Below are 72089 nucleotides of genomic sequence, written 5' to 3'. Positions count from 1 at the left end.
ACAAAAGAGATTGTCTGGAATCTTTCTGCCTGTGCTCATTTAGATAAACTATCCTGACAGCTTTTGTGATTTTATCATTGCAGGCTTTCCCCTGCATCTTGTGTCCTGCTATTATCTAGTATCTAGGATATTATCAGCAGGACAACACCAAACTTGTTACATTTTTCATAAGACCTTTATTTGGGGGAAATAAACACATTTTTAGTACAGTTACAGTGAGGGGAAAATTATTTGATCCCCTGCTGATTTTGTATGTTTGCTCACTGACAAAAAAATGATCAGTCTATCATTTTAATGGTAGGTTTATTTGAACAGTGAGAGCCAGAATAACAACAAAAAAATCCAGAAAAATGCATTTAAAAAAAGTTATAAATTGATTTGCATTTTAATGAGTGAAATAAGTATTTAATCCCATCTCAATAAGCAAGATTTCTGGCTCCCATGTGTCTTTTATACAGGTAAAGAGCTGAGATTAGGAGCACTCGCTTAAAGGGAGTGCTCCTAATCTCAGTTTGTTACCTGTATAAAAGACACCTGTCCACAGAAGCAATCAGTCAATCAGATTCCAAACTCTCCACTATTGCCAAGACCAAAGAGTTGTCCAAGGATGTCAGGGACAAGATTGTAGACTTACACAAGGCTGGAAAGACAACACCATCGCCAAGCAGCTTGGTGAGAAGGTGACAACAGTTGGTGCCATCATTCGCAAATGAAAAAAATACAAAATAACTGTCAATCTCCCTTGGTCTGGGGCTCCATGCAAAATCTCCCCTCGTGGAGTTTCAGTGATCATGAGAACGGTGAGGAATCAGCCTAGAACTACACGAGAGGATCTTGTCAATGATCTCGAGGCAGGTGGGACCATAGTCACCAATAAAACAATTGGTAACACACTACGCCATAAAGGACTGAAATACTGCATCGCCTGCTAAATCCCCCTGCTCAAGAAAGCCCGTCTGAAGTTTGCCAATGAACATCCGAATGATTCAGAGAACTGGGTGAAAGTGCTGTGGTCAAATGAGACCAAAATTGAGCTCTTTGGCATCAACTCAACTCGCCGTGTTTGGAGGAAGAGGAATGCTGCCTATGACCCAAAGAACACCATCCCCACCGTCAAACATCTTGGTGGAAACATGCTTTGGGGGTGTTTTTCTGCTAGGGGGAAAGGACAACTGCACCGCATCAAAGGGAAGATGGACGGGGCCATGTACTGTCAAATCTTTGGTGAGAACCTCCTTCCCTTAGCCAGGGCATTGAAAATGGATTGTGGATGGGTATTCCAGCATGACAATGACCCAAAACACATGGCCAAGGCAACAAAAGAGTGGCTCAAGAAGAAGCACATTAAGGTCCTGGAGTGGCCTAACCAGTCTCCAGACCTTAATCCTACAGAAAATCTGTGGAGGGAGCTGAAGGTTCGAGTTGCCAAACTGCAAAGAGGAGTGGGACAAAATCCCTCCTGAGATGTGTGCAAACCTGGTGGCCAACTACAAGAAATGTCTGACCTCTGTGATTGCCAGGGTTTTGCCACCAAGTACTAAGTCATGTTTTGCGAGGGGGTCAAATACTAAAATGCAAATCAATTTATATATATATATTTTTTTTTTAATTCGTTTTTTTTTTTTCTGGATTTTTTGTCGTTATTCTGTCTCTCACTGTTCAAATAAAACTACCACTAAAATTATAGACTGATCATTTCTTTGTCAGTGAGCAAATGTACAAAATCACTCACTGTACAAAGAGAACACATAATCCTTTATTTGGGGAAAATAAACAACATTTTGGTACAAATATGCATTTTTTAAAAATAATTTAGTATGTTTTTGTAATGTTTTAGTATGTATTAAAGTATTCAAATTGTAATTGTTATTGAATTGTTATTAAAATAGAAAAAAACATATTTACAAGGAAGATGTAAGCAAAATCGTAATAGTTCAATATAACCTTTCTTATTGAATGATATAATACTGTGTTTCGGTAGTGTCAAATTTTGTGGACAGACAAATATTCCAAAACTTTCTGAAAATACAATATGAGAATTAACTGCACAATTACTTGAAATGTATACCTTGGATATTATACAATTTGCATACATTAAAAAAGTGGAACAAGACACACTTTTTCATGACGTTTTCAGCTCCACAGCAAAAAATAAATAAAGCGATAAACCAAACAAGGCTCATGCAGGGGGAATTCGAAGCCTGTTATGGGATACACAAATGGTGGTGAATGCAGAACAAGACAGAACATTGTGAAAGAGTTTAAACAGTGGCTCATTGAGAGGAAAGGGGCACTTAGCTATAATTGAAATCTTTTGGTAATAGACTCAATCTACAGGCAACAAAGCAGCTACAGCACATTGTATGCACTCATTTAAATGATGTGCCATTAAGCTGTCAACGGGGTTCAGTCCTTAGGCTATGGGCTTGATCTGCACCGTTTTGTCTTTGTCAGCCTTGATGTATAAACATTAGTATATCTGTAGTATAAGCTGCATTAAAAAGTCACCTCTCAAATGAAACCAGCATCTTTATTTCTTTACTCGTGCCATTTTATATTGTAAAGTGAGTAGGCATCACGACAAATGTTCATTGAACATTTTCTGAAAATATTCTCACCTTCAAGCCATCTAAGATACAGATGAGTTTGTTTGTTCATCAGAATAGATTTGGAGGAATTTTGCATTAGAGTACATCACTTGCTCACCAATAGATCTTCTGCAGTGAATGGGTGCCGTCAGAATGAGAGTCCAAACAGCTGATAAAAACATCACAAATTAATAGTCCATCAATTAATGTCTTGTGAGATGACAAACTGTGTGTTTGTAAAAAAAAAAAAAAAAAAAAAAAAAAAAGCATCAAGATGTTGTTCAAACCGTTCCTTCCGGCTAAAGTCCTCTATCCATAATATTGCTTTCTCCAATCTGAATAAAAAGAGAAATATGCACAGATTGAGCACCGTTTACAAACGAAAACAGTCCAAAACAGTTCTAAACAAAGATGTCAGTATATTTTGATGTGAGAGGAGAACAAGGATAGACTTTTCACTGGAGGAAGCATAAACACAAATTATGGACTCTAAATTATGGAATTATGGCCTTATTGATGGATTTGTTTATTACAAACTTGAAGCTTTTCACTTCACAAGATGCGAATTGGTGTCATGTGGATTACTTGTATTATTTTGATGTTTGACCTCTCATTCAGACGGCACCCATTCACTGTTGTGTGTTTGAACCACCCATTTAATGCACCAAAATTATTCTGAGATACACCCACTCTAGTGAATAAAGCATCCCTTGAGTGCAATAAAACAAAAACTCTTTCTTTCTGTTCTGTGATCATATGCCTTTGAGGTAACAAAGTGACATAATGATTATATTAGTCGGCTCTGTTCTTTCATTTCAATCTCAACCCTTAAAAAAGGGTTGCATCAGCTTACAAATGCCGACAATAATTGCTTTGAAAGCTAGGCTTTTTATAAAACGACAGTGTTTCTGTTTCATCCATAATTTGATGATTTAAAAGATTTAAATACTTACACTTCCATAAAAGAGCAAACTATTTTAGTCTATATTAGAAAATGAGTTAAACCAGATGTTCTGAGGATTATGACACAGACATATTTTCAGACAAAGAAACTTATGTCCAGTAATTCTCCATGGAAAATTACAGACATGGTTGTCTCCTGCCAAATCTTTGGAAGGCTGGAGGCTTGGAGGAGTGATATAGCGTGCCTTTTTGGTCTATTTCTTGTCAGGGTCATTTCAGTTTTATGTGGTCAGCCCTTTCCATCAGCTAGTCCTAGAATAGCTCTTTTCAATACGAAGGGAATGTACTCCTGTCTCTCTTTTTGTGAAATGCTTTTTGCAACAAAGCCTATTTTAAGTGATATCGAGCATTTGCCTGAAAGATACTGTAGGTCAGAAAAAATCTAAATAAAACATGCTTTTAGAGTGGTGTCAGCAGCCTACTGAATGCAGTCAACTCCTCACAGTTAGAGGTCATTGAACTCTCCCTGAGTGACTAGGAGCTACAGTACATGCCCTTAAAAGATTGTCTTCCAAGTAAGAATTGCTTTTCACTTATTGGCGTGATCTCTCTGTATCTTTGTGCCTCTAGTCTGCTCAGAGAAAGAATGCAACACAATAGTGGTAAGACTGCAGGACTTAATTAACTTAGAATGTGGGAGGTGTTAAAATATCTCCTACGAGGATCCTTCCGGTTTGGGATAGAGGTCACTTTCAAAAGCAGTAGGGCCATTGTGAGGAATAATAATAAAAAAATTAAATAAAAAAAATTAAAAAAAATTATATATATATATATATATATATATACAGCCAAGCCTCAAAATTATTCATACCCCTGGCAAATTCTGACTTAAAGTTACTTTTCTTCAACCAGCAAGTTTTTTTTTGGACCGGAAATGACACAGGCTTCTCCCAAAAGATGATAAGATGATGTACAAAAGGCATCATTGTGGAAAAAAAAAATATTTCTCAGCTTTTATTTACATTTGAACAAAAAGTGGCATGTCCAAAATTATTCATACCCTTTGCAAACTGTCACAGTCTATGGGAAAATCCAAAGTTCTATACCATTCTAAATAGTCCAAGCTGTTCTAAAGAATCCTAATTACCCTGATTCATTGGGAACAGCTGTTTTAATCAACTCAACAGGTGAAAAAAGAAGCTGTTGGTTTGTGGACAGTCATGGCTAAGACAAAGGAGCTCACTGAGCACCTGCGGCTGGGCGTTGTGGCTGCTCACAAGTCAGGAAAGGGCTATAAGACCATATCTAAATGTTTTGAAGTTCCAGTGGCTACAGTGCAAAGTATTTTTAAAAAATACAAGACGTTCCGCAATGTGAAAAATCTCAGAGGACATGGTCGGGAGCCAAAAGTGACACCTGTGCTGGCCAGGAGGATAGTGAGAGAGGTAAAAAAAGAATCCAAGGATCACCACCAAGGCCATCCTGATGAATCTGGGCTCTGCTGGTGGCAACATCTTAAGGCAGACAGTCCAACGGACACTGCACACCGCTGGGTTCCACAGACGCAGACCAAGGAGGACACCACTTCTCCAGATAAGGCACACAAAAGCCCGCTTGGCCTTTGCAAATGCTCGTCTGGACAAAGAAGAAGACTTCTGGTCTTCTGTTTTATGAACAGATGAAACAAAAATTGAATTGTTTGGCCACAATGATGTAGCCTTCATTTGACATAAAAAAAAGGAGAAGCTTTCAACCCTAAGAACACCATGCCCACTGTCAAACATGGCTGTGGGAATCTAATTTTTTGGGGGTGTTTTTAAGCCGGTGGACCAGGGAACCTAATCACAGTAAACAGCACCATAAAAAAGGAGGAATACATCAAAATTCTCAACAATGGACCTCATTGCTAAAGATGAATGATGATTTTTTTTTTTTTTTTCCCTTAAAAAACTTGTAAGTATAAAGCTTGCCACACATGCCTATCAACATTAAGGGCAAAAATTATGCCTCAAGTCCTAAAAAGTGTCTCTCAAATTTGGAAATATAGCGCCATCTAGTGCACAATGTAAGTAATTATGAATGAATAAGTATAATTAAAAAGTTAAACACAAAATAGAAAGAAAGAAAGAAAGAAAGAAAGAAAGAAAGAAAGAAAGAAAGAAAGAAAGAAAGAAAGAAAGAAAGAAAGAAAGAAAGAAAGAAAGAAAGAAAGAACAATTTCAACCAAAAATGGTTCTTCAGGCAGATGGTTCTATATAGAACTCAAAAAAGAAAAGTGGGCTTATTTGCTGTGTTAACTTTTAACTGAGAGCAATTACAGCCATTATACATTTATAGAAATGTGTCAAATCGACCAAGACTAAACTAGAGCTGTTTGTGTAAAATAATTATCCAGAAAGTAGAAAAAAAATTATAATGTTATCAAATATTAACAGTGTGGTCAGAATTATTGCATAAATGAATCAAATTCATGTCTTAAGTTTGACATCCCTGTTTTGTAACATCGTTTTCTTTCAGTCAAATCATTTTTATAGAGCCCTGTTTAAACCCCCTTGCTCTAGTGAACATTGCTGTTTCCCAAACCTGTTTTTGTTTTTATTTATATACATATTTATGTAGTACTGAAATAGCAAAAACATCTCTGTAGTGTCAAGACAACAACACAAGGCTCTATTTTTTACAGGGCTATGGCTTAGTTTTTTTTATTTTTTATTTCTACTCTTTATGATATAAGGTTTATTGCAGATCTAAACAAATTGTCAATCATCATCAATAAAAATAAATAAATAAATAGCATACAAATTATTTTATAAATACAGCTGAGGTCAAACGTTCTGCGGAATCTGCAAAATGTTGATTATTTTACCAAAATAAGAAGGATCATACAAAATGCATGTTGTTTTTTATATTTAGTACTGACCTGAATAAGATTTCACATAAAAGATGTTTACACACAGTCCACAAGATAAAATAATAGTTGAATTTATAAAAATGACCCTGTTCAAAAGTTTACATACACTTGATTCTTAATACCGTGTTGTTACCTGACTGATCCACAGCTGTGTTTTTTTTTTTTTTTTTTTTTTTTTTGCGTAGTGATAGTTGTTTATGAGTTTTTCCTAAACACTGTTTTACAGAAAAAAATCTTCAGGTTCCACACATTCTTTGGTTTTTCAGCATTTTTTTTGTGTATTTCAACCCTTTCCAACAATGACTGTATAATTTTGAGATCCATCTTTTCACACTGAGGACAACTTAGGGACTCATGTGCAACTATTACAGAAGGTTCAAACACTCACTGATGCTTCAGAAGGAAACACGTTGCATTAAGAGCTGGGCGGTAAAAACTTTTTGAATTTGTAGATCAGGATAAATTTAACTTATTTTATCTTCTGGAAAACATGTTAATATCTTCTGTAGCTTCTGAAAGACAGTACTAAATGAAAAAAAAAAAAAAAACATATATATATATATATATAGACGATATTTAGGCAAAATAAGAAAAATGCACACATCTTCATTCTTTTCAAAAGTTTACACCCCGGCTCTTAATGCATCGTTTTTTCCTTCTGGAGCATCAGTGAGCATTTGAACCTTCTGTAATAGTTGCATATGAGTTGCTCAGTTGTCCTCAATGTGAAAAGATGAATCTCAAAATCATACAGTGATCATACAAGGACTCAAATACACAGCTGTGAATCATTCAGGTAACAACACAGGATTAAGAAGTGTTTTCAGGTCAGTACTAAATAAAAAATAACATGCATTTTGTATGATCCCTCTTATTTTGGTAAAATAATTAATTCATTTTGCAGATTCTGCAAGGTGCATGTAAACTTTTGACTATAACTGTAGGTTTATATATGATTCTTGCAGCTGATGTCATTCAGACACGTCAAGACCTTCATTCCTAACGATCTTCTTATGTTACAAAGTGCACTGTTACTATCATGTGATGTTATTCGGATCAGAATACTGTGCATCTGACTCTTGATGTGTGTATTTTGAACACTTCTAACCACTTTGCGTAAACTGTAGACCTGGACCTGCAAATTCGGTCAGACAGTTGGTTAACCCTCTGACTGGAATGAGTAACGTTGACACTTGGTTTCACATGAAGCTGTAATTTACTTGCTCCCCTGTGCCGGGGTTGTAGTGAGTAGGCACAGGGACAGCCCTACAATCTTCAAATTTCTTTTTTACAAAAGCTGACACTGGGGAAGTACCAACACTTTTGTATTTACTAATATGTACACTTTAGGTTCTAATATGTATGTTTAAGGTATGCACCCTTTAGGTGTAAAGGTGTATCTTTTGAAAAGGTACCACCCCAGAGACAGCTTTTGTACCTTTTTTTCCCCCTGAGAGTGTACAGTATAGTGCCCCAGATGGTGGCTGTGGTGTATTGCGTTGTGTGTACCAGTGGTGTGAGTCGTGATTGACAAATGGTTGCTGGGTTGGTTATTCTCTCTAATCAAATGAGCTTTATCGGTTTATAGCAACACCACTTGACCCCGGTGAAGGGTCAGATCAATTATTTTAATTACTGTTTGCACCTGCTATAAACTTTATAGCATAAGAGCATGTAAAACAATGGCTGTTTCCGAAATTGCCCCTATACCCTATTCACTATTTCTTACATTAGTACACTCGTACAGTTCACTTGAAGCAAGGAGTGAATGAAAACGAGTGAGTGAATTCGGACACTAAGTGCATCGAAAGGACTGCTGCTTTTGCACAGTTTGCTTGCAACGAATTTGTACCTGTGTTGAACGCTGTATTACGCCGTGGAAGAGCGTGTTGTAAAATAAACGGATGGATGATTCCGCTGCGGGCGCCATCTTCTGGCGAGACGCGGGAATTCAATTGGCGCTTGACTCTCACAGTGCATTATGGGTTATCTCTAGCTGTTGAGTGCACACCACTGATCTATATAATGAGTCTATTATAGATCAGTGGTGCACACTCATTTTTGCGGTGCATTGTGGGATTGAATAAGTGAACTCGAGAACGTCCACTATGGTTTCGAACACCACTTAAATGGATTTCGGATACAGCCACTAGGGTTGTGCCGATAGACGATAGTATCGTGTATCGACGATAGTCAGAGATATCGCCTGTTGCTGATGCCTTTGACGATAGTAAGACGATTATTAACATTATCCGTCAAAAAGGCACCTAACTTTAGCGATGCAGCGTGGAGAGTCGGTCTAGGATGCCTCAGAAACTTGCCGCGGTATAGCCTAAACACACGCATAGAGTAGATAGCGCCGCAGATGTGTACAGTGAAAATGGGTAAGAGATTTAGGCCCAATCCCAATTCTATTTTATACCCCTTCGCCTACCCCTCGCCCCTTCCCCTTGTCCCTTGAAACAAAGTGTAAAGGGGAAGGGCTAAAATATTTCCCCTAAGAAATGGGACACCACTACAACACTGTTATACGTCATCATAGGTTGTCGCTAGTTCCTAATGTTATGTCAGAGGACATGCGCAGATGTTTATCACTCATTCCAAGATGTCAAAAAATGTTGTCATGTTTCAAAAAGTACAAATGTACGGTGTACGCGCCGTTCATTCACATGTGGCCGTAAGCAAAACAAACAACGCATTATCACATGCGCGGCAAATTGCTAATCAGTGTAGTGGTGCCTGGAGAAGTATATGCTTCATTTGTGAATTTCGTTTTCAACTTTCTCTTTGAACGCGTTCGTTTTCGTTTTTATTATTATGTACTGATTTAGATTACTGGTGCGGTAGACTTAGCGGGTGCAGGTGCATTAGGCGCAATCATCAAATACATTTCAAAGCAAGCCGGCTCCACGGTCCTGACTGCATCATCACTGCCTTTATTGGGTGTTTTTAGCGAATATTTACATTTATTCACATGACTGGATGTGGTGGACTGCCATGATTTTGGCGAATGCAGGACACTACTGAATGCACATCAGAGGGGATTTAAAAAGTGGAAGTGTGTATACACCGTATACCTGCGTACACCCTCCACTACACCACCGTTGCAAATTGCCGTGCCACTGGTCTTTCATGTTTCTAACATGCAGTCAAGTGTATATGACATAAAAATATATTTTGTAATATCGTGCAATCAGTGCTATCTGCTAGCAAACTTTAGCGATTTTTTTGCAAACGTTTATTTACAAAACAACACCATAAACACAAACACAAGATTGAAGGTAATATACATATAATGAAACATTGTCATCAAAATCCTTATTAAAGGCAAAAATTACTTATATTTACGAGTCTGCTTGCTCGAGTGAGCAGCCATGTTGGAAATTTCTCTTAGCCCTTCGTTTGAAGTGAGGTCCTGAAAAATCTTCGTTTGGAGGGCTATCTGGTCCTTCCCCTTCCCCCTACCCCTCCAACCAAAAGAGAAATGAGACACCCCTACCCCTTCACGTGAACGCGCCAAACGAAGGGGTAGGGCTAAGTGTAGGGGTAAGGGGTAGAATTGGGATTGAGCCTTATTCATCATACAGTGTACATAGATTAAGTGTAGACAGTCATTAGGATAACAGAGGTAGTAAAATGTGGTTTAGGCTTAAATAAATACGATTTCAGAATCCGTCTATATAGTAAACATAAACATTCACCTCAGTAACATCTATATGCTTTAACTAGAATTACGATGAGATAAAATGGCGCTAAACATATGCACGTGAATTACACGCACATGGCTTCTCCACATTCTATATGATCTGAACTGCAACATGAACTGACGACAAAGATCAGACATATAGCGGTAGCATTATCGCAATATGACGGGTACAGAAAGATACATTCATTTACATTCAGGCACGCACATTTACCGCTCCCTGAAGATAGCATGAAACCGAAAGTAAACTCTGGCAGAACTACCGTCAGCGCTCTGTACATGCACAACTGTGTCACAAGTCACATGCACTACCCTTACGAAACGAATAAGGAATTTATTACATATTGACACATTTACATATTATTAAATACATTAGCACAATAGTATGGCGTATCGCGATCTCACAGGCTGACGATAGGATGATATGAAAATTGAGCATATCGCCCAACACTAACAGCCACTGAATTGCTTTACAAAGCACATTAATATTCAGTAATGAACTCAGAACAGAAACTGAAAGATCATTGTTTTGTTGTCTTGATATAAACATTTAACACAATTAAATAAATAACAATAATAAACTGATCACTAAAGAAGCAACTGGAGTTTGGCACCCTTTATGAATTTCATTCATACAGTAATAAACTCCTGTTTTAATAATAGATTTTTATATTTGTAAGATATTTTGTAACTTTATAACAGATGATTGCATCTTGGTACTGTTTTCTGTTCATTGCCTGCTCTGTGCTCTCTCATAACTATATACTAGAATAAACTTCTTCGGTACACTCTTCAGCAGACTTTAAAACCATATATGTTGCTGATAATGAATCTATACACTCGTCAAGAGTAATAATCTATATACTTATCAAGAGTAATAATTAGGATTTTTTAACATTCTTGAAGAAATGTTCACCAAGGTTGCATTTATTTGATCAAAAAATGTAGAAAAAACAGTAATATTTCGAACTATTATTACAATAAAAAAGCTGTTTTCAATTTTTATATCAAATGCAACTTATTCCTGTGATGCAAAGCTGAATTTTCCACATCATTACTCCAGTCTTCATTATCACATGATCCTTCAGAAGTCATTATTTTAAAATCATTACTTTATTTTTTCTTTTCTTTTTTAATCTTACTTACGATTTTGAATGGTAGTGTATTACAGTTTCCTAAAATAACCAGCACAACTGTTTTCAACATTGATAATAATAATAAAAGTTTCTTGAGCAGCAAATCAGCATATTAGAACACTGCAAAAAATGCTTTTCTTACTTAGATTTTTTGTCTTGAATTATTTTCTTAAGTCAAAATTAAGTCAGTTTTTGCTTGAAACAAGCAAAATAATCTGCCAATTGGGTAAGAAAAATTATCTTGTTTTCTATTTGAAATTATGACTTTTTTTTTGAAAACAAGAAAATAGTTTTACTTGTCTAGAAAATCCTTCTTGATTTAAGAATTTTTAGATATTTTGGCAGAAAACAAGACAAAAACATAAGAAGTAAGAAAAGCAATAGCTATTTTAAACTGTAATAATATTTCACAATATTACTGTATTTTTAAGAAATACAAGGCAAAGGTCAGTTTAGATGTGATTGCCTATGGTCAACAAATAAAACACAAGGGAGCAGCTACTTAACAGTCAAAGTCATCCCGGATAACGAGCCTGATCTCTATGAGTGTGTGCATATGAGTGGTTTGTCTCGCCTGTCGACTAATAATCTTTGTGCGCTGGTGGTGAATGAAATTCGACTGCAGACTGCATGGATCTTCTCCCTCCTCTGGCTCTCTTAATGGACTCAATAATGGGATGATATTCTTATCATTCTTGTCTCTGCTCATCTGGAACATCAGGTTAATGACTCTGATTGGGTCATGGCCACAGAGGTTCACCAAATGGCCTCAACAGAACTCACTCACACTCAGAGATATACTTTGTGAAAGGTTTTAGGAGGCAGCATTTGGATGCAGGATCAACATAATGAAGAACAAATTAATATATGCTGTACAATAAAAGTAGTTTTATAGGCTGCAGTCCAAGTGCCATAGCTAATCACTGCATACTGATATACAGCCATATCACACTGCTACTCGTGTGATATTGCTATATATGTCAAAGCAAATTTTCAAATAGATGTTATCTTTATTAACAAAATGCATATTTGAAGTCTAAACACTGTGACGAGTCGGCTGCCTCCCCCCTAATTATCATCACCACCCCGTCCCTTATTCGCCGCCATTCTCCAGGATCCCGACGGGAGTGGGTGTGTATGGGAGAGGAGGGGCGCGGAAACATCCCGGGCTGGCGGCGTGTGATGAGGAGCACCTGAATGGAATGAAGCCTCATCACCGCCGCTGTTTAAATGCCGAGCGCGCCTCTCAGGAGACCGGTCTCTCCCCCGTGCATGCACGCTGGTGTCCTCGCAGGTCCAGGAAGGGTTGAAGAGGGAACCAGCGCCGCCAGGAAGACGTGCTGCCGGACCCGCGGTCCGGATGAGGACCGCACCCGTTACGGCTGACGGGCCAGGATGCCGGGCCGTTTCATTCCCCAGAAGTGCCGCGTAGTCGGAGGACGAAGATGCCGCTGAGGAAGCCGCCACCCCTTGCGCCCCGGACCTGAGTGGGGAGTGCGTGTGGCCGCCGGACTCCGCCCCTTTCCTGGACCCTTTTCTTATCGAACACTGCCCCTCCTTCACGGAACGCCAGCACTCGAGGACACCAGATCCCCTGTTTATTTTGGACACTTTTAACCCCTTAGACACTTGTTTTCTTTCATTTTCTGTTTAATAAAAGCCTCTCCGAAGCCTGACGCCACACCCACTGTGTCTGTCGTTTGCTCCTCCCGCCACAACACGTACATTCTTCCCTACAAACTCTCAAACCTACATACCGTGACACAAAAACAGTATTATTTATAAAACTATATCGGATTTGGGCATCTGCCGTGAAACTTGCTGTAAGAAATACTGTGATACAAATGGTAAAATATTTTCAGTATTAATGTTGTCCTCCCTGTATATGTAGTTTTTTTTTTTTTTTTTTTTTTTTTTTTTTTTTTTTTTTTTGGACTCTCGACTGCCAGTATCCACTGAGTTTATGAATCACCAAAGAACAATTTTTTTTTTTTTTTTTTTTTTGTGTTGACAAATGTGACCCTGGAACACAAAACCAAAAGCAGCATGTGTATATTTGTAGCAATACATTGTATGGGTCAAAATTATCTTTTCATTTGAGGATACTGGATAAAGATCATGTTCCATGAAGATATTTTGCACATTTCCTACTGTAAATTTATCAAAACGTAATTTATGATTAGTAATATTGCTAAGAACGTCATTTTGGACACATTTAAAGGCAATTTCCCCAATATTTTAATTTTTTTTGCACCCTCAAATTACAGATTTTTGAATGTATCTTGGCCAAATATAGTCCTGACAAACGATACATCACTGGAAAGCTTATTTATTCAGCTTTCATGTGATGCATAAATCTCAACTGAAAATAAATAAATACCCTCATGACTGGTTTTGTGGTCCAGGGTCACAAATGTCAGCTGTTAATCTCAATTTTAACTTTATAGGCTCATTTCAACAAGATATTTCACAAAAGGTTTCAAATTAAAGCAATAGATTAAACAAACTGAGGGGGACTGATTTCATTTATTCACTAAAAAGTAACCTTGACAATGTCATCAACAAGACATTTCACAAATGCTTCAAATGAAAGTAGTATATTAAACAAATTGAGGGGGACTGATTTCACTTATTTACTAAAAAGTAACCTTGACACCAGTTGCAACTGCAAATTCTCTTAGAAAAATATAATTCTGAGAAAAAGTCCAACATCATTTTGTTTGAAGACAGCATTTGGCATTTAAGAGTTTGATTTTTTTTCTAATGCACAATTTTTTTTATGTATGATTCAAGCGTCCGAAATACTTCTAGAGTCACTGTGTAATATCAATTTATTCGTGAAATAAAGTCAACAAGTACCACTAGATGTCACCAAAGTACTGATATCTGGTTAAAGGTTCTTTATTTTGTAATAAGGAGAGATGTATGGGTTTGTTTCTGTTTTTTCTCACTTCTCATTATGACTAAATAAATTGACATTTCTTATTGGAAATAATTTTAATAATCAACGTACTTTCATTAAATAATCTGATATAGCCTAAGGTTAAACCGAACCAAATTTTCAAAGCTATATTGCATTTTCTGTTTATTCGTGGTCTAGACACATATTGTGAAAATAATAATGCTAAATTGTATTAAATCCAAAAATATGTTTTCTAATTTAATCAGCACTATACTTGCATTAAATAATCAGATATAATGTAATCCGGAGCCACATTTATAAAGCTGTTTGCATATTCATTCAAAGGGAAGTCATAAACAGTGAAAAATAATAATGCCAAATTGTATAAAATCTAAAAATGTGTTCGCTTATGTGATTTCCGTAGCTTATTGTTTGATTCTCCATGCATAAATAAAACGAAATTAATGTTTACGTCCTCACAGGAACTCAACTGCGTGGGAAAAAGCGATAGACACAAGTGGCTTTCAATCTCTTCACTCTCATCATCTGCAATTTCGCTTACGTGGAATTGTATGAAACTGTTTATTATGAGCAAGTGGGCGTTCAACTCAAATGATATTCACTTATTTTCATTCACTTACTAACAGAGTGGTCAAATGCAGAAGCTCACCACCATGCAATAGATTTTTCTTATAAGACGTCTTCGGCTTTTATACAGGTCAGGGTCCTGTTGGCTACTCTACACCTGAGGATGCACTTACTCCTACATGAGGACGTGAAGAGCCAGCGCTCAGAGATCGGGGGAGGAGTTACAACACGATCACCTAGTAACCAGTAACGTAAACTGACCAGAAGGGTCGTAAATACGAAACCCGATCCGCGAAGTCGGATCTTTTGTGCAGCTGCTTTCAACGCTCGCAGACTGAACTTGTCTCGAGATTGAGAAGACAACCCTTGCGAATTGTAAAGGAATAAAGAAAAGCAATAGCAGTGTGCACGCAACATATGGACAACGTGGGAAAGCATCGATGCGCGCCGCTGGTAGTAAAAGACAGGAGTTCATAAATAGACAACGGAAGCTTCCTCGAGCGACTGGAATAAACCCGGAATTTCACTCGTTTTTATTTGGTAGGTTGTGGGGTTTGAATGTCATCATTTCATGTAATAATTTTCGTATTTGCACTGTTTTCTACCTTGAAATTTGAATGAACTTATGAACTTCTGCATCGAGACGGCGAAAGTAACTTCAGCTGATTGCTCTTCTCTAGTAAAGCGAATGAATCGAAAAACTTTTCTTTTTTTTTCTTTTTTTTTTTTTGCTGGAGACAATGTATCACAATAAGATTGCCCAAACAAGATTATTATTATTATTATTATTAGTAGTAGTATTGCATGCAAATATAATGTGTTATTCTTATAGACCACCAGCGGTGGAAATGATTAGAAAAACGTGCTCTTGTTAACTGGTTTTGTGATTGTTTACGTTAAAGTACATCACACACACAAGTTTGTCGTTTATATAACGTTTGCGCTAACAAAGTCAAGGTTCCAGAGTGCATTACTTTGTCTCGTTCCTCTTGTTTACCTGCTGTTCTGCTCTATCTTGTCCGCAATATGATGTGTCCTCACAGATTTCACGCAATTAAAACGTGCGCGTCCGTGATTGACGTGGCGAGTTGATTGTTGACTTCAGCGGTCAGAGTTTGAGCGGTCAAGCTGGTCACATACAGTCAAAAGCACAAAGTGTAAAGGTTTAATTATTTTTTAGTGAGTTTAAATAATGTAGTGAGAACCAGTTATGTTCTTAGTATATTGTGTTCACTGTTCAGACGTCTCAAGTGAGTATCATGGTAGTATTTACAAAGTTCATATCCGAGGTAACCGTTACACAGCACGAAAAGCACAGCTTTCAAACAAAGCTCAAGTCAAGTTTCTTCAGAGCTGCTTCGCATCTGATAAGTTCTGGAAGCCTATCAGATGAGTAATTATATGACCAAACAGTAACTACGGAAGTGGATGACACATCAGATGAGTGGCCTAACTTTTTTCTGTATTTTTTTTTAAGAGTTGTGTTAAAGAGAGAGTTCATCCAAAAATAAAAACTTGTATGACTCTCTTTCAAGTCAGTGTTATCTTCTGTAAGTAATTAGTGATCACAACTTTTTGATAAGTAACTTCATTTTATTTTCCTTTAACAAAAGTCTGTCATATTCCCTTAAAAGACTAGGATTACATGAGTCTTGCATGATCTGGATTTATCAGAATCCGACTTTCATTATGCTTTTGTTGTTTTGTTTTCCCTTTTGGGCTTGATTTTTAGCTTCTATTTTCATTGGTGATGAGCAGTGTTGCGGGTAACACTACAAGTTACGTAATATTACTTTTTCCAAGTAACTAGTAAAGTAACTTATTACTTTTTAATTATGACAAGAAAATATCTGAGTTACTTTTTCAAATAAGTAACGCCGGTTACTTTTTTCACCCCGTTTATTGATTAAAAGCTCTCCTGTCCCCATGTTGAGAGAAGTCAGGAGTAAAATGTTCCTTTAGTTCTAGAAGAAATGTAAACATGCAAAAAAACAGATACAGTATTCCTCAAAATGAACAAAAACAGTGAAATTCAACTCAGAATATGATTCAAACCTGCAATAATTAAATGTTAAATAATACACATTTATGTATTTAATCCCATTTTTTAACCAATGTCTTCCATACTAATAAGCCAAAACTACTCAAGATAATCTTTGTTTTCCTTTTTTATTGCTGAAGAGTTGACATTTTTCTTCTGCGGTCCACTGTACAGACGTGAAATTACTTTTCTCTAAGCCTGAGGCTTTTGGTGTGAAAAGGCTTTTACATTTGCAAAAAATAGAACTTTTTACATTAAAAACAAACAAGCAAGCCCTGCCAAGATTTAAAAAGTAACGCTAAAATAAAGTAATGTAACGCATTATTTTTCACAAAAAGTACTTAAGTAACATAATTAGTTGCTTTTTTAGGGAGTAAGTCAATATTGTAATGCATTACTTTTAAAATTAACTTTCCAAACACTGGTGATGAGTATTAATATTTGTCACAACTATTGTGTGTTACACAGAACATTAGTTTAGACTGACACAAGGCTTTCTAAATCATGACATAGCTCATTTTTAGTGAACTGGCCCTTTAAGGGTGGTTCATGTAGGTCACCCACTTGCTTTCACACAGTGCAGCCATCAATCATAAGAGTGTAAAGTGCAAGCTGACATCTGCCCCCCTCACATTTGCGGTTGGTTCCTGTTCTGTGTGGCTTCTTACACGCACAGCATGGTTAATTTATAGCTCTTTAACTGGTTGGGTTAGGGACTGCTGTTCTCGCAGCATAACGGCACGGCCGCGTCGTGTGATCAAACATTATTGACTCGAACAGTCAATAACTGTGACAACTGTGGTTTTTCATTCTCAGTACCACAGAGAAGTGCAACTTAAAGCAGCATGCAACACAATGACTAGCCCGGCACACACCGTTTAAGCGTTTCTAGAGAAGAGAGCTGCCCTACTGAGGACATTAACGTTTCATTTACACCCATGTCTTCAGATCAAGTCTATTTTGGGCCCTTTTTTCGCACTGAAATGTGTGTGATATTAAAGTAAGTATAAAAAAAAAGTTGGTTCTTGCCTTTTCTCATGACTTTTTGCAGTCCTGCAGATGGAAATTTGTCTAAATTTGATGAGAAAGTAGAGAAAAGTTTGCATAGTGTGACAGGGCTCATTGGAATTCTCAAACATCGTTGTTTAAATTCATTTGCGAGGGTAAATGTTGAACACTTCCAACTAGAAACTGGATTTGTTTCACCGTGATGGAGCCCAGGTTTTTTGTGTCGCTTTGAAACTGGTGTTGATGAATCATCTTGAAAGCCGTCACCATCTGCCAGACGTTTTCCAGGTCTGTTTACCCCTCGTTCGTGCACCTTATCCCTTCAGAAGAAGTTTTACGCTCCACACAAAGTCTTAAAAGTTGTGAGCAGTAAGAGCTTTGTGTCTTTTTCTGTATGGAAAACATGTCCGGTGAGAAGGCTGTTTAGTTATCTGAGCTCTCTCTCCATGATGAGGTGTGGTTTTTATTGGACCTTTTCCCCCGCTTGTAAAGTGCAGAGGGAGAGGCAGAAAATGAGCACAGCTTTACTCACATCAGCCTCAAAGAGCCCCATGAAAAGCCATCAGCATACATGTTCTAGAAGTTCTCATGCTAATAATTTGGCTGTGTAGCTGTGAAAGCGTATCAATTTTCACTACCATTGTTTTTTTTTAATGCCATTTTCAAAATAATATTTTTTTCATTTGCTGCATGCAAATCAATTTATGTTTTAGAAATACCTCTTTGGTTGTTGAATTGTGTCCTGTTTTTTACATATTCATTATAAAAATGTACAGACATATTCAAACCTAACGTATTTTAATTGGCAAAGCTTCCATAAGCATTATGATTTTAATATGTCCAGTTATGTCAAAATAAGCATGAAATAAAATAATCCGCATTTATTAACCTTAAAGGATTAGTTCACTTTCATAACAACAATGCACAGATAATGTACTCACCCCCTTGTCATCCAAGATGTTCATGTCTTTCTTTCCTCAGTCGTAAAGAAATTGTTTTTTTTTTTTTGTTGAGGAAAATATTTCAGGATTTCTCTCTTTATAATGGATATGGATGGCGCCCCGAAGTTTGAACTTCCGAAATGCAGTTTAAATGCACTTTAAATGCAGCTTCAAAAGGCTCTAAACTTTCCCAGTTGAGGTGGAAGCATTTAAACTGCATTTCGGAAGTTCAAACTTCGGGGCGCCATCCGTATCCATTATAAAGAGAGAAATCCTGAAATGTATTCCTCAAAAAAACACAATTACTTTACGACTGAGGAAATAAAGACATGAACATCTTGGATGACAAGGGGGTGAGTACATTATCTGTACATTGTTGTTATGAAAGTGAACTAATCCTTTAAAAGAAAAAGAAATTGCATTTCCCCCACATTTTAGGGTGTTTTCTATATACAGGGTTTCTGTGGGTCTAAAATTCTTAATTTGCCCTTCCACAAATTAAAGGGGTGGTTCACTCAAAATTTTAATTCTATAAACATTTACTTACCCTCAAGTTGTTCCAAACCTGTATGAGTTAATTTCTGCTGCACACAAATGAAGACATTTTAAAGAATGTTGGAAACGAAACAGTTGGTGGTAGCCATTGACTTCCATAGTATGGGAAAAAATGCATTGAAATCAGTGCTACTGTCACTATTCCTATAAGTCTTTAAAAAGTCTGAAATCAGAGCAGAAAATGTTAAATTCATAAAGGCATGGCATTAAATGTTGCATCTATTGTTAAAACTATTTTTAAAGTATTTTTTTGTTTTCCAATACAAATATGTGACCCAGAGACCACAAAACCAGTTATAAGGGTCAATTTTTGGAAATTGAGATTTATTCATCATCTGAAAGCTGAATAAATAAGCTTCCCATTGATGTATGGTTTATTAGGATAGGACAATATTTGGTCGAGAATACAACTATGGGAAAATCTGGATCTGAGGATGCAAAAAAAATTGAAATACTGAGAAAATGGCCTTTAAAGTTGTCCAGATGAAGTTCTTAGCATTGCATTTCACTAATCAAAAATTAAGTTTTGATATATTTACAGTAGGAAATTTAAAAAGTATCTTCATGGAACATCTTTTCTTAATATCCTAATGATTTTTGGCATGAAAGAAAAATCTATAATTTTGACCCATATAGTGTATTTTGGGCTATTGCCATATATTTGTAGCAATAGCCAAAAATACACTGTATGGGTGCTACTTATGCCTGGTTTTGTGGTCCAGGGTCACATATCTTTACATCAAGACAACAGTCTTGAGAATAAAGTTACTTGAAAAGATAAACTGAACCAAATTTAGTTTATGCTTAAAACAAGAACAAATATCTTTCATGGGGTATTAACATTTGTTTTCCCTTTTAATTTAAGTTGATTGGCAGACATTTGTTACTTCATTTCGATAAGTTCCACAGAAAACAATATGATATCTTTTTATTTAATTTGGCTTTTCCAGTAAATTATTATTATTGTTTTTTTTTTTGTTTTGTTTTTTACATTTGCACTGGAAAACAAGTCAAAAATACTGAGGAAGAACATGACTTGTTTGTAGTGTGAAGTACAATAAAAGTTGTTTTCATATTGTAGTGGTTTACCTGCAAACCTGACATTGTTGTACTGCCATTTGAATATGTTTTTCCCCCTGCCTACTTTTCACCTATTATTGAGTTATCAGGCATTTCAGATAAACCAGACCTAGATGACGCGTAAAAGCAAAACTGTGGTTGAGTGCATTAAATGCTGGTCTCTTCCTGTGGGTTCCTATTTACCGGAATAAGCTGCAAAGTGGACCAGACTTTATGCAGATATAGTCAAAAGACTGACTACTTGAGACTACCAATAAAATGTATGCGCCAGACACGGTTTAGCATATACAAACACATTTCTTAGATATGAAAGACTTTGTGTACGCAGGGTTTTACTATCATTAAAATGGCTTTACCCTTCTCTACCCAGTATTTAGTCAAATGCTTCATTCAAAGTATGCAGGCAGCCTTGTTTGAAACAGTCTTTTGAGTTCAAGTTAGTGATGTAATCACTGAGTCATATCTAGTTTGACTCGGACACATTTGACTAGCCCGATCATGTCCGGATTATCTGCTGCACCTGCAAATTGACTATGTACTATTCTCTTCGTTTCCTTCCACACTGCCGCCCTCTCATCGCTTGCTTGCTCAGTTTTTTTTTTTGCTCTTCAAGTAGAACTCACTGAAGCCACTTCTTGTGTATATATATGTATATGTATATATGTATATGTATATGTGTGGCTCTTGATGCCTTGACCCCAGCTTCAGTCCATTCCTTGTGAAGTTCACCCAAATTCTTGAATCGATTTTGCTTGACAAGCCTCTCAAGGCTGCAGTTCTCTCGGTTGGTTGTGCATCTTTTTCTTCCACACTTTTTCCTTCCACTCAACTTTCTGTTAACATGCTTGGATACAGCACTCTGTGAACAGCCAGCTTCTTTGGGAATGAATGTTTGTGGCTTATCCTCTTTGTGAAGGGTGTCAATGATTGTCTTCTGGACAACTGTCAGATTAGCAATCTTCCCCATGATTGTGTAGCCTAGTGAACCAAACAGAGACCATTTTGAAGGATCAGGAAACCTTTGCAGTTGTTTTGAGTTGATTCGCTGATTGGCATGTCACCATATTCAAATTTTTTGAGATAGTAAATTGATGGGTTTTTGTTAAATGTGAGCCAAAATCATCACAATTAAAAGAACCAAAGACTTAAACTACTTCAGTCTGTGTGCTTTTGAATTTATTTAATACACAAGTTAAACAATTTGAGTTGAATTACTGAAATAAATGAACTTTTCCATAACATTTTAATTTATTGAGATGCACCTGTGTGTGTGTGTGTGTGTGTGTGTATGTGTGTGTATATATATATGTGTGTGTGTGTGTGTGTATGTATATATATATATATATATATATATATATATATATGTATATATATATATATATATATATGTATATATGTATATGCGTGTGTGTGTGTGTTATGTGTTGGATTTTTTTTATGAATAAAAAGTGTTATTTTTTAGTTATGTTATGTTTTTTTTTTTTAGTTATGTTTGTTATTTTATGTTATTATCTGTAGTATTATATTGTAGGGTTTCACATTATTGTCCCTCATAGTTGAAACTATTCTTCAAAAAGTCATACAGGCGTGATTTGTTGGTTCCTTTTATGTATTCATTTAGCTGAATTCATTACAAAAGGTCAGTGACACTTAAGTGCACTTCCTTGTATACTAAGCTGTAATTTTACTGGTTTGTGCTGTATTTTTTATGAGTTTAAAAATAATGTACAAAACCATGCCTACATTTTTATATGACCCTTATGCCACATTCACATTCTGGAAAGATTCTGCTCTTAGAGCAACTGTCTCTGCTTTTACATCAGTGAAATTGTGTAGCCTCTTATGAACTCTTGTTAATTATATACTTTTTATTTATTCTAATTGTTTAACATATTTGAATGAGTTCTAAAATACTGCTTACTTCATATCAACACCTCTAAGCCGTCTGCTGAAGTTAAATGCTTTGAAATATACATCACTGAATTTGAAGCATTAATAAGTCACATTAAACAGTGCTACAAGAATGAGCATTGACATTTAAATATTTTAACATCTCCCAGTTCCTGTTGCCGTCCCCACGAGGCTGGGGTTTGACTGTTTTGTTAGCGCATATACAAACTGACATAATGCTAACGTGAAGATTGATTGTTCATCGAGTTTTCTCATTAAAACTTTAATTTGTTTTAAGTCTTGAAACAATCTGTTCTCCTAAAGTGATAGTTCACTGAAAAATAAAAATTGTTTTCTTTTACTCACCCTCATGTTGTTCCAAACCTGTTTTATTTTCTTCTGTGGGACACAAAAGAATATATTTTTGACGAATATCCAAATGTTGTTTTGTTCTTTTTCCCACACAATGAAAATCAGTGGCAACCAAATCTGTTGGGTTGCCAGTGTTCTTCAAAATATATTTTTGTGCTCCGCAGTAGAATGAAAGTCAAACAGGTTTGATAATGAGGGGTGAGTAAACGTTGACAGGATTGTTTAAATTTTTGGCTACACCATGCATATGTATGGTTTTGTTAACCAGATTTCATCTGTCTGTTTCAGGTAGAGGGATTCCTGATGTGGCAGCTTAACTCAACATAAAACCAGAAAGCCCTTCTGTAAAACATGGTGAGAGAGGCTCTTGAAACTGATGAGTTTATCAGGCAACACTGCTGCCACTATGGAGCACTCTAACTAACGTGAACGTGATGGGGATGATGATATTACACATAGCAATGATGGAACAGCCGCATTGACACAGATTAACTGCACTCACTCTCAGTGCGCTGCTGCCAATCAGCATGCTGCGGATACTGTCGCTCAAATTTGGCCGCGTCTACCGATGTGGCAAGTTCCTCTTCATCGTAGCTCTTTTTGTTATCCTGCTGATGAACACTCACAACCTGTTCGCCTCTTTCCAGAGGAACGAGCTCACCGACCGGCGATTCGTTGGCCTTAACAAGTGTCCGGCCTGCTTCGGCACTAGCTGGTGCCGCAAGTTCATGAACGGCCAGGTGACCTTCGAGATGTGGGGTCGCCTGCGCTTCCTAGACTTTTTCAACGTAAAAAACGTTTATTTTGCTCAATACGGAGAACCCAGGGAAGGAACGCGCAGGGTCGTGCTCAAACGCCTGGGCTCCAACCAAGAGCTCGCAGAGATTGATCAGAAGATCTGCAAACGTGCCACTGGAAGACCTCGCTGTGATCTCATTCAGGGTATGTACAAAACGGAGTTCGCCCGACTTAACGGGGACGTAAGGCTGCTGACCCCAGAGGTGGTGGAGGGATGGTCGGATCTGGTGCACTGCCCCTCGCAGAGGCTTCTGGACCGTGTCGTCAGGAGGTACGCGGAGACCAAGGACTCTGGAAGCTTCCTGCTGAAGAACCTTAAGGACACAGAACGAATGCAGCTGTTGATGACGCTGGCGTTCAACCCTGAGCCGCTTGTGCTGCAGGTAATCACACACTAGCTGATAAAACATCTTCTTTAAATGCATTTTCAAGTTGCTGAATCCTTCTGTTGATGCTGAAGCACTGTGTCTGATGCCCGCTTGGAAGTTAAAGGGATTAACGGTGCATCTTTGCATATTTTAAGTTCTGCACAAGGCTGTGTAAATAATAGATACTTTGCGTCTGTCGGTGGTCACTTAGAGATTTCTCTGCTTTGGGCAACAGCGTGCTTGTCCTGAAGAATTCCTTCAGACATAAGTCATGGGCATTTGTTATTCCATAAACAAATTTTATAAAGTTTAGAAAAAGGGGTGGTGTATTGTTCTGGAGGTTTTTCTTTTTTTTTTTCTTGTCTAAAACATGTTTAGTGTGACAAACATTCTCAACTGAAGGGTGTGGAATTTTGATTAAAAAAATATGTATCTTTATATTAGGGCTGTGCGATACTGAATAAAAATGCGATATGCAGTACCTTGTTAAATAATGTGATATTCGATATGCGATATGATGGTACAAAATCAATGCAAATTATATCTAAAATATTTAAATATAAAAACTATGTTACGAATACATGTTTCACATTCTTTCTGGGAAAAGCAAGCATCACTACAACTTCTGAAAGTGACCAGCAGTGTTTTAGCATTACATAACAAGTATTGTCACAAATCTGAAAATGTAACTTCAACATCAATGTAAACAAACAAACAAACAAAAAATAATGCCATTTATGTTATATCAATGTTATATCTTATGTTTCTGCAACTTAATGCACTTAACTGCACTTTTATGTCAACCAAGTCCATTGCGTGCCCATTCTATTCTCTGCTATATATGCATCAACCTAAAAACCTCAAATTCTATGTGGCGGTTAGTTCTCAGCTGTGACAGAAATTAACCTTTTCCATGACAATTTTTAATGACAATTTTTTGTAACATTAAGTCATTTAATTGATAAATTTAGTTAGAATGTTGCCAGTCATATTAAATCAATATCAACAAAATTCATTTTTGCGCTGCAGAAGTTGCGCAGAAGCTGCATTACTAGGGCCGCCCCCTAATAGTCTACTAGAAAAGGCTTAGTTGATTGCAATTTTCGTTCATTGACCATTAAATGTGGCTTGTCATCTGAAACATGTAAGTAGTAGCATTGTTACATGGCCACTTGCTTAAACGCTAATCTGAAAAAATGTGCTATACAAGTGTTTCTGTGGAGTCTGAATAGTAGCGTGCTTACTGCGTGTCAGTTAACTTGGAGACACCGGTGCGATCATTTGCATTTAACTTAAAATACTCAGTCATTTTTGATCATACTGATAAAGAGTACTGCTGTGCATCTTTCGAATCTGTAAAAAGGTTTTCTTTCATTTGTGTGCACTTACATTAACAACAAAACATCATGCAAACTGGGTGTGCTTTCTGCCGTTTAGGTCTATGTGAACTTTTGTGAGTCAAAAAAAAAAAAAAGAACCGAAACAGACATGAAAAAAATATATAAACAGGAATTGAAATGTTTACTTTTAAACAAGCCAATTCAAATGGAAAACAAAAACAGATTTTGTAATCCATATGAAACGTGCACATCCACTGTGGAGATGACGAGAGTCAATGTTGTCGACTTGTCACTGCAGCCGAAAATACAGAAAACACTAGTTTATCAATAAATTATGATGTTAAGGCAGTTTCCTTGCTGTTCTGCGGTACACAGTGGCAAGTTTTATGCGTGCGCTTGAGCACTGATAGGCTATAGGCAATTAAAAGCTCTTTAATTATTGTGATTTGTATGGTTTATCAATATAAACGTGATTTGTCGACTAATCGCTTCAAAGGAACGACTGTTAGCCAATCAGAAAAATCTTTGGTCGGTTACACAAATGCAGCTCAGAGGTGGATTGAATGCATTTAAACTGCATTTACAATTGCATAAATGTAAATGTAACTTGGCCCTTTTTTTTTTCTTGCAGTTTGGGGGCATTCTAACTGATGCCAGATAATTTTATATCATGATTATTGGGACCAAAATGGTTATCAATATTACTACGGTATTGTTAAAAAGTACTAAAAGACACACTGTAATCATTTCACCAAGTTTTACATTAAAAAACAGTGAAAGTGACATACTCTAAAATGTCAGCGGGCACATCGCTAAAACAATGATTGAGATATTATCGCAGACAATTCATATCGTACGCCCCTATTTCCAATGTTTTTTTTTTTTTTCTTGTGTTTTCTTCCACAGCAATGAGAGTCCTTGACAGCTCTCTTTTTTGCACCCCTCGGTCCGGCATCGATTTTTAGACCCAGCTAATCTATTCCAATTTCTTTTGCGATTGACCCAGCTTGTCGAAGGCCTGGGCAAACAAAAGGACATCTCTGTGTGAGCAGCCAATATCCGTTCTCACCTCCCATCATTCACTCCATCTGCCACACCTCAAGCATTCTAGGTGATAAAGGCAATCTGATCTCTCTCCGGAGAGCGAGCCGCTCGATTTGATTAGCAACATACAGTTTAGCCCCCTTTTGCCCCTGCAACCTCTGCAGCGGTTCGGTCAACATAATCAAATGTCATTCGTTTGCTGTGGATGCGGTTAATGAATTGGCTCCTAATCCATAGATGCGATTAAGTGTGATCTTCACCAGCGCTTGCTGTTCCTTCCCTAGCTGAAAACATGATGTTAAAGCTAACAGATGCTTGTCCCTCCAGAATGCTCTAAATGATTCATCCCACTTCCTAAAGCTAAGAAAAGCCAGTTTTTCTAGTTTGCCAGAAGCTGTAGCAACCTTTTGCAGTTTTATAAGGCAGGCAAAATCTGCTTTCCAATTTTTTGACTTTGTTGGGAACCTGAGGCAGCTGCCTTGCTGTCAATCAATGTGAACGAAGGTGCCTCCAGAGCACTGTAATGTGACTTTTAACAGGGCTGGACAAAATGAAAGAAAAATGTGTTAACTTTAAACGATGCAACATGCGATACAATAGTCTTATAAGTATGTCCAATCAGTTTAAATTGTATTTAAAGTCACAAAGCAATTAAAGTAAAAGAAAATGTGAATTGTTCACAATAAGTAACATACCTTCAGAAATTAGAAGGTGTTTGCACAACAGTACAACTGAAAACAACAGAAAAAAAAAAAAAAAACGTTTTATATATATTTTGGCTTTTAATTTACATGCCAAAAGCCTTTTGTGGGGTTGAAAACTGGTTTCAAAGTGTACATTTTGGATAACGATAACTTTGTCTCCATGTGACCTGAAAAAACGTGAAATTATGAAAACAGTGAAGTCATGTGAATGTGTAATATGTGTTCAGTCTTGACAAACATAATACAGCTCTTAGTCATTTTCACGGATCCGCGTAAACAGGGATCGTTTTGACAGCTTTGTCATCTGTGCATGGAATCTTGGTATTTTCTATGAAAAAGAAGCATAATTTGTTTTAAAATGTTTATCCTGCCCAATGTTGTCCAATGAAACAATGTTCATATTAAAGGCTATGAAAAAAATAAATAAAAACTAGCACAGACTGATTCACTTTACAGTTACTGCTATCATATAACTTCAATAAGAAAAATTTGCATGCCCAGTCTGTTATTTACTGATTACATCGCCATAAACATTTTTTGAAATATTACATTTAAAAACATTTAATTATTTTCTGTAATAAATATATGTATTGGAGTGCAGTGTAATGAAAATTCTGGTAAAAAAAAAAAAGGAATTTTTTTTTTTTTTTTAATGATTTATTGTTTTAAGTCATTTAAAATTAATTTGTAAAATTTGTTGTAAGATATCAATGATGCTATTTAAAAAATAAAGGCAAAAAATAATCATATATATATGCCTTGCAAAAGTATTCATGCCCCTTCATTTTTTTTTTCACATTTTGTTAAGCATTATGTTAAACTGCTTTAAATTAGTTTTTCCCCACATCAATTTACACTCCATACACCATAATAATGATAAAGCAAAAACCAGATTTGCAAATTTTACAAATTTATTAAAAATTAAACACTGAAATAAGTATATTGCATAAGTATTCATACCCTTAACTCAGTACATAGTTGAAGCACCTTTACAGTCTCAAGTCTTTTTGGGTATGATGTGACAAGCTTTGCACATCTGCATTTGGCAATTATCTGTCATTCTTTGCCTCACCTTTTCACCTCTCAAGCTCTGTCAGCTTAGATGGGGGCTGGCAGACATTTAGAGTCCTAGTTGTTCCAATCGTCTTCCATTATGGATAATGGAGGCTACATGCTTCTGTGAACCTTCAATGCAGCAGATTTTTTTCTGAACTCTTCCCTAGATCATTGCCTTAAAGGAACCGTATGTAGGATTGTGGCCAAAACTGGTACTGCAATCACTTTCAAAATACTGTAGAATGGTGTATCCCCTCCCCCTCCCCCCCTGACTCGAGGTTGCCAGCTAAGCTACAGGAGTAGGCTGCAACAAGGAGCTTCCAATGGCAAGTGACGAGTCCTACACAGAAATTTGTTTTTCTTCTGTTAATTATGTTTATGCTTCACAAGAGATGTTTTGCGAAGTAATTATCTATCGCAAAAATTTACAGATGGAGATTAGCCAAATATTTCGTAAAGATGTACTGTAATACCACATTTCAGTCGGAACATAGATTGTTCTCATACCCTGCTAGTGGTGCGATATAAAGCTTTTTATGAACGCATTTAGCACGGCCGACCGTGGAAAATCCACTGTGTACGGAAGCAAAGTTAGCCAAACATAGATGAATCTTACCTGTCCAGGAGAAAATTACCAACGATGGCGTCTATCTTCAAATTCTTCTCTGTTTTCAGCCGTCTCCATCTTTCAAAGGCATATACAAATCCTTGTTTTATTTCCGACTTTGTCACGACGTATTTCGGATTCATAACGAGGTCTTTCAGGTTTCGTAACGTTATACATGTTTTATCCGACACGTTCGTATAGCTAGCTGCAGCTCTAACAGAGATGGCAACCCGGATCACAAAACTCTACTGACTTCGTGATTGGTAGATAGCTGGAGGGTGGAGCCTCAGACCAAAACACAAAATGACAACAATAACATCAGTTGAGGGCTGCAACTCTCACTTTTAAATGACAATATCCTGGCCGGACCACTGTTGTCAGTGATATAAGTATTTGAAATGAACATGATTTCTTAATGTCTAGTGACATGTTAGGGCCATTTTATAATTAACTGACATAAATTTCTTACATACGGTTCCTTTAACACAAGTCTGTCACTGAGCTCTACAGGCAGTTATCTTGACCTCAGGACTTGGTTTTTGCTCTGATATGCATTTTCAGCTGTTATACCTTTTCTGAGAGGTGTGTGCCTTTCTAAATCATACTCATTCAAATGAATTTGCCACAGTTAACTCCACTCGAAGTGTAGTAACATCTAGAAGCAATATGGATGCTCCTGAGCAGGGTTTCCGCGGGGTCTTAAAAAGTCTTAAAAAGTCTAAAATTTAAAAATCTAAATTTTAGGCCTTAAAAAGTCTTACATTTGCTGTTCTAGGTCTTAAATAATCTTACACAGGTCTTATTTTTCCAATGTCCATGTAACTCTACCGCTAATGCTCATTTAAATTATCTTTTTGTTGTTGTTGCTTGGTTGTTTTCATGGTGTTGTAGTTCTTTATTTCACTAGTCCAAATATAATTTGCTGTAACTACAAATGAGACCAACATGCAATAACCAGTCAGCTTTCTGATATTTGCGCAAGTCTCTCTCGGATTGTACCACAGAAGTAAAATCGATTTAACTTTTTAGCTATGGGTAAGTGCAAGTTTAGTGATACTTGGCTTGAAAAAACTGAATATAGGGCTTGGCTAAGGCCAGTTGCTAACAACTGAAGATTTTTTTCTCCCCCTGCAGAAGTTACTGCATCTTCAGACAGAATTGCAGTAGCAGAATACAGGTCGAACTACCTTTTTTCTGTATATAATGTTCTTAATAATAAATATAGGTCGAGCTAGCTGACCCCCAGCTTTCAAGATACTTTTAAAATGTTTGTTTTTTTTTACTTGCCGGACCGAACAAACAGCCTGATTAAAACTGAAACTCATTTTTGACAGCCATGAAATTGTTTACTTTTTACATTAAACACATTAAATATTACATACATGATATAATGTGTATATCCATTACAGGTTTAGGTCTTAAATTTCATATAAGGTGGTATTAAAAAGGTCTTAAAAAGTCTTAAATTTCACTTGTTCATATCTGCAGAAACCCTGCTGAGCTAAATTTCAAGTGTCCCAGAAAAGGGTATGAATACTTATGCAACGGGATATTTTCAGTTTTTTATTTTTAATAAATTTGCACAAATGTTAAAAACCTATTTTTTGCTTTGCCATTATGGAGTAGGGAGTGTAGATTGATGTGGGAAAAAAAAAAAGTAATTTTAAGTAGTTTAACATAAGGCAGCAACATAACAAAATGTGAAAAAAATGAAGGGGTTTGAATAATTTCGCATATATATATATATATATATATATATATTTATTTAGTAAAACAATAAAATTGGACAGGAAAAAATAGTAATATTAAATATCAAATTTTATTCAGTTTTACGCAACAGAATCATATTTTTAAAGGTGTATTCTTTTTTTTTATTATTTCAAATAATGCAGTCTTACAAAGCTATTATTATCAGAGCATGTGAAAAGAGTCTAGTGTCATTTTACCAGAGTTGCCCAGTACAACTGTACTTCACTATGTTACAGCACGGTAGCACTATTGCAAACAGGACCAAGTGTAACTACATAGAAATTTCCTGATGGTGCATTATAGAAGTGGATTTGCTTTTCCAGTGAGCATGAATGGTACATGAGTGGAGCATTCGCGTAGCCACGATAAACTCACATTTACTAGATTTCACCAGTGGTTGAGCTGCACACACAGTATTGTAGGCATCATAGGCAACAAAGGATACATCTAATCTGCATTCAAAGATGGAAGGCAACTTTGTAGACAGGTTTCTAAACCATTTGGACATGGTTTGTTGGCTTCCTTCCTCCATATTCTGCTTGCGAAGGCAGTTTTCCTTTCCCTTTTTTTTTTTTTTTTGACCGTAAAGGAGATACTAAGGTCTCTTGTAGTGGATATAAGGATTTCTGTATGTAGGAAAGCCGAATTTAGATTTTGTAATATGCTTGGTTTCCGTTTGCCCTGCAGGATGGATCTGGAGTTACTCAAGTTTAGATTTTTGTGGTCTGTGTATTTTTAGGTTTGCCTTAAAAAAAAAAGAAAGGACTAATTTGTTGTGTTAGGAGTTGATGGGAGTGCTGCGCTCAAGGGGGAAAAGAGCCTATGGAGCCGGAGACGAGCAGGACGGTGAGAGGATTACAAAATCAGCGTGTGACAAGAATTCAGATGTCCCTTCCTGTAGATGTTTTGGTTTTTGTTCACTGGCATTTTTACTGCTATTTCTAGCCGTAAAGGTCAGAAACACAATTTGTTCCCCTTAGCCTGGTATTGTGTCAGATTGTTGTGAAATATGTGTCCTCTGGAAAAAAGCTGCTGCGCTTGACTTTGTGCTTGCATTACTCGTGCCTCCTTCCTACCATTGAGAACGGAGGCCCATCTGCTCGGCGAGGCTGAGAATAGCACAGGCAGAGCCCTGAGGGTCACGTCCATCACGCCATTAATCTTGCACACAGCCCAGTGTGCGCGGTGTGCGCCTCCTCTCCCTTCACCTGACAATGAGGTTATTATGAGGTTGCCATGCCCGAAGCACCTTTCTAAACAGTCCCAGAGCTGACAGGAGTCAACTGCTGTTTGTGTGTAAGGCTTTCACAAACAAGACTGAGCACAGCAAGGTTGTTATCAAGGACATGCCTATTATTTAGTGCTTGAACTCTCCTCCCGTTGAAGAAATTTATCCAGATAGGTCCGGTAGTACTCTTTAAAATTTTTTTAAAGCAACTCCCGTAGTGAGTTTTAATCAAAAAGTTCTCTCAGGTTTTTAAAGTATAATGCCCTAATAAAATGTGAGGTCATAAAAAGTTATAATTACCGTTTTATATCTTAAATAGTACAAAAATGTCTGTTTCATTCTTTGCAGACATCTTACATTTGATGGAAAAGAGACAGACGATGATTAAGGAACATTAATACCTGAAAATTAAAGGGATAGTTCACCTAAATATGAAATTCTGTCATCATTTTCTCACCCTGTTGTTACAAATCTGTATGAATTTCTTTGTTCTGCTGAACACAAGAAGGTATTTTGAAGACGTTGGTAACCAAACAGTTTCTTATCCCCACTTCAATAGTTTGGGGAAAAAATACTGTTGTCAAAAATATCGATAAATATCGATACTGAAATATCTGAACGATACCAATACTAATTTCCCGAAGTATCGATACTAGCCGAGCTGTCACTTTCACTTTTTCCACATAGGCAAGTTGACAAACACCACACGTGACCGCAGTGCCTGTCTCGTCTCATTCAAGCGTGAGGCGAATGGAAAAGGCGAGTGCGGCACCCCGCGACCGACTTTGTTTGATAAAGAACACAGCAGGAGTGCTATCTGGAAATATTTTGGATATGAAACAAATGAACATGGAAAGCCGAAGTACACAAGCAAGCCAATATGTAAAGGTTGCTACAGAGCAGTGCTAACAAAAGGCGCTAACACCACTAATTTCGCAAAGCACCTGAAAGACAGACACCCAGATCTATATAAAGAAGAACTGTTCTCATTTTAACATGACCGAATCATTAAATAAGATTGCCTTTTATTGTTGCTGATATGAGAGTTGTCCCGTTTTTTTTTTTTTTTTTTTTACCGTAGTTTAATATAATCAGATTGAGGAATCTTAGACGAGTAAATACTTTAACTGCGGTCAAATGTAAATTATTTAACTTTATTTCAAAAAATCATTACTTAAATTCTACAATTTGTCTTAATGTCAATCCAGTGAGCAACTGAGCATTGTGTGCGATGCACGCTTGTTTGCTTGTGTGGATCGTTGATTATGAATCCGACATTAAAATATGTTCATCAAATAATGTTAATCTATTAACCAGCATTTATGAACGATGAGCAATGCATTTGTTACAGAATATTTGAATCTTTGATAACCATAGGTAATAAAAATACAACGGATCATGTTAGCTCTGGTCCAATAAAAAATATTAACAGATATAACTTTGGATTTTAATTAGTTAATGTAGTAGTAAATTATAGTTTAAATTAACTGTTAACTAAGATTAATAAATGTTTTGGAAGTATTTTTTCATTGTTTATTCATGTTAACTAATGTTAACAAATATCTTTTACCATTAACTTAAGTTCTAAGATTAGTTAGTTCAGTTAATTTTAAAAGTGTGGTCTGAAAAAAAAAAAAAAGTTTACGACCTACACTACCAGTTGTATTTAAACAGCAAATAAAGCATGAAGCTCAAACTCAAATGAAGTTAAGAAGCTGAACAGGGCTGTATCAGTGTACATATGCATATACTTTATTGTCATGTTCTAGACTATATTTATCTTTAAATTAAAAAAGAAATTTACCTCCTTAATATTGTGTCGAAAATAGTATAGAATATCGATATTTTTCAAGGTATCGTATCGAAGTTAGAAATTCCAGTATCGTGACAACACTAGTATCCTGGAAATCCAGAGGTCTCGCGAGAGCACAATTTGAATTGTCTCTGCAAGACACTCTGGCATCGAGCAATGATGCACGTTACTGCATTACGTAAGCAGTTCTGGGAACCAATCAAATCGGTGTATCTGATGTAGGCGGGCCAGAGGCGAGCTAAGCTGATGACGACATCGCTGCGATGTCCGGAATCATTTAGTAAACATTGAAAGATGGCTACAGATGAACACCAGGCTTTGGCTGCTACAATGAACGAGTTAGACTTGGCTTTTCATATAAAAGAGGAACAGAAAACCACGCTCGAATCATTCCTTTGCAAGAAGGACGTTTTTGCTGTTTTGCCGACTGGATACGGCAAGCGTTTAATCTATCAGTTAGCTCCGCTGGTAGCTAAGCGTATGGGGATAAGTGAAAGCTTAGTGATTGGTTGTGGAGTTATCCAGTTGCGTGCAGTGAGAGTTTCAAATGCATGCTTGGTGCCGCCCCTGGAGTTAGGCCCTTTTCATTGCTCGATGCCAGACCCTTAATCTTAATAGATTAGGCTCTGGATTTTTTCCAGGCTAACTGTTTGGTTACCAACATTCAAAATATGTTTTTATGCTCAACAAAAGTTAGAAATTCATACAGGTTTGGAAAAACTTGAGGTTGAGTAAATGGCAGAATTACATTTTTTTTGGTGAACTATCCCTTTAAGGGAAGTCTGAGTAGAATATGAAGCAGAGCAACAAATTTCAGTATGCAAAATATTTAATATGCACTACCGTTCAAAAGAATAAAAAAAAAGTCTATGTTCACCAAGGCTGCATTTATTTAATTAAAATACAGTAACTACAATATAGTTATTGATTTTAACTGTTTAAAATATACTAAAATATTACTGTGCAGGCAAAGCTGCAAATATATTTTTTTTCAGCAGCAATAACTCCAGTGATGTATGATCTTTTGGAAATTATTCTAATATGCTAATTTGATGCTCAAAAAAGCACATATTGCTTTAAAAAACATTGTACCAGTTCACTTCCAGAACAAAAATTTACAGATAATTTGCTCACCCTCTTTTCATCCAAGATGTTCATGTCTTTTTTTGTTCAGTCTAAAAGTTGTTTTTTGAGGCAGCCATTTCAGGATTTCTCTCCATATAGCAGACTTTAATGGTGCCTGTGAGTTTGAACTTCCAAAATGCATTTTAAATTCAGCTTCAAAGGGCTCTAAACGATCCAAGCCAAGGGAACAGTCTTATCTACAGAACTAGTCTTATCTAGCTAAATAATTGATTATTTTCAAAAAAAAAAAAAAAAAAAATTACAATTTATATACATTTTGACCTCAAATGCTCTTTTTGTCTAGCTCTGCATGAACTCTGTGCATTCAGGTTCAATACATTTAGATTATGTCGAAAAACTCCTATCTCATTTTCCTCTAACTCCAAAATCACCCTACATCGCTGGAGAAGTACTGACCAAGTGTTTACAAAACGAACGCTCAAGGAGGGTCAAACACACTTTACAAAAAGAAGTAAAACAGCGATTTTGAATTTTGATGAGAAAATGAGATGGAAGTTTTTCAACATATCCTAACTGTCTTGAACTGGAATGCACAGCTTGAGCATGAGCATTTGTGGTTAAAAAGTAAATAAATTGTCAATGTTATTTTAGAAAATAACCAATCGTTTAGAGCCCTTTGAAGCTGCATTTAAACATTTTGCATTTTGGAAGTTCAAACTCGAACACCATAGAAGTCCACTATATGGAGAACATTCCTGAATTTTTGTCATCAAAAAACGTAATTTCTTTACGACTGAGGAAAGAAAGACATGAACATCTTGGATGACAAGGAGGTAAGTAAACTATCTGTCAATTCTTGTTCTAGAAGTGAACTTCTCTTTTAGTATTATTATTTTCTGTGTACAGCACAACACATTTTGTTCAGGATTCTTCAGTGAATAGAAAGTTTAAAAGAACAGCATTTATTTGAAATAGAAATCTTTTGTAATGCCTTTACTGCCACTTTTGATCAATTTAATGCTTCCTTGTTGAAAGTATTGATTTCTTGAATAAATAATTTATTCTAAAATACTAGCAATTAAAATGACAAAAAGAGCAGCTGGATTTGGCATTTTAATTGAACTATGTAAATATGTGTATTAAAAATTAATTAATCCTACACGTTCTAGTTGACAGCTCTTTAAAAATGTTTATTTTTCCAGTCTTAATTATAAATTGTGTAAGTCTCAGAATAGTGTTTTTTTCTTTTTTGCTGACAGCTGCCTTCCTTCTGTATTCTGTATTTCCTTCCTCTAGCTGCAGCTGACAGGTATGTTGCATCATGTGTTGTGCTGGTGTGAATTTACTTTTTGTTCATTCGAGTCTGAATTAAGTAATAAAATCTATGGTGCAAGACATTCTGGATGATTTACAAGCAGAAATATGCTGCATTTTTACATTTTGTGTTAAAGTGTATGCATAAATGTGCTGCCTGAGCTATAAAGTTGTCTACATAGTCTTTTTAGCACTAGGCAGCTATGGAGTTACAGAGTTTTGCACATACAAGGTTACTGTTTTTATCACACTTAATAGGCTAATGATTGCATTTTGTTTAGTTGTGGCTGGGAATTGAAAAAAAAATGCAGGCTGGTTTTAAACCACCATTACCCACATGAGCATCAGTATGCTCTATTATGGCTCCAACATCCCCGTATTTTCAAAATAGCACTGCTGTATTATTTTACAGTTTGTCACTTAGGGCACAGCCATCTGTGCAGAGTTGATATTCCCTTCTCTCACTTCAGCACCAGTTTGACAGACTCTATAATTGCAGAGAGTGTGAGCAAACTGTAGACTTGGGAGCTTCGCCACCCAAATGGAAGTTGCCTTTCTTTATTAGCTGTCAAGTAGATGTGTTTGTATTTAAAGAAACTTTTGTACAAATATTACAGAAACAGTCTTTCTGATACTACCAAGTCTCTTGGTGATTGGCAATCTCACAAACTCGCAGTTTCTGGAATTGGCCCTATCAAGGTTGGAACCAGGTTTTGGGTTTCATGGCCAGATCTCATTAAGCTGCCACTACACTAACTAGGGTTGGATTGATACCAACGTTTTAGCGTCGACACAATGCCAGACTCTTGGTATCGATACTGAATTGGTACCTCGACATAACCAGATGGTCAACCATTAAATATATGATTGCAATTAGGGATGCACCGAATGTTCGGCAACCAAAATTCATAAGCAAATAAGCTGAATAAATTATACCGAACAATGATGTGACGCCATCAAATAGAGGTGCACACTAATGCAGCAAACGTGTCGGCAGTGTGGAAGCATTTAAAATTGTCAGAGAAAGACACAAAAATCATTACAAGCACCGACAACGAGAGACTGTTTAGAACCGCAACGTATGTCTTCGATGAGAAGAGAAAGGGGTGGTTGTTGCTGGTTAGTGTATGATGACTGAAATCACGAAATGGCCTTAAACCATAAGTAAATAAACTACAGAACATTATGTTGTCTAATACACGCTCAAATTGTATGTATTCTAACAGCGCTGCACAAGCTTGTTAGCCAGGGTTCAAAGTCCAAAGCGCGAAGAAAATCTGCGGCTGAAACAGCGTAATGAGAATCATTCATAAATCTGCTGCTGTCAGCAAAAAGTTGTACTGAGGTCTTCTTGTGGGTTTCCGCCAAAATGAAAGTCAACATTCATAAATTCATAAATCACTTTTACTGTTGTTCTGTAAAATAAAATAAAAAAGTAAGACAAACATAATAACAGTCATGATAACAGCTAGGGATGCACGATATTTATCGGACAGATAAATTATCGACCGATATGGGTAAAAATTATGTCATTTTTTTATTGCTCCGATAAATAAATGAAATCCGATCCGATAAAGTACTCTTGCTGGTAAATCAATCAATCAGTCTGGTTTATCTGAGATTCATCTGCTTTCCGAGTGCAAGTGACTGCAGCTGTAAACTGCAGTGACTCTCGGACTTTGTCGCGTGTAATACGTCACATCATCTGTGTCGTCATCATCGTCTTCGCCGGTCTGGAAGTTTTTTGCGGTGGCAGAGGAGGACGATGCTGTTGCTATTTGCAACACATGTTTAGCAAGGATTCTGAGAGGAGGTAAAAAGCCGTCAAGTTTTAACACAACAAATCTCACTTCAGAGGTCGTCATCGCGGTGAATCTGTTTTAGGGGCCGTTCACATGGCAACCATGACCTGCGCTCTCCATAAAGACGCGGAAGTTTCAGCAAAGGATAAATGGATTTTCAGCATTAAAAATCGCTTGCAGTAGCTCTGTTATTAAGTTTATTTAAAAATGGTTATTCCTGTACAGCTATGATAAGCTGTTTCTCCACCTTGGCAGTGCTTTCAATGTTATTAAGGGAACGGGTGAAGCTGATTGGTTGGTTCATGTCACATGACCTGCGTTGTGCTTGCGGCATTCTGAAAAGTTGATGTTTTTATCTTGATTCTGATGTTTTATTCCCCGCCTTATACGATTTGGTTGCTGCACACATTCATAATATGATCAATAAGAAGCTTTAACGGACATTTGGACATCTGACGTTACTCTATGACAGGGCTATTCAATTGGCGGCCCGCGGGCCCAATGCGGCCCGCCAATCATCTCCGTCCGGCCCGAGGGAGCAGCAGGTGGCTTGAATGGTTTTTGCACTAATTAGTTTGTCCACTAGGCGGCGGGCCAGCCAAAAAAGAAAAGCTAGAGAGCCAAGAACAACAACAATCTACCGGAGATCGCAACATCAATAGACGGCAGATTTGACAAGCACTTGTAGGGCTCCAGACTGCGACCAAATGGTCGCATTTTTTCTGCCGGTGCGACTAAATTTTGTGAGCGGTCGCAATGGCGCGACCACCGCGTTATTCAACTCATACGCGCTGCTATTTCGGTTTCATATGAGAAACATTAAACGGCAAACAAAGCGAAAGAGAAACCAAAGCGCGCCACGTTTGAGCTGCGCAGCGCGGACCGTTTATCAGCTCGGACCGCAACGCAAAAACACTTGTCCAAACTCAGAACAGCCTCGGGAACCAAAGTTGATTTCGCGACACTGTTACTGCACAGTGCTGCGAGATCCAGTGAAAAGTGTTTGATTTCGCCTAGAATGAATTAAGGTTGCTGAAAGATCAGTGAGAATCATTCAAATTCTGCTCAGAATTCTGTTATTAACAGCGCTGATGTAGGTCAAACAACCAGAAGTCACACCAACTTAAGCAAAGTCGAATGTTATTACAGTATTAATTTCAGGGTTTGTACAACCTTTTGAGAGAGAAATTCAAGCACTTTTCAATGACTTTCAAGCATTTTTGCAAAACCATTTTAAGCACTTTAAAGCTCTTATGATCCAATTTGAATGTTATTTTGATGGACAAAATATACTTTGTGGTAAACAAACACTAATGTAAAATTAAAAACATAAAATGACGATTATAACCAGTATATGGCAATAATAATCTGTATATTTTATGCATATACAATTTATAGTTTATGTAAAGATTGTTTTAAAATCACCTAAATTAAAAGCTGTTATATTTTTCAGAGCCTATTAAATGTTGGGCTTTCAATTCTACTGTAATGTTGAATGGACATAATTAATATGTAAAACTGAGAGAAAATTCATTTAATAGAGACACCAGTAGCAATATTGATATTAATACTTCATTAATAATAGGCTACTTGGTAAAAAGATGCTATTAAACACATTTAAATATACTTTGTTGTTTCTACCTTAATTTGGAGGTTCATTGTGAAATTATGACAGTATAAATATATAAATATGCGATTATTCATGATTAATTAAAAAAAAATGTGTGATTTTTTTTTTTTTTTTTTTTTTATTGATTGACAGACAGCACCCTTTTATAGATGTTGGTGTTGGTAATATTAGTTCATTTTAGTGAATATGCATTTCAATGTAATTGCATAGGCCCCCTAGAAAAATATCGGGACGGCCCCCATCCCCTTGGCCCGCTTCAAATTTCCAGTTCGATAATCCGACCCTCAAATGGATCTAATTGAATAGCCCTGCTCTATGATGCACTTTTCATTTTTTCCAGGTTGACAAATGTCAAAGCATTTTATTTATTTAGAATCGTGGTGCCTTACACAAAAAGTAAAAACATATTAAGAGTCAGGACTGATGTTTGCTATGATTGTTAGACCCAGATATATACAGTAATATACATTTCATTAGTTTATCTCAGATTTTGTATTCTCCTGGGTGCACAAAATTATCATATAAAAATATGAACGTATCGGTATCGGCCACAAGAAGGACTTAATTATCGGCTATCGGTATCGGTAAAAAATTTTCATATCGTGCATCCCTAATAACAGCTTTATTAATACATTTATTACAACATTCTTCTTTGCTCAGCAAGGCTGCATTTATTTGTACATTTAAAAAATACAGGCCTGATTCAAGAAGGGGGTTTTAAAAATGACCAAAAAAAAATGACCAAGAATTTTCATTTCGGTGCATCCCTAATTGCAATCCCTGTGCAAACCCTTCCTTATGTTAGTTGTAATAACACTTAAATATTATACATTTTAAATATAAAAAAAAAAAGATTTATTATTTTTTATTTTATTTTATTTTATTTTATTTTATTTTATTTTATTCCACTGCACAGACCTGATCCATTTGCAGCTTAGATTTGAAGGGTATGTGTTAGATATAGATGACTAGCACCTGGCCGTCTGTCATTATGTGGTGTTGATGGTGCTTTTCTTAAAACAAACCTTTCACCTGCCTCCAACTGCCTGTTTTGTGCGTCACACAGCCGTTTGGACATTGTTGGCATTTATGAAAGGCTCGAGTGCAAACAAGTCCCTATTCTTGATGGGCTAGAATTTCCACTGGCTCTGGAAAACAAACAACTAACTTCCCTGAAACGGTTCTCTCTGCACGCTCTTGCACACGTTGCTTGTGTTCGTCACCGGTTCCGTGCATTGCCGATCTTGACAACACTTTGTGATGCAATTAGTCTGATTTATTGCTTCTGAAAGCTGAGACTCCGTAAGACTTCAGGTGACTAGTTGACAGACAATCACCTCGGATTTAATTCACTCTTGAATGTGTTTGCAGCTTTCTCATGTTGTTAATTTTCCTTAAACCGTTTACAGCTGTGTTTGTTGATTCACATGCTGTAATAGCGTGTTTTGAATTGAAGATCTCTTTGACCTATTTTGGTAAAGAGCACTTTACCAATGCATAGAAATGATTGAAAGTACTTTTGAAGGTTATGTACATTGTCATCCTCCAGAGTCCTTGACCAAAGTCTTAGCTCTCTGGGTAAGGAAATGGTGTTAAGTGTTAGTCAGAGTCTCAATTATAGCAAGAACAGCACTTCAAGTAAAAAAAGAAAAAGAAAGGGAGAGAGAAGGAAGAAAAAGCTTGCTTCCGGACCGTTAAGCGGCCAACTGCAGCTCAACAGGTCTGTAGTGTGGGGGTGCTGTTTTGTTTCACTGAATTTCTTGGATCTGTTTTATGTCAACCTGGTTCCATTTAAATGTATTATAGTGTATAACTGTATATGGATTTGGTTTTCCTTCACTTTTGGTAATGATGCAAATCCTTGGAAATTTGATAGCACAGTGCAGCAGAACAGGACACAGTGATGTTTGACAATGCCAATGCAAAAATGTAAGCAGGGTTATGTTTAATACAATAAAATATGGCTTGACATGCAACTACATGGTTTCTGCAAAATAATCATGGCTAAAAACTGGCTATGCATGCTTCTCTAACAAAATGAGGTTTTCCTAAGTGGCCCGTAAAAATTATTATATGGAATATATACTGGAATTTGATTTATTGTAGAATTTAGATACATTTAGTCAAAAAAAAAGCTAAATAAAAATGTTAAACGTAGACAAAATATGGAGTTCTCTCTATAATATTTCTCTCTGGTATCTTTTTTTTTTTTTTTTGGTCAGTGTCAGTTTAAGAAAAAAAGGGTAAGAGTGGGATTTTTATTTTTTTTATTTTTTTTTGGTGGTCATCTATTATTTATAAAGTTCAACAACAGAATGTAGGGGCAACCACTTTCTGCACAGTCAAGCTTTTTTCCCAGGAACAAAATCTCATTCTCACACAGGACGTGGCCTTCCACAGACATTTGACACTTTCAGAGAATGAAACTTTATGATGACGTGTCCCCAGAGGTAAAAAAAAAAAAAAAAATGTAGAGACACAATGTTCTCTTCTGTAATTGACTCATTTGTCACAGGCTGCAGTTACTCTGTTAGTGCCTAGTAATTAAATTCGATATTCAATCTAATTCCTGAAACCAAAACGTAGTTTTAGTAAGACTTTACATATATCCCTGTTGAGTTTTTATGTCACCTTTTGATTTGTTCTGGCACACAAATTAAAGAAGAGTGCTGAAGAAACATCATTAGACAGCCAAAAAGAAGATTAAGGAATAAATTGTAAAGCATTATAAATATCCAACTATTCTGGATTCGCTATGTTGTGCCACTTACAGTACCAGTCAAAAGTTTTTGAACAGTAGGATTTGTAATGTTTTATAAAGTCTCTTCTGCTCACCAAGCCTGCATTTATTTGATCCGAAGTACAGCAAAAACAGTACAATTTCAAATTATTTTTACTATTTAAAAAAACTGTTTTCCATTTGAATATATTTAAAAAAAAAAATTATTAATTCCTGTGATTTCAGAGCTCCAGTTTACTTTGCATGATCCTTTAGAAATCATTTTAATATTCTGAGTTGCTACTCAAAAAACATTTATATTTATTATTATTATTATTATTATTATTATTATTATTATTGTTGTTGTTATTGTTATTGCTGTAGAAAGCAGCCAACTATTTTTTTTTTTCAGGTTTCTTTGGTGAATAGAAAGTTCAGAAGAACAACATTTATCTGAAATAGAAATCTTTTGTAACATTATGAATGTCTTTATCGTCACTTTCGATAAACTTAAAGCATTCTTGCTAAACAAAAGTATTAATTTTCTATCATTTCTTCACTCCCACTTATATAGATAGATAGATAGATGATAGATGGATGTTTTTTTTTTTAAGTCGTATGCCCATCAAAGTTCCTTTTTTATTAAAAATATAGAAATAAGTGCAATTGCTATTATTATTTTAATATACTTTAAAATATAATTTATTTCTGTGATGCAAAGCTGAATTGCTTCAGAAATCATTTTGATATACCAATTTATTACTTTTATTATCAATGTTGGAAACAGTTCTGCTGCTTAATATTTTTTTGCAACCTGTGATACTTTTTTCAGGATTCTTTGAATAAAGAGTTTAAAAGAACAGCATTTATTCAAAATAGAAAATCATTCTAGCAATATAAGTCTTTACTATCACTTTTTTATCAATGTCACACATCCTTGCTGAAAAAAATTATAGAGTAAGAAATAAAATAATTACTGACCCCAAACTTTGAACAAGGTGTTTATTGTTACAAAAGTTTTCTATTTAAAATAAATGCTGTCCTTTTAAAAAAAAATATTAAGCAGCACAACTGTTTCCAACACTGACAATTAAACCATATTAGAATGATTTCTGAAGGATCATGTGACACTGAATACTGGATGCTGAAAATTCAGCTTTGCATCACAGGAATAAATTACATTTTGAATATATTAAAATTGAAAACCACTATTTTAAATTGCAGAGTTTTTTTTTTTTTTTTTTTACTGTATTTTAACTCAAATAAATGCAGCCTTGATGAGCAGAAAAGTGTATTTATACTGACTCCAAGCTTTTAGATGTTAAACCCCCGGTTTCACAGACAAGGCTTAAGTAGTCCTAGACTAAAATGTAAGTCTGAGCTCTTTGAACTGAAAGAAACTTGCACTGACTGATCTAAAAATATATCGGTGCCTTTGTTTTGTCTCAAGATGCACAACAGTAATGTTTTTTTTTTTCTAAGCATGTTTATAAAAAATTACTTAAATATCCTAATTGAACTATCTGCTAATCCTGGCGTAGTCTAAGCCCTGTCTGTGAAACCGGGCCGTAGTGTATACTGTTACAAAAACATTTTATTTCAGATAAATGCTGACCTTTGGTTATTTCTATTCATCAAAGAATTTTGAAAAGATATACTCAACTGTTTTAAATATTGATAATAATTAAACAAAAATGTTTCTTGAACAGCAAATCAGCATATTAGAATGATTTCTGAAGGATCAAGTGACACTGAAGACTGGAGTAATGGTGCTGAAAATTTAGCTTTGATCACATGAATAAATTACATAGGGATGGGCGATATGGCCTAAAATCCATATTGCGATATACATTGCAGCCTCTTGCGATAACGATATATATTGCGATATATAAATTATAATAGAACCATTTCAGAACAGGTTACATAGACCCTTAGGAAAGCCAAGCTGCAAATTTTTTTTTTTTTTAAAGAAAAAAAGAAACGTTGCATGTCGTTTTGAGAACATTTATTGTGCAAAAGCAAAACTGTAATTAAACAACACAATGTTGTAGATAAATAAACTAAATGTAGTGGTAGAACAGATTAGTCGTGTTACCTCTCTTAACTGGAACTTTTGCCCCACACACTCTACAGAGTATATTTTGCTGCTGCTCGTCGGACGGCTTAAAGCCAAACCACGTCCAAATAACAGATGTTGCACCCATGGCCGCTGCTGGCCAAATGGGTGCCCTAAGCAGAAATTTACTTTTGTGCCCCCTCTCCCAAATATTACAGAAGTAATAATAAAATAATAAAAAAACACCTACTATAGGGGCCAAAATAGAACTTTATTCAAATAAAAGTAAATAGTAAATACATAAATAAATTGTATCATTTATAAATTACAATTGTAGCTCTACAGCAAAAAATACAAACTAAAATTACACTTTAAATAAAACAATTAAAAATGTGAAATCTCAATCAAATAAACCATAATAAACTGAAATAAAATCAACACTCTCATCTGCTGGAGCTTTCCAAAGTTCAAAATTAACAAAGGCACACTTCTGCTTTTTCTTGAGGCAAAGTCGTAAATGAGCTCTTCATATAATAAAGCCTTTGTTATTTGACAATAAAGCAGACAAGGGTTATGATATCCACATATTTTTGTTGAGGAAATGATAGGAAAGATTATGTGGATATTTTAATTAAATGTTTGGTCAATATTAAACTAGGAATTTGATCATCATGTAAGTGTAACAACTGCATTTACCAGGCCTTTGGTGCCCTTTTCAGGCATTTCTATTAAAGTTGTAATGTAATCAACAAAGCATAATAAATAAACATAGATTTGGACAGGTGGACGGCTTTGTTTATAATAAGAACATTTGTGAGAATCCAGAGCTCATGCTGAACTGTAGAGCACAAAGAAGTTCTGTTTTTGATGCTGCTCTGAAAGCCAATGGGAAGTTGACCATTTAGTCTTTATTTACTGAATAAACAGCAATAAATGCTTTCAAAACCAGTCATAAGTCTGTTCTGGATACACAGCTACACAAAAAAATGTCAGGTTCTTCACACAAAATAGCATTTTTAATATAAATTTAATTAATCTCAATTAATGATTGTGATTGCAATTTATAATCAACATTCGATTTCGACAGTCACTTCCATCATGAGTGTTACAGCTGGACAAAGCGAGAGAAATACAGATCTTGTTGTGGGTTTTTGTCTTCACTTAATTCACTTGTGACCCCTAAAAGACTCAAGGACAGGACGGGTGTAACAGATTGGACACACCACTGAAATGCCTCCTGCAGTTATCAGATTTACGACATTTGAAGAGTGTAACCCGGTAAAATGTTATATGACCGATTCGCTTTGCCAGAGGTCCATCAGAAACAATGTATGTCATGAAGAGCAGGAAACATCCCCTCCACAGCATGATTCAGCCTCTCCAGCTCAGACCACAGAGGCCAGATGTTTGAGGCTCTGACTAGTTACCGAATGCTGTGTTTTGTCCTCTAAATTATTTGAATCTCTAGGATTAAAGTTTAATGGTCGCTTATCTATATTTAATGACTCAACTTGAAATGGGGCTATTGAATATCCAAAGCACTTAAGAAAAGTTTGCTACAGCTACTTTGTACCAAGCTAATGATTGTGCAGTTTATCTATGTCTTCAAATTTTGAGAAGACATGGTTTTTACTTGTGTGTGTGAGTGTGAATGGAGAACAACTCTCTCACCTTGACTCTCTCCTCATGTTTCATCTCTGCAGAGTTTTCCCTCCGATGAGGGCTGGCCGTTCGCCAAATACCTGGGGGCCTGCGGCCGGATGGTGGCCGTGAATTACGTGGGCGAGGAGCTCTGGAGCTTCTACAATGCACCCTGGGAGAAAAGAGTGGACCTAGCCAAGCAGCTGATGGACATCGCCGAGCAGCTGACCAACAACGACTTTGACTTTGCCCTTTACCTCCTAGACGTGAGCTTCGACAACTTTGCAGTCGGGCCTCGTGATGGAAAAGTCATCGTCGTCGATGCAGAAAATATCATAGTGGCGGACAAGAGATTGATTAAGCAGAGTAAGTAACGACTTCATTCCAGCACCTCCGCGCTCTTCCTTTACAGCAATAATAAATTGCGCAGGAAGCTGTTATCCAGGTTAGACGGTGTGGGGCTTTTTTTGTCTACTTTCGTATGTTCTGACCCACTTTCAGTTTTCCCTCAAATGGGCTGGAGCACCTGTTTTTTAGGCCTGTTTGTTTCTGTACTTTGCCTTCCCCGTCAAAATAAATGTTTTTCAGGACCTTCAGGAAGAATTATCACAGTCTCACAGACCAGGTGGAAACCTGCATGGGCCTCCCACGCTCTCAGATTTGTAATTAAAGTCTCACTGCTGTTTCTTTTTTTGGAACTTTATGAACTCTACACATGAGTAAAGCACAGACAGTGTTTCTGTAGGTCTCTAGAGCCCAGGGTCACAAATTAAAGGCACGCTAGGCAAAAATAGCCCCAGAATTCAAGATAAGGGTGCAAACATGTAAATTATGGCTGTCGTGATTAAAGTGAAATGTTAATTGTAGCATTACATTTAGATATGCTCATTTACAGTTGAAGTCAAAAGTTCACATACACCTTGCAGAGTCTGCAAAATGTTAATTATTTTACCGAAATAAAAGGGATCATCCGTGCTATTTTTTTATTTAGCACTGACCTGAATAAGATATTTCACATAAAAGATGTTTACATTTAATCCACAATAGAAAATAGTAGTTCAAACGTTTACATACACTTGATTCTTAATACTGTGTTGAATGATCCACAGATTTTTTTTTTTCGTTTGTTTGTTTGTTTAGTGATAGTTGTTCATGCGTCCCTTGTTTGTCCTGAACAGTTAAACTGCCTGCTGTTCTTCAGAAAAATCCTTCAGGTCCCACGAGTTCTTTGGTTTTTCAGCATTTTTGTGTATTTAAACCCTTTTCAACAATGACTGTATGATTTTGAGGTCCATCTTTTCACTCTGAGGACAACTGAGGGACTCATATCCAACTATAACAGAAGGTTCAAACACTCACCGATGCTCCAGAAGGAAAAACATGGCGTTAAAAGCCAGGGGTGTAAACTTTTGAACAGAATGAACATGGTGCATTTTTCTTATTTTGCCTAAATAACATTTTTTTTTTCATTTTCGTACTGCCCTTCAGAAGCTACAGAAGATATTTACATGTTTTCCAGAAGACAAAATAAGTTAAGTTTACCCTGATCTTCAAATTCAAAAAGGCTCTTACTGCATTGTTTCCTTCTGAAGCATCAATGAGCGTTTGAACCTTGTAACCTTCTAATAGTTGCATATGAGTCCCTCAGTTGTTCTTAGTGTAAAAAAAGATGGCTCTCAAAATCATAGTCATCGTTGAAAAGGGTTGAAATACAGAGGACGAACAAGGGACTCAAGAACAACTATTACTAAACAAAAAAAAAAAAAAACAGTTGTGGATCAATCAGGTAGGTGTATGTAAACTTTTGAACGGGGGTTATTTTTTATATTCAACTGGTATTTTCTCTTGAGGACTATATCTAAATATATGTTATGTGAAATGTCTTATTCAGGACAGTACTAAATAAAAAATAACATGCATTTTGTATAATCCCTCTTATTTTGGTAAAAAAAAAATAATAATTACTGCAAGGTGTATGTAAACTTGACTTTAACTGTAGATATTTCTTTTACATTTTTCACACACATTTCTGTTGAGTTTATCAGAGTAATGTGCAATCATAGGCATTTAGATTTGATTTTAGACTGCATTTTAAATATTTAAGATGAAAAGAAAATACCATCTAAACTTTCCTACAGTCAGTCAGTTTCCATCAGAGATGCGACTGCATTGTGATTTGTTTAGAATCTTAACCGACTTGAATCGTCACACATTTCTATTGACTTTTCAACCAGCTTGGGGTGCAATACAAAGGTTTAAAATAAATGCCCTTTGAATTTATTGCCTCTTAATTGAAAAGTTAATTTCTGGCCCTGATAGAGCCCCTAATTTGATAACACATGGGATTTAAATTCCAGTTTCATATTTAAGTAAGTATTGCTTTTGAAGCGTTTGCAACAGATGAACATAGCCCAGAGCTGCACTTTTGATTCTGGATGGTAGCAAGTTGGCATGGATGGGTGCAGTGCTGGACCAAGTATGCGTGCCAGTGGATCCGCCATCCAGAGAGGCCAGACTGGGCTGGCGGATGAACTTGGAGCGTGTGTGCTACATAACAATGCCTATTTGCTTCAGCATGCCAGCGTTTATCTGAATGGAGGTTGTGTGTGTGTGCGCGTGTTTGCTTGCAGATGGGTCTTTCTGAAATGTTAGATAACAAGCTTTTTTTATTGAGTTTCTATTCTGAATTGATGTGCGCTTATGATGTCAAACCACTTCACTGGACATGTGTGGGCATCAAGGTTGGAAGTCATTTTGCAGAGGGCATTGTATAAATGGGGTTTTATTCATCTTTTAAATTTAATTAACTCTGCTTATAATATATCAGTGCATTTAATTAAAAATATGAGCCTTTTAAGGATTGCCATTCATGGATTCAGAAATGATTTCTACGAGGTGTTGTTTTTTTTTTTATTGTGAATATGTTAAACATTGGCAATTTTTGTGTATTTAATGACATTTAAAGATAACATTTTATAAATATAGCTGCAAGCAGCAATTATGGGGCCAAGCACACCAAAGGGAAAATGAAGAGCTAAGCATGGCATGGAGCACCAGACCAACTGCAACAATGAGTAAAAGCCATTTTAACCCTCTGGGCCTCCTCATTAAGGGGTCACACTTGGCTCCCTCGCGGTCAAAAGTGACCGAAGCCTTAAAAATTAACTTTTTTTTTTCTTCAGGAAAATCAATTAAATATATTTTTGTTCAATAATATTTTGTAATTATTATTTAGAATTTTGAGCATTTTTTATGAATCTATGCAATATATATATACCGTTTTAATGAGCAATTTTTTCCCAGTAGATTTATATTTTATATTATATTTTTTAATTAATTATGTATTTATTATTTTTCAATAAATACAACATTTCACATTAAAATAGAGTAAAAGCATTTAAAATCCATTTTTTAAAGTGAAAATTGCACCATCTAGTGGCATAAAAAATAAAAACTTGTATAATGCCATGTAAACTCCTGTATCTCCCTATATACATATATACAGGGGCTTTGGGATTCATATTGTTTTTTTTCTTTTTATTGTTTCTTCATTTTATTAGGCTTTGCATTTAGAAATATATTCAGACATTCTAAAAGATAAATTTTGGCAAGGTTTAGATATTTTTTTGATTGGATAAATATCAGGTTTTGCATTTTTCAGCTTATTTCTGTGTGTCTCTGTGTGTGTCTGTGTGTGTGTGTGCGCGCGTGTGTGTGCGTGTGTGTGTCAGTTCTGTACTTTTGTTATTTTAGAGTGTCAGTCCTTGCTAGCTGAACACTTCTTTTCAGCACAGTTGCTCATTTGTAGCTTGTATTACCAAAAGATTATCTGAATTATCAAATTTTTTCGTGTTTCCCATTCATTTCCTATGTCGGTCATTTTTGACCGCGAAGGAGCCAAGTGTGACTATTTTTTTTTTTGACCCTTTAACATATCCGAATCATGTCACTGATTTTTTTTGTACTCACATAGCTAATGCAACAAAAGTCACCAAGTGTCATCTCATTCTGATGAAGCTACGATTTTTAAAAATTCAAAACACAAAATTTTTCGGTCAAAAATGACCGAAGAGGCCCAGAGGGTTAAGATGTGATATGATTTAATGCAGGGGTGGCCAACCCTGTTCCTGGAGATCTACCATCCTACAAAGTTCAGCTCCAACCCTGATCAAACACAGCTGAACCAGCTAATTAATCTCTTAGGTAGCACTTGATAATTACAAACAGCTGTGTTTGAGCAGGGCTGGAACTAAAGTCTATAGGTAGGTAGATCTCCAGAAACAGGGTTGGGCACCCCTGATTTCACTTTTGACCAATAGGTGGCGCTGTTATCAAATCGATGTGGTGTGTTTAGTGTGAGGTGACAATGGGGCACACAAAGTTTGGTGTAATTATGTCAAAGCTTTGCAGAGATAAAATCAGTGATATTTTGGCATCAAGCCTAAAATTTGAATGCGGTTTCATCTATCAACATAAACCCATAACTTTTTGTCAGCACAATTTGAAGATGATCTGACTCGATTTTGGTGAAAATCAGACGAACAGTTTAGAAAGAGTTTGCCAACTATTTGGTATCCATGTCGTCGCCATGACCCACGGAATTTCGAGACCAGTTTAATTGCAATTAAGCTAATGCAATCTATAGTTAATAACAGTTTTGGAGATGTCATAATTAATGTTTAATGAATGGTTTATTACTCGTGACCAAGCGTGCCGTAGGTGTCCTGAAAAGTGAAGCCAAAAGTTTTCGATCGCCCCCCGGTGGCTGGCTGCAGTATAGGTCATAAACCCCGCCCTCTCCATGTAATCTAATGGGACGTGAGCCAAACTAAATAATCTAATTACACGGCAAATAATTTTTTTCCAAAGGTGATTTCCATCGTGTGAGGTAGTTTTTATAATGCTGATTTATGCTCAGGTGTTCGTTTTTCTAATAAGTTTGCTTTTAAGTAGTTATTTGATGCTATAAAAACGGGGTGTGGTGTCATGATTGTGATCGTGCGATTGGGTCTGCGGGAGTTTGGGCGGGACTTTGACACCGCGGCTCCGCCTCACGACACTGCTGTGCATGCTCTGGCTCCAAACGAACCTCTACTGCGCATGCTCTGGCTCCAAATGACGTAACTTCCCCCAAGATGGTAGCGGCCATATTGAGCTGTTTTGGCTTCACTTTTCTATAGTGGAAAGAAGCGGAAACGCGTTGTCCATCTTTTTTACAGTCTATGCTCGTGACCAATAGGTGGCACTGTTACCAAATTGATGTGGTGTAATCAGTGCGAGGTGACAATGCCACATACAAAATTTGGTGCAAATATTTCAAAGCTTTGCAGAGATTCAACGTCGGATGCACTTTGGCATCTTTCCAGCAAATTCGTTGATGCGTTAAATGAAAACGGTTTCGTATATCGACACGAATTCCATAAATTTTTGCCAGCATGGTCTGAAGACGATCTGAGCCTAATTGTGTGAAAATCAGGTAAACCGTCTAAGTAGGTTTTACAAACTATTACAAAAATATATATAACTGCAAGCAGCAATTACGGGGCCAAGCACAAGGCAAGGAAAGGGAAATTGAAGCCATTTTAAAGTGATTTTAGTCAAAATCGGTGAAAAATCATAAAAACAACCACTGGTAATACTATTAACTACGGTTATCACTTAAGTCTCGACATATGTCTCGATGGTATATACAAAGTTTTGTAATGGTACACCAATGCATGTAAAATGTAACAATTTCTATCATAATACTCTATTGAAGTCAATGGCAATTTCATGTTGTGTTTAATTATAGCGCCACCAAGAGGCATAATTCCACCAAATCTAAAGAGACCGGTTTTGTGAATTTTGGCAAAACCATTGAGAAGTTATATTCAAACATATCAATTTTTCATATCTCCTGACCACTAGGTTTCACTATGCTGAAACACTGCAGGTAGCCTCAGGTCATGCTTGTTATAACACACACCAAGTTTGGTCTGAATACACCTAACTGTTGCGGAGACATAGCCTCACATCCATTTTTGCGTGTTTTTCATAGAATTCGTTTGCGCGTTATTCAAGAACGCTTTGACTAATCAACTTGAATTCCATAACTTTTTGCCAGCATGGTCTGAAGATGATCTGAGACAATTTTGGTGAAAATCAGACAAACCATCTAGAACGATTTCGAAAAAGTAGGTTTTACGAACTATTAAAAATAGAAAAAAAAAAATTAAACCTTACAATTTTTGAATTTTGGGCATCATTCAACTCGGCATGACCCAAGGATTCGAGGAAAAAAAAAGAATGTTGTGCCTTATGTTTCAAAAGTTATTAGCATAAAGAAACTGAAACTTTGGACAAGTGGTGGCACTAGAGAGTTTGAGTTAGAGACTCCAAACTTGCTATGGTTAAAGTTGAGACTGTCCTTTATCAGTGTGCTAAATTTTACAACTTTCCAACAGAAATTTTACAACGGAAGAAGAAGAATAAGAACGCCAATGGATACATTAACATTTGTATTAACTAAGATTAAAAAGGTTAATAAATGCTGTTTAAATATTTTGTTCGTCGTTAGTTACATGAACTAATGTTAACCAGTGAGACTTCATTGTAAAGTGTTACCCATTTAGTTTTTGTAGGTGAACAGTTCAGCCAAAAATTGTCATCATTTACTCACCCTCATGTTATTCCAAACCTGTATGAGTTTCTTCTGTGAAACACAAATATATTTTCAAGATGGTTTAATCTGTTCCATCCAATGGAAGCCAATGGGGTTCTTTTGTGTTCCAAAGAAGTGACCGGTAAATAAATGATGAACCATCCCTTTTAATTTAAGATTTCCATTAGTTTTGTGCCGTTCCTCCATAAACCTCTGGATGTGATTCTCAGTACACACCGCAAAAGAGAAATGCACTGAAGCCAGCGTGCATTCTGATTGGCTGTGGCGCATTACCTCCTCTGGATCTCATAATTGGCTCCCACGAGAGTGATTGGCAGCACGGTGACTTCATTTTCTCTAATTAGTTATTGGCGTGCTATTGAGCTGTGTCAAATGACCAAGACAGCAGATCCCTAACTCTTTAAGGCACTTTATGACTCAATATAGTTTTGCTGATGAGTAGGTGTCAGAGGCCCAGTCTATTTCTGCAGGATCCTCTGCTTTATTGATTTTGTTCAGCATTAAAATGGGTGGCAACTGAAGTTGCTTTCTGAAGAATTTCTTATTTGTCCTCTCACAGTGAAGAGCTGAATTTAAGCCAGAGTCTTTATTCTACAGATCGTTGTTTCATTTTAGTGTAGGTTGTGCTGTTTGAAGATTGAAACTCTGAAAGAAATAAAACAATGTGTAATGATAAAGAGCTTTTTTTTATGTTGTTTGATATACAGAATCTAACATCAAGTTGTTTTTTAAAAGGAAAGGCCAGTGGAATAAGGATTAGGCCGTATTGAATAAAAGTCAGCTGACTGAAACGAGGCATGTTGTGAAACACGCAGGAGAACTTGACAAGAAGTTCAATCATTGCTTCTGTAAAGGATAGTGAACTTGTGTTGAATGTTAACATGAAATTGACCCTTTTTTTCTCTGAATACATGTTTCTGGTCTTATTTTTTGACCAATAGCCAAGTAGTTATTGCGGAATTGTTTTAGGCTTATGTTTTAGATGCAACATTTCAATGTTTTATTTAATAATTAAGATTAATTCAATGACAGTTACCATTGTAATGAGATCTACTGCAAACATACATAGAAGAAGAACCATAGAAAGACCCTTTTTTGTCTAAATGGTTTCATAAAGAACCTTTAACATCTGTAGAAGCTTTCTGTTTCACAAAAGGTTCTTTGTGGTGAAAGAAGGTTCTTCAGAGAATCAAAAGTTAAGAAAGAGATGGTTCTTTAAAGAACCTTTGACTGAATGGTTCTTGTGGAACCAAAAATGGTTCTTTTATAGCATCGCTGTGAAGGACTTTTTAAAGCACCATTATTTTTAAGATTGTATGCAATGAGAATAGTCATGAAATTCACCTGTTGGGTTCAGTCTCTATAGGACCCCTAAACAATTCGATTGACAAGTACTCTGTTCAGTGCCTGATTAGAAATAAGTTGTACACTACCGTTAAAACGGTTTGGGTTATTTATTTATTTGTACCAATTTTTAAAAGAACTACATATGCTGACCATAGCTGCATTTATTTGATCAAAATACAGTAAAAATGGTAATATTGTAAAAATTTTATTACAATTAAAAAATCTTTTACGATTTTATTTTTAATAATAAAGCTGAATTTTCAGCAGCCATCACTCCAGTGTAGTGTCACATGATTAATCAATCTAATATGTGACCCTGGACCACAAAACTAGTCATAATGGCGTAATTCATACTTGAATAAATAAGCTCTCCATTGATGTATGGTTTGTAAGGATAGGACAACATTTGGCCAATAATTGATAAAATAATTAGAAAATCTGGAATCTGAGGGTGCTAAAAAATCTAAATATTGAGAAAATCGCCTTTAAAGTTGTCCAAATGAAGTTCCTAGCAATACTTACAAATTAATTACAAATTTAAAAAAAGATAAGTTTTGATATATTTACGATAGGAAATTTTCAAAATATCTTCATGGAACATGATCTTAATTTCCTAATGAAAAAAAAAATATATATATATCGGTCATTTTGACCCATATAATGTATTGTTGGCTATTGCTACAAATATACCTGTGCTACTTACGACTGGTTTTGTGGTCCAGGGTCTAGGGGTGTAAATCGGAGCCTTCAAGACGATTCGATACGATACCGATTTCTTAAGCCAACGATTCGATTATTTTCGATACTTCAGAATTCCCTGTGATACGATGCTATTCGATCCGATTCGATTCAATACTAGATATTTTTACATGATATCTATTAAGTTTCAAATAAATCAACAAAAATGGTAAATAATTTGCCTTTTATTGAGAATACAGAAACAGTATTCTATTCACATAATGTGTATGTAACACTAAAGCAGTTGTGCTCAATGCACTGCAAATAGAACAGAAAATATAAGTTACTGCATCTACAAAGTGCAATCAGATAAATTGTAATAAAAAAAGGCTAATGCTTATAGTGCAGGTCTACTATGGCCAATTAGACTATTCACTGTTTTAAAAAGTTTCATTTATACAAAATTGGTTACATTTTGAAAATACAAAAATGAATACTACTCCACAAAATCAGTTCAAAATCATCGCTCTTGAAAGTCAGACAACAACGTGAGGTGTGTGAACATGAACAACATCATAGATGGACTGTGAAACGAAAGTAACACGTGTGAAGTAGAAGACAATAATGAGGTTAGTGCCACCCGCAGCTTAGGAGTAGGTAGTACGCTTACGTCGGAGCCATAGACAGTAAAAGAAAGGTCGGAACGGATTCTAAAAATAGACAAGTGAACAAACAGGCGGCAAAATAAACACATTAATCGATACTCTTGCGGACGAATCGATGCATTGAATCGGCGGCTGCATAATCGATGCATCGATACGAATCGATTAATATTTACACCCCTGGCAGGGTCGCATTTATTTGTATTTATTTTTATTTTTTTTATTATTATTCTTTGATGAATGGAAAGCTCTAAAGCTTTATTTATTTAATAAAGCAATCTTTTGTAACATTATAAATAGTAATTTACCCTTCAATGGTTTATACTGAAGCTTAAAGCATATTTTGTTTGTCTGCCCTACATGCTACACCAAGCTAGTTACAAAACGATAGCAGGTGTTGGGCTGTTTTGATTAGCTACAACAAGATATTGCAATAACAGCTTTTGATTAGCTGTTACAAGCGGCAGCCCCCTGGGGTCCTATTCGAACGCTGCTGTACAGGGGTCCTAACTCTTTATGACACCAGCGGCTTTTCAGAAAACTCTTACTCTGCACTAGCTCCACTTCATAGGGCCCTATGAAATGTTTTTTTTTTTTTTTTTTTTTTTTTTTTTTTTTTTTTTTGGATTCATTACATTTACATTTAGTCATTTAGCAGATGCTTTTATCCAAAGTAGCTTACAAATGAGGATAATGGAAGCAATCAGAATCAACAAAAGAGCAATGCAATGCAAGTGCTATGACAAGCCTTAGTTAGCCCAATGCAGTACATGTAGCAAGTTTTTTTTTTATTGTTATTGTATAGTAAATGCAAAGAAAACACATATATATATATATATATATATATATATATATATATATATATATATATATATATATAAGAATAGAAAGTGCAAGAGTTAGAGGGTCAAATAAAGATGGAAGAGTTGTGTTTTAGTCGTTTCTTGAAGATGGCTAAGGACTCAGCTGCTCGGATTGAGTTGGGCAGGTCATTCCATTATTTTTTTTTTTTTTAAGGTAAATAAAATGCTGAGGTTGACTTTTAAAATAAAATTGTGATATTATTCCTTAGATTCCATAAGATTTTGGATGTTTTTAAAGAATTATCTAATGCTCATTAAGGCTGCATTTACTTGGAAAAAAACAGTAATATTGTGAAATATTATTAAAGTTTAAAATAATAGTTTTCTATTTTTATATATTTTAAAATATAATTTATTCCTGTGATGTAAACCTGAATTTTCATCAGCCATTAATCCAGTCTGCAGGGTCATATGATACTTTAGAAATCATTCTAATATGCCTATTTAGTACTTTTATTATCAATGTTAAAAACAGTTGTGCTGCCTAATATTTTTTTTTTTTTTTTTTTTTTTTTTTTTTGAACCTGTGGTTCTTTTTTTTTTTTTTTAAACAATATAAGCTTTTGCTATCAATTTTAACAATTTAATTTCTTAAATAAAAAAATAAAAAAATCAAATAAAGAAATGAATAAAAATTTACTGACCAAAAACTTTTAAATGGTAGTTTGTATAATGAAAAATTATATTTTAAATAAGTGCTGTTTTTTATTTTATTTTATTTATTAACAAATCCTGACAAAAAAATAATAATAATAAAAAATAATCAATATACGTCTTTGCTATCACTTTTTATCAATTTAACACATCCTTTCAAAAAAAAAAAGAAGAAAAATGTATCGTCCACAAACTTATAAATGGTAGTTTGTATTGTTATAAAAAGTTATATTTTAAATAAATGCTGTTCTTTTTACTTTTTATTTATTAAATAATCCTGAAAAGTGCAGCAAGCAAGGGAACTGTTTACAATATTGATAATAAATCAGCATATAATAATGATTTCTGAGTAATGATGCTGAAAATTCAGCTTTGCATCACAAGAATAAATTACATTGTAAAATATATTTACATAGAAAACAGTTATTTTACAATAAAACAATATTTCACAATATTACTTTTGGTTTTTGTAGTTCAATGCAGCCTTGATGAGCATAAGAATCACCTTTAAAAAAAAAACATTTAAAACCTTACTTTTTCCCAAACTTTTGAACAGCAGTGTAAGTTATTGCTCTGCATTATTAATTTATTTCTGTCACAATTTCTTTTTCTTTTTCTTTTTTTCGACAATGATTTTTATCAAATGAAATAGTTAAATGCAGATGAAGTCAACCCTCAGAGCAGCTCTGGAGAAGAAGTTGATGTGTCCATGTCCTCCTACAGTGGGAAAACAGATGAAAACACCACAAGCATCATGTGTTCTTAATTTTGTGTAGTAGCAGACGAAACCGCGCAACTGAATCACTTCAAAAGCAGACTTAATATTCAAAATATATAATATTTATAAACACAAGTCATACTGTGTCATATTGTTAATTAAAATCATAGGGCCCTAACTTCAGCCTTCAGTGTTCAATTATCGAATATCCTGTTTCACCCAGAAACATGGGCTGCAAATGCTGTTTCATGGTATTTCTAAAGTTTATTCTCTTGTATTATTTTTGCAGATATTGTGCATCTTTCGACTTTTATATTTTTATTTTCTTTAACCCACTCAGATAAACCAGAGAGCTATTTTCTATATAAATATATATATTTTTGAATATAATATATTTCCATGTTAGCGCAGAATATAAATTTATATATTATATTATATTTTAGGAGATTTTTTTAAATATATTTTTTATTATTTTGTATGTATTTATTTATTTATTGTTTTAGTTTAGTTTTGTTTTCTACTCTTTTTATCTGCTTTTTTTTTTGGTTTGGTTTGGTTTGTTTAGTTTTTTATTGTCTTTTTATTCAGTTCTGTTTTTTGTTTAGTTTTGTTATTTTGTTGTTGTTTTGTGTTGCAAAACAGGACAATAAAAATGCTGTTATTATTTTAAATCAGCATAAATTTAAAGGAGTATAATAGTTTTTTTTATTATTATTATTATTCCTGTGTTAGCAAATATTATATAAATATAATATAATTTTTGTTTGCACATGATCAAAATGCCAAAATGTTAAGGCTTTTGTTTGTTTGCTTGTTTTATTTTGTTGTTTTGTTTGGTTCTGTTTTGTTTTCATGCTCTTTTATCTGTTTTTTGTTTTGTTTTGCTTTGCTTGCTTTGTTTGTTTGTTTGTTTAGTTTTGTTGTGTTGTTTTGTTTTGTTTTCCCGGCTTTGCTGTTTTTGTTTCGTATTTTGTGTGTAGTAGTAGACGAAACTGCACACTTCTTGCACTTTATTATTCATAAACTCAAGTCCATATTGTGAATGAATTCAGCATACAGCCCTACTTTTGACTTATTCATCTAATTCACAAAATTCATTGACATTCTGTTCATACTGTTAATTAAAATCATAGGGCCCTAACTTTAGCCTTCAATGTTCAATTATCAAATATCCTGTTTCACTCAGGAACACGGGCTGCAAATGCTGTTTCATGTTATTTCTGAGGTTTATTCTCTTGTATTATTTTTATTGCAGCTATTATGCACCTTTTGACTTACATTTTTATTTTCTTTAACCCGCTCAGATAAACCAGAGAGCTATGACGTGTGGTACGAGAGCCGCTACGAGGAGTGCGACAAAGAGGCCTGTCTCTCCTTCTCCAAGGACATCCTCTGCTCTCGGGTCACCGTGGACCACAACTACTACGCTGTCTGTCAGAACCTGCTCTCCAGATTCGCCACCTGGCGTGGCACCACGGGCGGCCTCCTCCACGACCCCCCTGCCGACATAGTCAAAGACGGGCGACTAACGGCCCTGCTAGACGAGTGCACCAGGCCTCAGAAACCGTATGGTCGTTTCCAGGCAGCTAAAGAACTGCGGGAGTACCTGACTCAACTCACAACACAGCTGAGCGATACTAACAGGTAGTGTCAAGAACAGGGGACATCCTGTGGCCCCCCAGTCAAAAAAGACCTCTGAAGTACTTTTACAAATGTGCTACCAGATTCTGGAACACATTGGTTCACCTTCAAGGGAGTCGCTATTTCGTTGCCGCTATCAATCATGCCAACATTGGCTCCAGTCTTGTCTGGGGCTAATTAAAGAAGTTTGCACATGAACATGGATTAAAGGGTCGTGTGAAAATCAGCAGAGTAGAGGCTCAAACTGCTGTGATCACACTGGTGTGTGTGTGTGTGTGTGTGTGTGTGTGTGTGTGTGTGTGTGTGTGTGTGTGTGTGTGTGTGTGTGTGTGTGTGTGTGTGTGTGTGTGTGTGTGTGTGTGTGTGTGTGTGTGTGTGTGTGTGATTGTGAGTTGATTGTAATATCTGATGCTTCAGTGAACCCTCGCCGCTATTATAGGTTCTGATTAGAATCCTGTAATACAGTTTCTAATTAATTTATAAATTGGGTGCTGTAGGTGCACCGTAAGCAGGGGTTATAACTGAAGTGAAACAGGGAGCTTTGTTTATGTTTGGATGAATCTTAACAAAAAAACATGTCCAGGTCATGTTTTAACCCTATATATATATATATATATATATATATATATATATATTATTTTTTATTTTTTATTTTTATCTGCTTTTTTCTGTTTTTGTTTAGTTTTTTGTTGCAAAACGAGACAGTAAAAAATGCTGTAAAAGTATTTAAAATCAGCGTAAATTTATGCCTGTGTTAGCGAGGAATATAAATATATTTTATAATAATAATAAATAAATATAAATATATATATATATAAAATATTTTTTTTCTCTCTTTTTCTTTTTTTTTTGCACATGATCATAATGGCAAAATGTTAAGGCTTTTATTTTCTTGCTTGTTTTATTTTGTTCTGTTTTGTTTGGTTTTGTTGTCTGCTCTTTTATCTGTTTTGTTTTGTTTGGTTTTGTTTTCTGCTCTTTCATCTGTTTTGTTTTGTTTAACTTTGCCCACTTTTATTGTTTGGTTTTTTGTTGTTTTTGTTTTTTTTCGGCTTTACCGCTTTTGTTCTGTATCGCAAAACAAGACGGTAATGATGCTGTTGAAAATATTTTTAATCAGCGTAAATTTAAACGAGTATAATAAAAAAAGTATATAAAAAAAGTTGTAGTATTATTATTATTATTATTATTATTTGATCTTCCTGCGAGGATTATAATTAAATTTTAGGTGCATTTTTTTTTTTTTTTTTTTTTTTCTTAGTTTTTCCTTTTTTTTTGCACATAATCATAATGCCAAGATGTTAAGGTTTTTTTTGTTTGTTTGTTTACTTGTTTTATTTTGTTCTATTTTGTTTCGTTTTCTGCTGGTTTTTTTCTGTTTTTTGGGGGGGGGGGGTTTAGTTTTGTTGTTTTGTCTTTTTATTCTGTTCTGTTTTTGTTTATTTTGTTTTGTAATTTTTTTTTTTTTTTTTGCTGTTATTTTTCTGTTTTGTGTCGCAACACAAGACAGCAAAAATGCTGTTAAAAAGTTTTTAAATCGGTGTAAATTCAAAAGAAGTATAATCATAATAATAATTATCATGATAATAATTATTATTATTATTTTTTTTTAATATAATATTCCTGTGTTAGCAAGAAATATAATTATATTTTGGGAGCATTTTTTGCACATGATTATGATGGCAAGGTGTTAAGGCTTTTGTTTGCTTTTTTGCTTGTTTTATGTTGTTTGGTTTGGTTATGTCAAAAAGATTGTAAATCAGCATAAATTTAAAGCAATATAATAATAATAATTATCATTATTATTATTTAATATAATATATTCCTGTGTTTGTGGGGAATATAATTATATTTTAGGAGCATTTTTTTCTTCCTATTTTTTTTTTTTTGAGTGTGTTTTTTTTGCGCATGATCATAATGACAAGATTTTGTTCTGTCTTGTCTTGTTTTCCGGCTTTGTTTGCTTACTTTTTTGTTTTGGTTTGTCTAGTTTTGTTGTGTTTTTTTTTTTTTTGGCTTTGTTGTTTTTGCTCTGTGTCACAAAAAAGACTGTAAAAATGCTGTTAAAACGTCTTTAAATCAGTGTAAATTTAAAGGAGTATAATTCTAATATACTAGATTCCTGTGTTAGCAGGAATTTTGGAATTTTTTTTATTCTGCACGATCATGGCAAGATGTTAAGGCTTTTTTTCTGTTTTGTTTTCTGCTCTTTTATCTGATATTATTTTTTTTATGTGTTTTGGTTTAGTTGTTTTTTGTTTGTCTTTATTCTGTTGTTTTTTTTTCTGTTTTGTGTTGCAAAACAAGACAGTAAAAATGCTGTTTTGTTTTGTTGCTGTTATATATATATATATAAGCAAAAAGAGATTTTGGGTGAAATATCACTAGGACATGTTTTTGACAAGCTTTGAGATTCATCCATTTGTGTTGTATTTTAGTCTCTATATTCGATTAACCACCTGGTTTCTTTGCTACAGGAAGTCAAGTCTTAACTGAATTTGAACGCGTGATTGGTCAAATTATGCCTCTTATCGAAGGCAAATTTGATCAAGTGTTTCCTGTTTCAATGAACCTTTTTGGTGAGACGCTGATGCTTCTTATAAAAGTGGCAATCAATGCCGGTGATGGTAGTTGGACGACTCAATAAAAAAAAATAAAAATAAAAAAAACCTGGAAAGAAAATAAAAAGAGAACAAAATGGATTTGAAACAACCAAGTATGCAAGAATAAAAATACCAAAGAATATTGTCACCATTGTGTGGTTCAATTTGTTCTTTTAGCAATGCTTTGACCAAGATTGTTCAAAAGGGAAATCACAATAAAGCTCTTATTTTTCATGTTTCTGTCTTCATAAACATTTGTTAGTGTTCTTTTTTTACCTTCTTCTTTTTGGACCAATACAGTTTACCATGCAACCATGATATATACAGTATCCTTCACTTGCACTTGCGTTGTGTTTACAGAGACAAGTTGCACTACATTGTCAGATCCTCATAGACCCTTTAATGCCCTCTTATCAACTTTGTCTGCATATTTCAATGTTATTTTTTTCCCATAATAATGTCACCCATGTGCCACTTTCCACATCTGTAATAAGCAATATTGAGAATTGATTGAGCCTAATGAATTATCGCTTTAAACATTTGTATATTTCATTTTGGTTTGTAGGCATTCCGAATTTTGAAATCCCCTGTTTGTGTTAAAATATGATTTATTCTGTAAAGAGAAAAGTCTGCTTTCTGTATGTGTTTGTTTTGAGACTAAAGAAAAGTCTGGTCGTACTGTGCCTTTCATTCAAAAGTTGTATTTTCGACTGGATGAGAATATAAAATTATATTAAAGTATATCTATACTTACCTGCTCTGATTTATTTTCTTTATTGAATCAGCAGTATTGAATGCATTGTGAGGAATGATAATGGCAAAAATTCAATTCAAGGCAGCATCATTTTGATTCCTGAGGTAATAAAATATCTTCAGGTGTGTGTGTGTGTGTGTGTGTGTGTGTGTGTGTGTGTGTGTGTGTGTGTGTGCGTGTGTGTCTGAAGACCTCCATATGGTTTCATCTGGAATGAAGCCAACACACACATCCTGAGCAGGAGAGAGAAGTGCGAGGATATTTGAGAAACTGAACAGAACACAAACCTTATTTTCAGTCCTTCAGCTTCAACACAATGTGAATTGCTTCAGGTTAATCAAGAATTGTCAAGCGAAACATTATTTTTGTAGGCCAATATACTGTAAATAAATATAAAACGTTTGCCGTCCGGTTGACCACAGAAGTCATTAATATCAGGGCCCGAAGCTGGAGTCGAGGTTTGCCCTCCTTTGAGTGTGTTCCGGTGATGAATGGAGTGACTCTGGGCTAAAGTTAAACACATTCACCCATGGCATCTAAATATAGATTTCTTCCTCTGGTTGCAAAACCCATGGCAAGGATTAGAGAATACAGAGTCAGCGGTGCTCTGACAGTTCTCGAGATCTAGTGGAGAGAGAAAATTGAGGGTAAAAAAGACATCCAATATCCTAGACAGTCCGAAACCATTCGTATTATTCACCCGTTTCATACACTCCAGGCTAAATCCAGCCAAACGCCAAACAAGCAAAACGTTTCAGGCTTCTTTAAGGGTTTTGGAAAGTGGAAAATGTACATGAGCACCAGAAAAACTTTTATTTAGAAGCAATATTTGTGATTTTAAGGGGGAACTTTTTTCAAACCATATAAAGGCAAGCTACTTGTCCTGTCAAATGGTGAAAGCATGTTGAATCTATAAAAAATATGGCTATTACGTATAAAATCATGTCCATGATAAAATATATAACATTTAATATAACAAACACACTTTTAAAGGATAACTATTGCCAAAATGCAACCTGGGCTGTTTTTTATTACTGTAAATGAAACTTATATCTAAAATCATAATTACGACAAACGAGCCGTTTTTGAGATTGACCGTGATTTCGTTTTGTGGTCAACGGCCGGTGAATGGGAGTACTAAGGGCATAACTTTGAGCGCATCAAAATCGATATTTTTACAACACTAAGAAGGCTCGACACACCATGAAACTTTGCTCGAAGTATCGTCTGGGTCTCTACACATGATCTCCAGCATTGAGAACATTGTTTGTGTTCACAGAGTTTACTAAAAAGAAAGGGTTTGAACAACTCACTTTCACTGTTTGAGTTTCCGCTCACGGCCGTCTTGCCAGTCAAGACGTGTCGATCTCGTAATCTTGACTTTATTCCCGTAATTTCAACTTTATTCTCAAAATATTTTGACTCTACTCTTGTAATTTCAATTTTATTGTCAAAATATTTCAACTTTATTCTTGTAATTTCAATTTTATTCTCAAAATATTTGGCCTTTTTCTCCTAATTTCAATTCTAAAAATATTTTGACTAAATTCTTAAAATATTTTGACTTTCTTATCAAAATATTTAGACTTTATTCTCAAAATATTTCAATTAATTTTTCAAAATATTTTGATTTTATTCCTTTAATTGTGACTTTATTTTTTAAATATTTCAACTTTATTTAAAAAAAATGACTTTATTTTCAAAATATTTTGACTTAATTCTTAAAATATTTTGACTAAATTCTCAAAATATTTGACTTTATTATAGTAATTTTGATTTTATTCTCAAAATATATTGACTTTCTTATCAAAATATTTAGACTTTATTCTCGTTAATTCCGACTTTATTCTCAAAATATTTCAACTTTATTTAAAAAAATTTGAATTTATTCTCAAAATATTTTGACTTTATTCTCAAAATATTTTGACTTTATTCTCAAAACATTACAAGTTTTCCTTGTAATTTCAACTTTATTCTCAAAATATTTTGACCTTTTTCTCGTAAGTTCGATTTTATTAAAGTATTTCGACTTAATTCTCAAAATATTTTGACTTTATTCTCGTAATTTCGATTTTATTAAAGTATTTCGACTTAATTCTCAAAATATTTTGACTTTATTCTTAAAATATCTTGACTTTATTCTGGTAATTTTGACTTTATTCTCAAAATATTTAGACTTTATTCATGTAATTTCAATTTTATTCTCTAAATATTTTGACTTTATTCTCGTAATTTCGATTTATTCTCAAAATATTTTGACTTAATTCTTAAAAAATATTTTGACTTAATTCTCAAAATATCTTGACTTTCTTATGAAAATATTTAGACTTTATTCTCGTAATTTTGACTTTATTCTCAAAATATTTCAACTTAATTCTCTAAATATTTTGACTTTATTCTCATAACTTCGACTTTATTTTCAAAATATTTAGACTTTATTCTCGTAATTTTGACTTTATTCTCGTAACTTCGACTTTATTCTCAAAATATTTTAACTTTATTTTTCAAAATATTTTGACTTTATTCTCAAAATATTTTGACTTAAGTCTAGTCTTTCAATTTTATTCTCAAAATATTTTGACTTTATTCTCGTAATTTCAACTTTATTCTCAGAATATTTTGACTTTATTCTCATAACTTTTAAATTTATTCTCAAAATATTTCTACATAATTCTCAAAATATTTTGACTTTTTTTCTAAATATTTGGACTTTATTCTCATAATTTCACATTTTATTCTCGTACTTTCGACTTTATTCTCAAAATATTTCGACTTAATTCTCAAAACATTTGGACTTTAATCTCGCAATAAAAAATATTTTAAATGATTTATAAATAAAAATTTAAAACGACCCCCCCCCCCCCAGGACTCTTAGATGACTAGAAAGAACATAAAAAGAAAATTATTTATTTAAAGTAGTTTTTACGTAAACATAAACATAGCATCCTTGCTGAATAAACATTAATTTCTTTCAAAAAGGAAGACAATTTCACTAAGGGAATAAATTCACTTATTTTATATATAAATTTATTTGGCATTCTGACCCCAGATTGTGATCAAGGTTTTTTTTTTTTAGAACAGACAAGGTTCTACCATGTCTTTATTTGCAGAAAGAAGCAGAAATGAACTTTTCCTTTAGACATGATCTGAATGTAACATGGCCTTGACCAGTAATGTGTGGGCCGCTTAATGGCCATAAGTTCAGAAGACATCATTATTTCATTGACACGACAGTGTGAAGATGTACAAGTCAAGATACTGGTCTTGACCCTAATGTACAGTGTGAATGCTGTTTAAAACATGCTAGAGTCTTTATTTTTATCTAATGGTGCAGAAAAGTCTATGCAGGGTGACCTTTGCCAATGTGAACTGAAGCATCACAGGTTGTTGAGACTAGAGTTTGAGAGATTGTTGACTGCAATTTCAGTAAGAAAGGAAAAGTGGATTTCTGACAACTTTCTATGAAGATCCAATTTTAGTTTTTATTTACTCTAAAATGAATTTAGAACCATTGAGGTTTGGCATTACATGACTATGTGTGCACTGTATAATGTACTGTTTTATTTCAACGTTGTTGCTTCAGAAAACACCAGAAGAAAATGGCCATTCAGATCCTAAATTAGAACACATCTGCACGTTATGGTCAGAGGACTGTCCAGCTGTGTGGGGTTATATCAACTGTTTCATTGTATGGATGTTTGGTCAGGTTTACAGAGCGAACTTCATGAATCAATTTGGAAGTGGCAAATTTACAGCTGCGAATAATGTTATTCAGTCTCAACGGGAAACTTTTGCACACTGCGGCCACTTTGTTGCTGATTATGCAGACAAAAACATCACATCATAAATGTCAGCATGTACTCGGAAGAACCACATGCTTGTGGTTTTCTGATATTTGAGCTGTAAGCACAGATGTTACAGCTATATTTCACTGTAAATAGGGGCAGCAGGAAAGAAGCAAATAAGCAGCTTCTGGAGGGGAGCTGGGCTGCTTTTTCTCAGAGCGAAGATGAGAAACTGAGTGAAAACAAAGATAAAACAATTCAGCTCTAAATGACAAGCACCTGACCTGACAGTGCCGACAATACCATAAGCTTCTCTACAGTATATCTACCGTCAACTGAGAGCTCAAAGCAGAACTCACACAAGCTCTATCTAAACCATAGCTATAGGCTACAGCTGCCGTCTGTGGCTGCTTCCTACAGTAAGACAAATATAAACTTATAAATGACTGATTTGGACACTGTACGCAGGCATCAACAGGCATTAAAATGGGTGATGTGTGAGGATATACTTTATCCTCTTTATTTTGCTATATATTAAAGGGGTCATCTGATGCAAAACTCACTTTTACATGTTGTTTGAACATTAATGTGCGTTGGCAGTTTGTGCACACAAACACTCTACAATGATAAAAAAGTGGTATTTTTTTAATCTTTAAAAGTAATATCCCCTTTTTAAAATAAGGTCATTCCCAGGTTCTTGTCAGTGTGACGACACACAGACAGAGGCCACTCCCACTATAGTTGACTGACATGAGCGCCTTACCTTAGACCCGCCCTCGCCGAGCTGAAACAGTCCGACTCCGATCGCCATTGTGTCGACTCAGGTGCAGGGGAAGACAAGAATGTCTCAGATTGAGCGATTGAGGTGTTCTGTTGTTGGATGTAATAATGAACATAGCAGTCGTCATTTACTCCCGACATCTGAGCCGCTAAAGATGCAGAGGATTAATGTTACTTTCGTTTTTGGAAAAGGAAAGCGTCGATCCCGATCTACATATGCATCTATGTTCGTGCGAATCATTCGTGATTCAGCTTCACCCACAGCAGAAGTAAGTATAAGGGTTTATATGCATCTTTGCAAATGGCCTTTCTTAATAATGTGCTTATTGGCAAGTTCCGCTGCTAAACACAGCTAAAGTAATCATTCCACGGCAGAGAGGGGCGGGGCGAGCAGAGCTCATTAGCATTTAAAGGAACATGCAACAGAATAGCATGCTCTAAAAAGGGCTGATTTGACAAGGTAAAAAGAGTGTTTTTTACACTACCTTTGAGAATTTTTAACCAAAGTATGTTATAGACTTCTCATTAAGACCCTAAAGAATCATATATAACTTGTGGAAAATGGTCATCCGATGACCCCTTTAATATAGTACATAAATTTGGGTACACAAATTTAGAGGTAAAATTGTAATTTTATAAATATTTGTCAGAAGGGTCTAGCTTTCAGCATCCATGTGATTCTGGACAAGCACTTTTCAAAATAAATGGATGGGTAGATAATTTTGAGGTACAGCAGTACAGTTTTTAAATATTAAAAAAAGTGTATTAAAATACATTTACAGTATAATTAACATTTCCTCCACCATCTTGGATTTATATTTGTAAATTAAGTAAATGTATGTAGCACACACAATTCTGGGGCAAAATATTCAGTTTTTAAATTATTTAAAATAAACTGATCAATAGTTTTTAGTATTAAATGAATTATAAGTATGCATAATAAAAATATAAATCCAAGATGGTGCATAAAATGAGGATTATAAATATAATTTAGTACATGTTGACATCTATTGATTATAGAAATAGACTATTTAAACTGTAAATAATGAGCCATGTATATTTAGCAAAAAATATAAATCCAAAATGGTAGAAAATTTTGATTATAAATATGCAATATTGCATGAAGTAAAAGTATATTCAAATGCCAATTTTTTTTTTCCACCATCTGGGATTATTATTATTATTATTTTTACTGCGCTACATATACACACGAGAATAAATGAGAATAAATAAATAAATAAATAAATAAATATATATTATATTATATTTATTATTATATATTTATATTTATATTTACATTTTTTTAACAATTGTACAGATAGTTGCAAGCACTTAATAATGTATAAGTATATTTATAATACACATTTCGTTCACCATCTTGACTTGATATTTTTTACTTAACTAAATACATATACAGTGCCCTCCACTAATATTGGCACCCTTGGTAAATATGAGCAAAAGTGTATGTGAAAATAAATTTGCATAATTTATCCTTTTGATCTTTCATTCAAAAAAATCATAAAATTCTAACCTGTCATTGAAGTAAATCAATAGAACCTAGGGGTGAAATCTCATTATGAAATAAATGTTTATTTTTTCTAGTTCACGTTGGCCACTATTATTGGCACCCAATTATTGCAACATCCTTTTCCCAAGATAACAGTTCTGAGTTTTCTCCAACAATGTCTAATGAGTTTGGAGAACACCTGACAAGAGATCAGAGGCCATTCCTTCAAACAGAATCTCTCTCTTCCCAGCTTCATGTTGGTGGTGCTTCTCTTCAGTTTCTATACAGGGTTCAGGTCAGGGAACTGGGACGGCCATAGAAGCTTCATTCTGTGCTCAGTGTAGCAATTTTTGTGTTGATTTTGATGTTTGTTTTGGATCATCATCCTGCTGGAAGATGCAACCATGGCCCATTATAAGATTTCTAACAGAGGCAGTCAGGTTTTGATTTTTTATCTGCTGGTATTTGATAGAATCCATGAAGCCATGTATCTAAACAAGATGTCCAGGACCTCCGGCAGAAAAATAGGTCCACAACATTAAAGACCTAGCAGTATTTTTAACTATGGGCATGGGGTACTTTTTTATCCCTGTCTGCACCAATACCATTTGGAGGGTTAGCTGCCAAAAAGCTAATTTTTAGTTTCATCCGACCATAGAAGCCAGTCCTGTTTGAAGTTCCAATCATGTCTGACAATTGAATATGCTGGCGTTTGTTTTTGGGTGAGCCAGGAGTATTTTTTCTTGAAACCCTCTGGAACAACATGTGGTGATGTAGGGGCTGTAACTTTAGTTGATTGGAACTTCCTAATTATTGCCCTGATGGTGGAAATGGGGATTTTCAATGCTTTAGCTCTTTTCTTACAGCCACTTTTTATTTTGTGAAGCTCAACAAACTTGTTCTGCACATCAGAACTACATTCTTTGGTTTTACTTCTAGTGATGGATGATTAAAGGAATTTGGCTTTTGTGTTCCTCATATTTATAATCCTGTGGAAGAGAAAGTCATGACTGGACAATTTTATACTCCTAGCCACCCTGGTGTGCTAAAAAAATTGTAATATTAATGGGAATATACTTTAGAGATATTTTACTTAGACAAATTTTTAGGGGTGCCAATAGTTGTGGCCAAAAAGTATTTTGGGAAAAAATGGGGAATAAGGAAACTTTTTTTTTTTTTTTAAATTGAAATTACAATTAATACATTATCTGAAAGCTGAATAAATAAGCGGTCCATTGATATATGGTTAGGATATGACAATATTTGATGAGTGTGCAATCTTGAATCTGAGTGTGCAAAAAAACGCTTAGCGATGCATATTACTAATCAAAAGTTAAGTTTTGATATATTTATGGTAGGAAAATTAGAAAATATCTTCATGGAACATGATCTTTACTTAATATCCTAATGATTTTTGGCATAAAAGAAAATCCAATAGTTTTGACCCATACAATGGCTACTGTAAATGTCTACAAATACAGCAGTGCTACTTAAGTTTTGTGGTTTAGGGTCACATATTTATAATCAACACCTTTTCCATCACCTTGGTTTTGCATGCATTATGGGACTGCATTTCCTCCAAAAGATACAGGCGATGTTGCCATAGAATTTGATAATAAGACAGGCATAAAAATGTAGTTGCCTACTATTTGAAACAAGCTTAGCATCTGGATTATGCCTATGATATCTTAAAATGATGCGTATGGAGGCAGCTCATAGGTTTTGGAACAAAGCTAGAGTCTTCTGTCAGCATGGCCTTGTGAGATGGCCACAGGCACTGAGGTTAGAGAAACAGAGAGTGCTTGGAAAACCAACACAGCGGGGCATCTGAACAGCTGTGCCCCCATTACTCTCACTGCCCACATGACCACCCCACAGAACACACATAGGATGTGATTACTATTGACCTGAGCAGAAGAAGAAAAAAAAGAGAACACCATCCACACCCCCCTGGGGGACTTTTAGAGCTGTGCTGGCCTCATGATTACGGCTCTGAGTGTTTGTGCGTGCATGTGTGTGTGTGTGTAGAACCACACACTGACCCCTCTGCCATCCATCTCTATTACTGGCACAAATAACATAGCACTGCAGGACATAGTGTTGTTCAGTTCTCTCTCACTGCTCTTGTCCTTAACAGCAAACTTCAAAAAGCAAAAAGTCTCAGTTTTATTTAAAGGCAGAATTCAAAACAATGTAATTTACTCTTTCTGATGTCACTCCAAACTCTCATTGAGAAGATATTAAAGGGATACTTCACCCAAAAATGATAATTTGATGTTTATTTGCTTACCCCCAGGGCATCCAAGATGTAAGTGACTTTGTTTCCTCAGCAGAACACAAACGAAGATTTTTAACAAAAACCGGTGCAGTCTGTCATTCAAATAATGGCAGTCAATGGTTACCAAATCTTTAGAGGAAAGAAAAACATACACAGACAAATCCAAATTACACCCTGCGGCTCGTGACGATACACTGATGTCCTAAGACACGAAACGATCGTTTTTTGTGAGAAACTGAACACTATTTATATCATTTTTTTTACCTTTGATACACAGCCATGTCCATCTCTCCTGAGCACGAGTTTAGCTTTCGGCTCGTTACATGTGAACGCGCTCTGACGTAGTATACGCAAATGCCGGAAGCTATCTGTCGCGTGTATACGACACTCATTGTTTACACAGTGCACACAGACTGTGGGTATAGCGGCTATTCAAAATGGTAATTACTTGCGCTTATCCTGATTGTTCAAACCGATTTAAAGCTAAAAGAAAACATTTGCTTGCGCAAACTCATCCGGGACTTTTAACTGATTTCCCCTTACAGCGTTTGTGTATACTACGCCAGCGCGCATACACATGTCACGAGCCGGATGCAAAGCTGGTGCTCAGGACAGATGGACGTGGCTGTGTATCAAAGGTAAAAAATGATATAAATACAGTTCAGTTTCTTACAAAAACCGATCGTTTCGTGTCTTAGGACATCAATGTATCGTCACGAGCCGCAGGGTGTAATTTGGATTTGTCTGTGCATGTTTTTGTTTACTTTTAAAGGTTTGGTGCCCATCCACCTCTATTATTTGGCTGGCAGACTGTGTTCTGCTGAGGAAACAAAGTCACCTACATCTTGGATGCCCTGGGGGTAAGCAGATAAACATCAAATTTTCATTTTTGGGTGAACTATCCCTTTAAGCAGAATGTTCACACTGCTCTTTTTCACGTACATGTGAACCAGTGGTTAAGTTGTTTTTTTCAAATGCAAATTAATGTCCCAGTCACATTTTATTGGTTAAATAAGCATTACTTACACTATGATAAAAATAAATCTATTTAATATTTTTAGATTAACAATATAATCAAATATTCTATTTATTAAAGCCAAGTATGAGTCTGATCAAGTTAGTGTTATTAAGCATTTTACCTTTATTCCAAAATCATAACTCAAGGCAGCAACAATTTAAACAATGTACTTTGTTTGTGAACTTCATGTTCACAGTGTTCAACTATTCTTTTTAATAATTAACTTTTAACTATTTTTGAAATGTTCAGATCATCAATCATCAAAGCTTGGTAAATATTGGTCACAGACACAGAGATTTACTTTAAATTTTATCAAGCTGATTACTCAGTATAAACTCTCACAGATCATGTTTCCAGGCCATTCTAAGTTTTATTTTGACCTAAAGTGGTTATATCTAAGTTTTCGATTCCTTTACTTACTTTTAAAATAGTCTTCCCCTTAACACCAGTGTTTATTTAGACTGATTTGCAAATATGAAGCATGCACAAACACAATAGGCGTGATTTATTGCTTTAACCAATCACAGCCTAACCAGTCATATCCAATCATATCACGATGGAGGCATT

General features: G+C 35.3%; 1 protein-coding gene across 1 annotated transcript; it reads left to right on the top strand.

Annotated features, from left to right (window-relative positions):
* Positions 1-22957: 22957 nt before the first annotated feature.
* On the top strand, positions 22958-59108 carry dipk2aa (divergent protein kinase domain 2Aa). Its single transcript, XM_073849832.1, has 3 exons — positions 22958-23799; positions 45636-45939; positions 58461-59108. The coding sequence occupies exons 1-3, from the start codon at positions 23146-23148 to the stop codon at positions 58802-58804; spliced, it is 1302 nt and encodes a 433-aa protein (XP_073705933.1). The 5' UTR covers positions 22958-23145; the 3' UTR covers positions 58805-59108.
* The last annotated feature ends 12981 nt before the right edge of the window (positions 59109-72089 follow it).

The sequence above is a fragment of the Garra rufa genome, chromosome 10 (assembly GCF_049309525.1).
Source record: "Garra rufa chromosome 10, GarRuf1.0, whole genome shotgun sequence".
In the NCBI taxonomy this organism is placed as follows: domain Eukaryota; kingdom Metazoa; phylum Chordata; class Actinopteri; order Cypriniformes; family Cyprinidae; genus Garra; species Garra rufa.
The sequence above is the reverse complement of the archived record's forward strand: the minus strand, read 5'-3'. Positions and strand labels throughout refer to the sequence as shown.

What these genes read in the sequence shown, in the direction of transcription:
- dipk2aa (XM_073849832.1), top strand. Translation starts at nt 23,146, where the DNA reads ATGCTGCGGATACTGTCGCTCAAATTTGGCCGCGTCTACCGATGTGGC. An exon ending in CTGAGCCGCTTGTGCTGCAG is followed by an intron (nt 23,800 to 45,635) that starts GTAATCACACAC and finishes TCATCTCTGCAG; the next exon opens with AGTTTTCCCTCCGATGAGGG. An exon ending in CAAGAGATTGATTAAGCAGA is followed by an intron (nt 45,940 to 58,460) that starts GTAAGTAACGAC and finishes TAACCCGCTCAG; the next exon opens with ATAAACCAGAGAGCTATGAC.